This window comes from Pleurodeles waltl, chromosome 2_1 (assembly GCF_031143425.1).
Source record: "Pleurodeles waltl isolate 20211129_DDA chromosome 2_1, aPleWal1.hap1.20221129, whole genome shotgun sequence".
In the NCBI taxonomy this organism is placed as follows: Eukaryota; Metazoa; Chordata; class Amphibia; order Caudata; family Salamandridae; genus Pleurodeles; species Pleurodeles waltl.
Genome location: NC_090438.1, coordinates 221,999,589 through 222,071,677, shown reverse-complemented (window position 1 = coordinate 222,071,677; position 72,089 = coordinate 221,999,589).

Below are 72,089 nucleotides of genomic sequence, written 5' to 3'. Positions count from 1 at the left end.
AGGAGCCACAAATTTCCTTCCACCCAGCGTTTCCCCAAGTCTCCTGATAAAAATGATACCTCACTTGTGTGGGTAGGCCTAGCGCCCGCAACAGGAAATGCCCCAAAGCGCAACGTGGACTCGTCCAATTTTTTGAAAGAAAACAGAGGTGTTTTTTGCAAAGTGCCTACCTGTAGATTTTGGCCTCTAGCTCAGCCGGCACCTAGGGAAACCTACCAAACCTGTGCATTTTCGAAAACTAGAGACCTAGGGGAATCAAAGATGGGGTGACTTTTGGGGCTCTGACCAGGTTCTGTTACCCAGAATCCTTTGCAAACCTCAAAATTTGGCTAAAAAAATACATGTTCCTCACATTTCTGTGGCAGAAAGTTCTGGAATCTGAGAGGAACCACAAATTTCCTTCCACCCAGCGTTCCCCCAAGTCTCCCGATAAAAATGATACCTCACTTGTGTGGGTAGGCCTAGCGCCCGCGACAAGAAATGCTCCAAAGCGCAACATGGACACATCCAATTTTTTTAAAGAAAACAGAGGTGTTTTTTGCAAAGTGCCTATCTGTAGATTTAGGCCTCTAGCTCAGCCGGCACCTAGGGAAACCTACCAAACCTGTGCATTTTTTAAAACTAGAGACCTAGGGGAATCCAAGATGGGGTGACTTGTGGGGCTCTGACCAGGTTCTGTTACTCAGAATCCTTTGCAAACCTCAAAATGTGGCTAAAAAAACACATGTTCCTCACATTTCTGTGGCAGAAAGTTCTGGAATCTGAGAGGAGCCACAAATTTCCTTCCACCCAGCGTTCCCCCAAGTCTCCTGATAAAAATGATACCTCACTTGTGTGGGTAGGCCTAGCGCCCGCGACAGGAAATGCCCCAAAGCGCAACGTGGACTCGTCCAATTTTTTTTAAAGAAAACAGAGGTGTTTTTTGCAAAGTGCCTACCTGTAGATTTTGGCCTCTAGCTCAGCCGGCACCTAGGGAAACCTACCAAACCTGTGCATTTTCGAAAACTAGAGACCTAGGGGAATCCAAGATGGGGTGACTTGTGGGGCTCTGACCAGGTTCTGTTACCCAGAATCCTTTGCAAACCTCAAAATTTGGCTAAAAAAACACATGTTCCTCACATTTCTGTGGCAGAAAGTTCTGGAATCTGAGAGGAGCCACAAATTTCCTTCCACCCAGCGTTCCCCCAAGTCTTCCGATAAAAATGATACCTCACTTGTGTGGGTAGGCCTAGCGCCAGCGACAGGAAATGCTCCAAAACGCAACGTGGACACATCCAATTTTTTTAAAGAAAACAGAAGTGTTTTTTGCAAAGTGCCTACCTGTAGATTTTGGCCTCTAGCTCAGCCGGCACCTAGGGAAACCTACCAAACCTGTGCATTTCTGAAAACTAGAGACCTTGGGGAATATAAGATGGGGTGACTTGTGGGGCTCTGACAAGGTTCTGTTACCCAGAATCCTTTACAAACCTCAAAATTTGGCTAAAAAAACACATGTTCCTCACATTTCTGTGGCAGAAAGTTCTGGAATCTGAGAGGAGCCACAAATTTCCTTCCACCCAACGTGCCCCCAAGTCTACCGATAAAAATGATACCTCACTTGAGTGGGTAGACCTAGCGCCCGCGACAGGATATGCCCCAAAGTGCAACGTGGACACATCCAATTTTTGAAAGAAAACAGAGGTGTTTTTTGCAAAGTGCCTACCTGTAGATTTTGGCCTCTAGCTCAGCCGGCACGTAGGGAAACCTACCAAACCTGTGCATTTTTTAAAACTAGAGACCTAGGGGAATCCAAGATGGGGTGACTTGTGGGGCTCTGACCAGGTTCTGTTACTCAGAATCCTTTGCAAACCTCAAAATGTGGCAAAAAAAACACATGTTCCTCACATTTCTGTGGCAGAAAGTTCTGGTATCTGAGAGGAGCCACAAATGTCCTTCCACCCAGCGTTCCACCAAGTCTCCTGATAAAAATGATACCTCACTTGTGTATGTAGGCCTAGCGCCCGTGACAGGAAATGCCCCAAAGCGCAACGTGGACTCGTCCAATTTTTTGAAAGAAAACAGAGGTGTTTTTTGCAAAGTGCCTACCTGTAGATTTTGGCCTCTAGCTCAGCCGGCACCTAGGGAAACCTACCAAACCTGTGCATTTTCGAAAACTAGAGACCGAGGGGAATCCAAGATGGGGTGACTTGTGGGGCTCTGACCAGGTTCTGTTACCCAGAATCCTTTGCAAACCTCAAAATTTGGCTAAAAAAACACATGTTCCTCACATTTCTGTGGCAGAAAGTTCTGGAATCTGAGAGGAGCCACAAATTACCTTCCACCCAGCGTTCCCCCAAGTCTCCCGATAAAAATGATACCTCACTTGTGTGGGTAGGCCTAGCGCCCGCAACAGGATATGCCCCAAAGTGCAACGTGGACACATCCACTTTTTGAAAGAAAACAGAGGTGTTTTTTGCAAAGTGCCTACCTGTAGATTTTGGCCTCTGGCTCAGCTGGCACCTAGGGAAACCTACCAAACCTGTGCATTTCTGAAAACTAGAGACCTAGGGGAATCCAAGATGGGGTGACTTGTGGGGCTCTGACCAGGTTCTGTTACCCAGAATCCTTTACAAACCTCAAAATTTGGCTAAAAAAACACATGTTCCTCACATTTCTGTGGCAGAAAGTTCTGGAATCTGAGAGGAGCCACAAATTTCCTTCCACCCAGCGTTCCCCCAAGTCTCCTGATAAAAATGATACCTCACTTGTGTGGGTAGGCCTAGCGCCCGCGACAGGAAACGCCCCAAAGCGCAACGTGGACACATCCAAATTTTTGAAAGAAAACAGAGGTGTTTTTTGCAAAGTGCCTACCTGTAGATTTTGGCCTCTAGCTCAGCCGGCACCTAGGGAAACCTACCAAACCTGTGCATTTTCGAAAACTAGAGACCGAGGGGAATCCAAGATGGGGTGACTTGTGGGGCTCTGACCAGGTTCTGTTACCCAGAATCCTTTGCAAACCTCAAAATTTGGCTAAAAAAACACATGTTCCTCACATTTCTGTGGCAGAAAGTTCTGGAATCTGAGAGGAGCCACAAATTACCTTCCACCCAGCGTTCCCCCAAGTCTCCCGATAAAAATGATACCTCACTTGTGTGGGTAGGCCTAGCGCCCGCGACAGGATATGCCCCAAAGTGCAACGTGGACACATCCACTTTTTGAAAGAAAACAGAGGTGTTTTTTGCAAAGTGCCTACCTGTAGATTTTGGCCTCTGGCTCAGCTGGCACCTAGGGAAACCTACCAAACCTGTGCATTTCTGAAAACTAGAGACCTAGGGGAATCCAAGATGGGGTGACTTGTGGGGCTCTGACCAGGTTCTGTTACCCAGAATCCTTTACAAACCTCAAAATTTGGCTAAAAAAACACATGTTCCTCACATTTCTGTGGCAGAAAGTTCTGGAATCTGAGAGGAGCCACAAATTTCCTTCCACCCAACGTTCCCCCAAGTCTCCCGATAAAAATGATACCTCACTTGTGTGGGTAGGCCTTGCGCCCGCGACAGGAAATGCCCCAAAGCGCAACGTGGACTCGTCCAATTTTTTTAAAGAAAACAGAGGTGTTTTTTGCAAAGTGCCTACCTGTAGATTTTGGCCTCTAGCTCAGCCGGCACCTAGGGAAACCTACCAAACCTGTGCATTTTCGAAAACTAGAGACCTAGGGGAATCCAAGATGGGGTGACTTGTGGGGCTCTGACCAGGTTCTGTTACCCAGAATCCTTTGCAAACCTCAAAATTTGGCTAAAAAAACACATGTTCCTCACATTTCTGTGGCAGAAAGTTCTGGAATCTGAGAGGAGCCACAAATTTCCTTCCACCCAGCGTTCCCCCAAGTCTCCCGATAAAAATGATACCTCACTTGTGTGGGTAGGCCTAGCGCCCGCGACAGGAAATGCTCCAAAGCGCAACGTGGACACATCCAATTTTTTGAAAGAAAACAGAGGTGTTTTTTGCAAAGTGCCTACCTGTAGATTTTGGCCTCTAGCTCAGCCGGCACCTAGGGAAACCTACCAAACCTGTGCATTTCTGAAAACTAGAGACCATGGGGAATATAAGATGGGGTGACTTGTGGGGCTCTGACAAGGTTCTGTTACCCAGAATCCTTTACAAACCTCAAAATTTGGCTAAAAAAACACATGTTCCTCACATTTCTGTGGCAGAAAGTTCTGGAATCTGAGAGGAGCCACAAATTTCCTTCCACCCAACGTGCCCCCAAGTCTACCGATAAAAATGATACCTCACTTGTGTGGGTAGACCTAGCGCCCGCGACAGGATATGCCCCAAAGTGCAACGTGGACACATCCAATTTTTGAAAGAAAACAGAGGTGTTTTTTGCAAAGTGCCTACCTGCAGATTTTGGCCTCTAGCTCAGCCGGCACGTAGGGAAACCTACCAAACCTGTGCATTTTTTAAAACTAGAGACCTAGGGGAATCCAAGATGGGGTGACTTGTGGGGCTCTGACCAGGTTCTGTTACTCAGAATCCTTTGCAAACCTCAAAATGTGGCAAAAAAAACACATGTTCCTCACATTTCTGTGGCAGAAAGTTCTGGTATCTGAGAGGAGCCACAAATGTCCTTCCACCCAGCGTTCCCCCAAGTCTCCTGATAAAAATGATACCTCACTTGTGTATGTAGGCCTAGCGCCCGTGACAGGAAATGCCCCAAAGCGCAACGTGGACTCGTCCAATTTTTTGAAAGAAAACAGAGGTGTTTTTTGCAAAGTGTCTACCTGTAGATTTTGGCCTCTAGCTCAGCCGGCACCTAGGGAAACCTACCAAACCTGTGCATTTTCGAAAACTAGAGACCTAGGGGAATCCAAGATGGGGTGACTTGTGGGGCTCTGACCAGGTTCTGTTACCCAGAATCCTTTGCAAACCTCAAAATTTGGCTAAAAAAACACATGTTCCTCACATTTCTGTGGCAGAAAGTTCTGGAATCTGAGAGGAGCCACAAATTACCTTCCACCCAGCGTTCCCCCATTCTCCCGATAAAAATGATACCTCACTTGTGTGGGTAGGCCTAGCGCCCGCGACAGGATATGCCCCAAAGTGCAACGTGGACACATCCACTATTTGAAAGAAAACAGAGGTGTTTTTTGCAAAGTGCCTACCTGTAGATTATGGCCTCTGGCTCAGCTGGCACCTAGGGAAACCTACCAAACCTGTGCATTTCTGAAAACTAGAGACCTAGGGGAATCCAAGATGGGGTGACTTGTGGGGCTCTGACCAGGTTCTGTTACCCAGAATCCTTTACAAACCTCAAAATTTGGCTAAAAAACACATGTTCCTCACATTTCTGTGGCAGAAAGTTCTGGAATCTGAGAGGAGCCACAAATTTCCTTCCACCCAACGTTCCCCCAAGTCTCCCGATAAAAATGATACCTCACTTGTGTGGGTAGGCCTAGCGCCCGCGACAGGAAATGCCCCAAAGCGCAACGTGGACTCGTCCAATTTTTTTAAAGAAAGCAGAGGTGTTTTTTGCAAAGTGCCTACCTGTAGATTTTGGCCTCTAGCTCAGCCGGCACCTAGGGAAACCTACCAAACCTGTGCATTTTTTAAAACTAGAGACCTAGGGGAATCCAAGATGGGGTGACTTGTGGGGCTCTGACCAGGTTCTGTTACTCAGAATCCTTTGCAAACCTCAAAATGTGGCTAAAAAAACACATGTTCCTCACATTTCTGTGGCAGAAAGTTCTGGAATCTGAGAGGAGCCACAAATTTCCTTCCACCCAACGTTCCCCCAAGTCTCCCGATAAAAATGATACCTCACTTGTGTGGGTAGGCCTAGCGCCCGCGACAGGAAATGCCCCAAAGCGCAACGTGGACTCGTCCAATTTTTTTAAAGAAAGCAGAGGTGTTTTTTGCAAAGTGCCTACCTGTAGATTTTGGCCTCTAGCTCAGCCGGCACCTAGGGAAACCTACCAAACCTGTGCATTTTTTAAAACTAGAGACCTAGGGGAATCCAAGATGGGGTGACTTGTGGGGCTCTGACCAGGTTCTGTTACTCAGAATCCTTTGCAAATCTCAAAATGTGGCTAAAAAACACATGTTCCTCACATTTCTGTGGCAGAAAGTTCTGGAATCTGAGAAGAGCCACAAATTTCCTTCCACCCAGCGTTCCCCCAAGTCTCCTGATAAAAATGATACCTCACTTGTGTGGGTAGGCCTAGCGCCCGCGACAGGAAATGCCCCAAAGCGCAACGTGGACTCGTCCAATTTTTTGAAAGAAAACAGAGGTGTTTTTTTGCAAAGTGCCTACCTGTAGATTTTGGCCTCTAGCTCAGCCGGCACCTAGGGAAACCTACCAAACCTGTGCATTTTCGAAAACTAGAGACCTAGGGGAATCCAAGATGGGGTGACTTTTGGGGCTCTGACCAGGTTCTGTTACCCAGAATCCTTTGCAAACCTCAAAATTTGGCTAAAAAAATACATGTTCCTCACATTTCTGTGGCAGAAAGTTCTGGAATCTGAGAGGAACCACAAATTTCCTTCCACCCAGCGTTCCCCCAAGTCTCCCGATAAAAATGATACCTCACTTGTGTGGGTAGGCCTAGCGTCCGCGACAAGAAATGCTCCAAAGCGCAACATGGACACATCTAATTTTTTTAAAGAAAACAGAGGTGTTTTTTGCAAAGTGCCTACCTGTAGATTTAGGCCTCTAGCTCAGCCGGCACCTAGGGAAACCTACCAAACCTGTGCATTTTTTAAAACTAGAGACCTAGGGGAATCCAAGATGGGGTGACTTGTGGGGCTCTGACCAGGTTCTGTTACTCAGAATCCTTTGCAAACCTCAAAATGTGGCTAAAAAAACACATGTTCCTCACATTTCTGTGGCAGAAAGTTCTGGAATCTGAGAGGAGCCACAAATTTCCTTCCACCCAGCGTTCCCCCAAGTCTCCTGATAAAAATGATACCTCACTTGTGTGGGTAGGCCTAGCGCCCGCGACAGGAAATGCCCCAAAGCGCAACGTGGACTCGTCCAATTTTTTTAAAGAAAACAGAGGTGTTTTTTGCAAAGTGCCTACCTGTAGATTTTGGCCTCTAGCTCAGCCGGCACGTAGGGAAACCTACCAAACCTGTGCATTTTCGAAAACTAGAGACCTAGGGGAATCCAAGATGGGGTGACTTGTGGGGCTCTGACCAGGTTCTGTTACCCAGAATCCTTTGCAAACCTCAAAATTTGGCTAAAAAAACACATGTTCCTCACATTTCTGTGGCAGAAAGTTCTGGAATCTGAGAGGAGCCACAAATTTCCTTCCACCCAGCGTTCCCCCAAGTCTCCCGATAAAAATGATACCTCACTTGTGTGGGTAGGCCTAGCGCCCGCGACAAGAAATGCTCCAAAACGCAACGTGGACACATCCAATTTTTTGAAAGAAAACAGAGGTGTTTTTTTGCAAAGTGCCTACCTGTAGATTTTGGCCTCTAGCTCAGCCGGCACCTAGGGAAACCTACCAAACCTGTGCATTTCTGAAAACTAGAGACCTAGGGGAATATAAGATGGGGTGACTTGTGGGGCTCTGACAAGGTTCTGTTACCCAGAATCCTTTACAAACCTCAAAATTTGGCTAAAACAACACATGTTCCTCACATTTCTGTGGCAGAAAGTTCTGGAATCTGAGAGGAGCCACAAATTTCCTTCCACCCAACGTGCCCCCAAGTCTACCGATAAAAATGATACCTCACTTGTGTGGGTAGACCTAGCGCCCGGGACAGGATATGCCCCAAAGTGCAACGTGGACACATCCAATTTTTGAAAGAAAACAGAGGTGTTTTTTGCAAAGTGCCTACCTGTAGATTTTGGCCTCTAGCTCAGCCGGCACGTAGGGAAACCTACCAAACCTGTGCATTTTTTAAAACTAGAGACCTAGGGGAATCCAAGATGGGGTGACTTGTGGGGCTCTGACCAGGTTCTGTTACTCAGAATCCTTTGCAAACCTCAAAATGTGGCAAAAAAAACACATGTTCCTCACATTTCTGTGGCAGAAAGTTCTGGTATCTGAGAGGAGCCACAAATGTCCTTCCACCCAGCGTTCCCCCAAGTCTCCTGATAAAAATGATACCTCACTTGTGTATGTAGGCCTAGCGCCCGTGACAGGAAATGCCCCAAAGCGCAACGTGGACTCGTCCAATTTTTTGAAAGAAAACAGAGGTGTTTTTTGCAAAGTGCCTACCTGTAGATTTTGGCCTCTAGCTCAGCCGGCACCTAGGGAAACCTACCAAACCTGTGCATTTTCGAAAACTAGAGACCTAGGGGAATCCAAGATGGGGTGACTTTTGGGGCTCTGACCAGGTTCTGTTACCCAGAATCCTTTGCAAACCTCAAAATTTGGCTAAAAAAATACATGTTCCTCACATTTCTGTGGCAGAAAGTTCTGGAATCTGAGAGGAACCACAAATTTCCTTCCACCCAGCGTTCCCCCAAGTCTCCCGATAAAAATGATACCTCACTTGTGTGGGTAGGCCTAGCGCCCGCGACAAGAAATGCTCCAAAGCGCAACATGGACACATCCAATTTTTTGAAAGAAAACAGAGGTGTTTTTTGCAAAGTGCCTACCTGTAGATTTAGGCCTCTAGCTCAGCCGGCACCTAGGGAAACCTACCAAACCTGTGCATTTTTTAAAACTAGAGACCTAGGGGAATCCAAGATGGGGTGACTTGTTGGGCTCTGACCAGGTTCTGTTACTCAGAATCCTTTGCAAACCTCCAAATTTGGCTAAAAAAACACATGTTCCTCACATTTCTGTGGCAGAAAGTTCTGGAATCTGAGAGGAGCCACAAATTTCCTTCCACCCAGCGTTCCCCCAAGTCTCCCGATAAAAATGATACCTCACTTGTGTGGGTAGGCCTAGCGCCCGCGACAGGAAATGCTCCAAAACGCAACGTGGACACATCCAATTTTTTGAAACAAAACAGAGGTGTTTTTTGCAAAGTGCCTACCTGTAGATTTTGGCCTCTAGCTCAGCCGGCACCTAGGGAAACCTACCAAACCTGTGCATTTCTGAAAACTAGAGACCTAGGGGAATATAAGATGGGGTGACTTGTGGGGCTCTGACAAGGTTCTGTTACCCAGAATCCTTTACAAACCTCAAAATTTGGCTAAAAAAACACATGTTCCTCACATTTCTGTGGCAGAAAGTTCTGGAATCTGAGAGGAGCCACAAATTTCCTTCCACCCAACGTGCCCCCAAGTCTACCGATAAAAATGATACCTCACTTGTGTGGGTAGACCTAGCGCCCGCGACAGGATATGCCCCAAAGTGCAACGTGGACACATCCAATTTTTGAAAGAAAACAGAGGTGTTTTTTGCAAAGTGCCTACCTGTAGATTTTGGCCTCTAGCTCAGCCGGCACGTAGGGAAATCTACCAAACCTGTGCATTTTTTAAAACTAGAGACCTAGGGGAATCCAAGATGGGGTGACTTGTGGGGCTCTGACCAGGTTCTGTTACTCAGAATCCTTTGCAAACCTCAAAATGTGGCAAAAAAAACACATGTTCCTCACATTTCTGTGGCAGAAAGTTCTGGTATCTGAGAGGAGCCACAAATGTCCTTCCACCCAGCGTTCCCCCAAGTCTCCTGATAAAAATGGTACCTCACTTGTGTATGTAGGCCTAGCGCCCGTGACAGGAAATGCCCCAAAGCGCAACGTGGACTCGTCCAATTTTTTGAAAGAAAACAGAGGTGTTTTTTGCAAAGTGCCTACCTGTAGATTTTGGCCTCTAGCTCAGCCGGCACCTAGGGAAACCTACCAAACCTGTGCATTTTCGAAAACTAGAGACCTAGGGGAATCCAAGATGGGGTGACTTGTGGGGCTCTGACCAGGTTCTGTTACCCAGAATCCTTTGCAAACCTCAAAATTTGGCTAAAAAAACACATGTTCCTCACATTTCTGTGGCAGAAAGTTCTGGAATCTGAGAGGAGCCACAAATTACCTTCCACCCAGCGTTCCCCCATTCTCCCGATAAAAATGATACCTCACTTGTGTGGGTAGGCCTAGCGCCCGCGACAGGATATGCCCCAAAGTGCAACGTGGACACATCCACTTTTTGAAAGAAAACAGAGGTGTTTTTTCTAAAGTGCCTACCTGTAGATTATGGCCTCTGGCTCAGCTGGCACCTAGGGAAACCTACCAAACCTGTGCATTTCTGAAAACTAGAGACCTAGGGGAATCCAAGATGGGGTGACTTGTGGGGCTCTGACCAGGTTCTGTTACCCAGAATCCTTTACAAACCTCAAAATTAGGCTAAAAAACACATGTTCCTCACATTTCTGTGGCAGAAAGTTCTGGAATCTGAGAGGAGCCACAAATTTCCTTCCACCCAACGTTCCCCCAAGTCTCCCGATAAAAATGATACCTCACTTGTGTGGGTAGGCCTAGCGCCCGCGACAGGAAATGCCCCAAAGCGCAACGTGGACTCGTCCAATTTTTTTAAAGAAAGCAGAGGTGTTTTTTGCAAAGTGCCTACCTGTAGATTTTGGCCTCTAGCTCAGCCGGCACCTAGGGAAACCTACCAAACCTGTGCATTTTTTAAAACTAGAGACCTAGGGGAATCCAAGATGGGGTGACTTGTGGGGCTCTGACCAGGTTCTGTTACTCAGAATCCTTTGCAAACCTCAAAATGTGGCTAAAAAAACACATGTTCCTCACATTTCTGTGGCAGAAAGTTCTGGAATCTGAGAGGCGCCACAAATGTCCTTCCACCCAACGTTCCCCCAAGTCTTCTGATAAAAATGCTACCTCACTTTTGTGGGTAGGCCTAGCGCCCACGACAGGATATGCCCCAAAGTGCAACGTGGACACATCCAATTTTTGAAAGAAAACAAAGGTGTTTTTTGCAAAGTGCCTACCTGTAGATTTTGGCCTTTAGCTCAGCAGGCACCTAGGGAAACCTACCAAACCAGTGCATTTTTTAAAACTAGATACCTAGGGGAATCCAAGATGGGGTGACTTGTGGGGCTCTGACCAGGTTCTGTTACTCAGAATCCTTTGCAAATCTCAAAATGTGGCTAAAAAAACACATGTTCCTCACATTTCTGTGGCAGAAAGTTCTGGAATCTGAGAGGAGCCACAAATTTCCTTCCACCCAGCGTTCCCCCAAGTCTCCTGATAAAAATGATACCTCACTTGTGTGGGTAGGCCTAGCGCCCGCGACAGGAAATGCCCCAAAGCGCAACGTGGACTCGTCCAATTTTTTGAAAGAAAACAGAGGTGTTTTTTGCAAAGTGCCTACCTGTAGATTTTGGCCTCTAGCTCAGCCGGCACCTAGGGAAACCTACCAAACCTGTGCATTTTCGAAAACTAGAGACCTAGGGGAATCCAAGATGGGGTGACTTTTGGGGCTCTGACCAGGTTCTGTTACCCAGAATCCTTTGCAAACCTCAAAATTTGGCTAAAAAAATACATGTTCCTCACATTTCTGTGGCAGAAAGTTCTGGAATCTGAGAGGAACCACAAATTTCCTTCCACCCAGCGTTCCCCCAAGTCTCCCGATAAAAATGATACCTCACTTGTGTGGGTAGGCCTAGCGTCCGCGACAAGAAATGCTCCAAAGCGCAACATGGACACATCCAATTTTTTTAAAGAAAACAGAGGTGTTTTTTGCAAAGTGCCTACCTGTAGATTTAGGCCTCTAGCTCAGCCGGCACCCAGGGAAACCTACCAAACCTGTGCATTTTTTAAAACTAGAGACCTAGGGGAATCCAAGATGGGGTGACTTGTGGGGCTCTGACCAGGTTCTGTTACTCAGAATCCTTTGCAAACCTCAAAATGTGGCTAAAAAAACACATGTTCCTCACATTTCTGTGGCAGAAAGTTCTGGAATCTGAGAGGAGCCACAAATTTCCTTCCACCCAGCGTTCCCCCAAGTCTCCTGATAAAAATGATACCTCACTTGTGTGGGTAGGCCTAGCGCCCGCGACAGGAAATGCCCCAAAGCGCAACGTGGACTCGTCCAATTTTTTTAAAGAAAACAGAGGTGTTTTTTGCAAAGTGCCTACCTGTAGATTTTGGCCTCTAGCTCAGCCGGCACCTAGGGAAACCTACCAAACCTGTGCATTTTCGAAAACTAGAGACCTAGGGGAATCCAAGATGGGGTGACTTGTGGGGCTCTGACCAGGTTCTGTTACCCAGAATCCTTTGCAAACCTCAAAATTTGGCTAAAAAAACACGTGTTCCTCACATTTCTGTGGCAGAAAGTTCTGGAATCTGAGAGGAGCCACAAATTTCCTTCCACCCAGCGTTCCCCCAAGTCTCCCGATAAAAATGATACCTCACTTGTGTGGGTAGGCCTAGCGCCCGCGACAGGAAATGCTCCAAAACGCAACGTGGACACATCCAATTTTTTGAAAGAAAACAGAGGTGTTTTTTGCAAAGTGCCTACCTGTAGATTTTGGCCTCTAGCTCAGCCGGCACCTAGGGAAACCTACCAAACCTGTGCATTTCTGAAAACTAGAGACCTAGGGGAATATAAGATGGGGTGACTTGTGGGGCTCTGACAAGGTTCTGTTACCCAGAATCCTTTACAAACCTCAAAATTTGGCTAAAAAAACACATGTTCCTCACATTTCTGTGGCAGAAAGTTCTGGAATCTGAGAGGAGCCACAAATTTCCTTCCACCCAACGTGCCCCCAAGTCTACCGATAAAAATGATACCTCACTTGTGTGGGTAGACCTAGCGCCCGGGACAGGATATGCCCCAAAGTGCAACGTAGACACATCCAATTTTTGAAAGAAAACAGAGGTGTTTTTTGCAAAGTGCCTACCTGTAGATTTTGGCCTCTAGCTCAGCCGGCACGTAGGGAAACCTACCAAACCTGTGCATTTTTTAAAACTAGAGACCTAGGGGAATCCAAGATGGGGTGACTTGTGGGGCTCTGACCAGGTTCTGTTACTCAGAATCCTTTGCAAACCTCAAAATGTGGCAAAAAAAACACATGTTCCTCACATTTCTGTGGCAGAAAGTTCTGGTATCTGAGAGGAGCCACAAATGTCCTTCCACCCAGCGTTCCCCCAAGTCTCCTGATAAAAATGATACCTCACTTGTGTATGTAGGCCTAGCGCCCGTGACAGGAAATGCCCCAAAGCGCAACGTGGACTCGTCCAATTTTTTGAAAGAAAACAGAGGTGTTTTTTGCAAAGTGCCTACCTGTAGATTTTGGCCTCTAGCTCAGCCGGCACGTAGGGAAACCTACCAAACCTGTGCATTTTCGAAAACTAGAGACCTAGGGGAATCCAAGATGGGGTGACTTTTGGGGCTCTGACCAGGTTCTGTTACCCAGAATCCTTTGCAAACCTCAAAATTTGGCTAAAAAAATACATGTTCCTCACATTTCTGTGGCAGAAAGTTCTGGAATCTGAGAGGAACCACAAATTTCCTTCCACCCAGCGTTCCCCCAAGTCTCCCGATAAAAATGATACCTCACTTGTGTGGGTAGGCCTAGCGACCGCGACAAGAAATGCTCCAAAGCGCAACATGGACACATCCAATTTTTTGAAAGAAAACAGAGGTGTTTTTTGCAAAGTGCCTACCTGTAGATTTAGGCCTCTAGCTCAGCCGGCACCTAGGGAAACCTACCAAACCTGTGCATTTTTTAAAACTAGAGACCTAGGGGAATCCAAGATGGGGTGACTTGTTGGGCTTTGACCAGGTTCTGTTACTCAGAATCCTTTGCAAACCTCAAAATGTGGCTAAAAAAACACATGTTCCTCACATTTCTGTGGCAGAAAGTTCTGGAATCTGAGAGGAGCCACAAATTTCCTTCCACCCAGCGTTCCCCCAAGTCTCCTGATAAAAATGATACCTCACTTGTGTGGGTAGGCCTAGCGCCCGCGACAGGAAATGCCCCAAAGCGCAACGTGGACTCGTCCAATTTTTTTAAAGAAAACAGAGGTGTTTTTTGCAAAGTGCCTACCTGTAGATTTTGGCCTCTAGCTCAGCCGGCACCTAGGGAAACCTACCAAACCTGTGCATTTTCGAAAACTAGAGACCTAGGGGAATCCAAGATGGGGTGACTTGTGGGGCTCTGACCAGGTTCTGTTACCCAGAATCCTTTGCAAACCTCAAAATTTGGCTAAAAAAACACGTGTTCCTCACATTTCTGTGGCAGAAAGTTCTGGAATCTGAGAGGAGCCACAAATTTCCTTCCACCCAGCGTTCCCCCAAGTCTCCCGATAAAAATGATACCTCACTTGTGTGGGTAGGCCTAGCGCCCGCGACAGGAAATGCTCCAAAACGCAACGTGGACACATCCAATTTTTTGAAAGAAAACAGAGGTGTTTTTTGCAAAGTGCCTACCTGTAGATTTTGGCCTCTAGCTCAGCCGGCACCTAGGGAAACCTACCAAACCTGTGCATTTCTGAAAACTAGAGACCTAGGGGAATATAAGATGGGGTGACTTGTGGGGCTCTGACAAGGTTCTGTTACCCAGAATCCTTTACAAACCTCAAAATTTGGCTAAAAAAACACATGTTCCTCACATTTCTGTGGCAGAAAGTTCTGGAATCTGAGAGGAGCCACAAATTTCCTTCCACCCAACGTGCCCCCAAGTCTACCGATAAAAATGATACCTCACTTGTGTGGGTAGACCTAGCGCCCGGGACAGGATATGCCCCAAAGTGCAACGTAGACACATCCAATTTTTGAAAGAAAACAGAGGTGTTTTTTGCAAAGTGCCTACCTGTAGATTTTGGCCTCTAGCTCAGCCGGCACGTAGGGAAACCTACCAAACCTGTGCATTTTTTAAAACTAGAGACCTAGGGGAATCCAAGATGGGGTGACTTGTGGGGCTCTGACCAGGTTCTGTTACTCAGAATCCTTTGCAAACCTCAAAATGTGGCAAAAAAAACACATGTTCCTCACATTTCTGTGGCAGAAAGTTCTGGTATCTGAGAGGAGCCACAAATGTCCTTCCACCCAGCGTTCCCCCAAGTCTCCTGATAAAAATGATACCTCACTTGTGTATGTAGGCCTAGCGCCCGTGACAGGAAATGCCCCAAAGCGCAACGTGGACTCGTCCAATTTTTTGAAAGAAAACAGAGGTGTTTTTTGCAAAGTGCCTACCTGTAGATTTTGGCCTCTAGCTCAGCCGGCACGTAGGGAAACCTACCAAACCTGTGCATTTTCGAAAACTAGAGACCTAGGGGAATCCAAGATGGGGTGACTTTTGGGGCTCTGACCAGGTTCTGTTACCCAGAATCCTTTGCAAACCTCAAAATTTGGCTAAAAAAATACATGTTCCTCACATTTCTGTGGCAGAAAGTTCTGGAATCTGAGAGGAACCACAAATTTCCTTCCACCCAGCGTTCCCCCAAGTCTCCCGATAAAAATGATACCTCACTTGTGTGGGTAGGCCTAGCGACCGCGACAAGAAATGCTCCAAAGCGCAACATGGACACATCCAATTTTTTGAAAGAAAACAGAGGTGTTTTTTGCAAAGTGCCTACCTGTAGATTTAGGCCTCTAGCTCAGCCGGCACCTAGGGAAACCTACCAAACCTGTGCATTTTTTAAAACTAGAGACCTAGGGGAATCCAAGATGGGGTGACTTGTTGGGCTTTGACCAGGTTCTGTTACTCAGAATCCTTTGCAAACCTCAAAATGTGGCTAAAAAAACACATGTTCCTCAAATTTCTGTGGCAGAAAGTTCTGGAATCTAAGAGGAGCCACAAATTTCCTTCCACCCAGCGTTCCCCCAAGTCTCCTGATAAAAATGATACCTCACTTGTGTGGGTAGGCCTAGCGCCCGCGACAGGAAATGCCCCAAAGCGCAATGTGGACTCGTCCAATTTTTTTAAAGAAAACAGAGGTGTTTTTTGCAAAGTGCCTACCTGTAGATTTTGGCCTCTAGCTCAGCCGGCACCTAGGGAAACCTACCAAACCTGTGCATTTTCGAAAACTAGAGACCTAGGGGAATCCAAGATGGGGTGACTTGTGGGGCTCTGACCAGGTTCTGTTACCCAGAATCCTTTGCAAACCTCAAAATTTGGCTAAAAAAACACATGTTCCTCACATTTCTGTGGCAGAAAGTTCTGGAATCTGAGAGGAGCCACAAATTTCCTTCCACCCAGCGTTCCCCCAAGTCTCCCGATAAAAATGATACCTCACTTGTGTGGGTAGGCCTAGCGCCCGCGACAGGAAATGCTCCAAAACGCAACGTGGACACATCCAATTTTTTGAAAGAAAACAGAGGTGTTTTTTGCAAAGTGCCTACCTGTAGATTTTGGCCTCTAGCTCAGCCGGCACCTAGGGAAACCTACCAAACCTGTGCATTTCTGAAAACTAGAGACCTAGGGGAATATAAGATGGGGTGACTTGTGGGGCTCTGACAAGGTTCTGTTACCCAGAATCCTTTACAAACCTCAAAATTTGGCTAAAAAAACACATGTTCCTCACATTTCTGTGGCAGAAAGTTCTGGAATCTGAGAGGAGCCACAAATTTCCTTCCACCCAACGTGCCCCCAAGTCTACCGATAAAAATGATACCTCACTTGTGTGGGTAGACCTAGCGCCCGCGACAGGATATGCCCCAAAGTGCAACGTGGACACATCCAATTTTTGAAAGAAAACAGAGGTGTTTTTTGCAAAGTGCCTACCTGTAGATTTTGGCCTCTAGCTCAGCCGGCACGTAGGGAAACCTACCAAACCTGTGCATTTTTTAAAACTAGAGACCTAGGGGAATCCAAGATGGGGTGACTTGTGGGGCTCTGACCAGGTTCTGTTACTCAGAATCCTTTGCAAACCTCAAAATGTGGCAAAAAAAACACATGTTCCTCACATTTCTGTGGCAGAAAGTTCTGGTATCTGAGAGGAGCCACAAATGTCCTTCCACCCAGCGTTCCCCCAAGTCTCCTGATAAAAATGATACCTCACTTGTGTATGTAGGCCTAGCGCCCGTGACAGGAAATGCCCCAAAGCGCAACGTGGACTCGTCCAATTTTTTGAAAGAAAACAGAGGTGTTTTTTGCAAAGTGCCTACCTGTAGATTTTGGCCTCTAGCTCAGCCGGCACCTAGGGAAACCTACCAAACCTGTGCATTTTCGAAAACTAGAGACCTAGGGGAATCCAAAATGGGGTGACTTGTGGGGCTCTGACCAGGTTCTGTTACCCAGAATCCTTTGCAAACCTCAAAATTTGGCTAAAAAAACACATGTTCCTCACATTTCTGTGGCAGAAAGTTCTGGAATCTGAGAGGAGCCACAAATTACCTTCCACCCAGCGTTCCCCCAAGTCTCCCGATAAAAATGATACCTCACTTGTGTGGGTAGGCCTAGCGCCCGCGACAGGATATGCCCCAAAGTGCAACGTGGACACATCCACATTTTGAAAGAAAACAGAGGTGTTTTTTGCAAAGTGCCTACCTGTAGATTATGGCCTCTGGCTCAGCTGGCACCTAGGGAAACCTACCAAACCTGTGCATTTCTGAAAACTAGAGACCTAGGGGAATCCAAGATGGGGTGACTTGTGGGGCTCTGACCAGGTTCTGTTACCCAGAATCCTTTACAAACCTCAAAATTTGGCTAAAAAAACACATGTTCCTCACATTTCTGTGGCAGAAAGTTCTGGAATCTGAGAGGAGCCACAAATTTCCTTCCACCCAACGTTCCCCCAAGTCTCCCGATAAAAATGATACCTCACTTGTGTGGGTAGGCCTAGCGCCCGCGACAGGAAATGCCCCAAAGCGCAACGTGGACTCGTCCAATTTTTTTAAAGAAAACAGAGGTGTTTTTTGCAAAGTGCCTAACTGTAGATTTTGGCCTCTAGCTCAGCCGGCACCTAGGGAAACCTACCAAACCTGTGCATTTTCGAAAACTAGAGACCTAGGGGAATCCAAGATGGGGTGACTTGTGGGGCTCTGACCAGGTTCTGTTACCCAGAATCCTTTGCAAACCTCAAAATTTGGCTAAAAAAACACATGTTCCTCACATTTCTGTGGCAGAAAGTTCTGGAATCTGAGAGGAGCCACAAATTTCCTTCCACCCAGCGTTCCCCCAAGTCTCCCGATAAAAATGATACCTCACTTGTGTGGGTAGGCCTAGCGCCCGCGACAGGAAATGCTCCAAAGCGCAACGTGGACACATCCAATTTTTTGAAAGAAAACAGAGGTGTTTTTTGCAAAGTGCCTACCTGTAGATTTTGGCCTCTAGCTCAGCCGGCACCTAGGGAAACCTACCAAACCTGTGCATTTCTGAAAACTAGAGACCTAGGGGAATATAAGATGGGGTGACTTGTGGGGCTCTGACCAGGTTCTGTTACCCAGAATCCTTTACAAACCTCAAAATTTGGTTAAAAAAACACATGTTCCTCACATTTCTGTGGCAGAAAGTTCTGGAATCTGAGAGGAGCCATAAATTTCCTTCCACCCAGCGTTCCCCCAAGTCTCCCGATAAAAATGATACCCCACTTGTGTGGGTAGGCCTAACGCCCGCGACAGGAAATGCCCCAAAGCGCAACGTGGACACATCCAATTTTTTGAAAGAAAACAGAGGTGTTTTTTGCAAAGTGCCTATCTGTAGATTTTGGCCTCTAGCTCAGCCGGCACGTAGGGAAACCTACCAAACCTGTGCATTTTTTAAAACTAGAGACCTAGGGGAATCCAAGATGGGGTGACTTGTGGGGCTCTGACCAGGTTCTGTTACTCAGAATAATTTGCAAACCTCAAAATGTGGCTAAAAAAACACATGTTCCTCACATTTCTGTGGCAGAAAGTTCTGGAATCTGAGAGGAGCCACAAATGTCCTTTCACCCAGCGTTCCCCCAAGTCTCCTGATAAAAATGATACCTCACTTGTGTATGTAGGCCTAGCGCCCGCGACAGGAAATGCCCCAAAGCGCAACGTGGACTCGTCCAATTTTTTGAAAGAAAACAGAGGTGTTTTTTGCAAAGTGCCTACCTGTAGATTTTGGCCTCTAGCTCAGCCGGCACCTAGGGAAACCTACCAAACCTGTGCATTTCTGAAAACTAGAGACCTAGGGGAATCCAAGATGGGGTGACTTGTGGGGCTCTGACCAGGTTCTGTTACCCAGAATCCTTTGCAAACCTCAAAATTTGGCTAAAAAAACACATGTTCCTCACATTTCTGTGGCAGAAAGTTCTGGAATCTGAGAGGAGCCACAAATTTCCTTCCACCCAGCGTTCCCCCAAGTCTCCCGATAAAAATGATACCTCACTTGTGTGGGTAGGCCTAGCGCCCGTGACAGGATATGCCCCAAAGTGCAACGTGGACACATCTACTTTTTGAAAGAAAAAAGAGGTGTTTTTTGCAAAGTGCCTACCTGTAGATTTTGGCCTCTGGCTCAGCTGGCACCTAGGGAAACCTACCAAACCTGTGCATTTCTGAAAACTAGAGACCTAGGGGAATCCAAGATGGGGTGACTTGTGGGGCTCTGACCAGGTTCTGTTACCCAGAATCCTTTACAAACCTCAAAATTTGGCTAAAAAAACACATGTTCCTCACATTTCTGTGGCAGAAAGTTCTGGAATCTGAGAGGAGCCATAAATTTCCTTCCACCCAGCGTTCCCCCAAGTCTCCCGATAAAAATGATAACCCACTTGTGTGGGTAGGCCTAACGCCCGCGACAGGAAATGCCCCAAAGCGCAACGTGGACACATCCAATTTTTTTAAAGAAAACAGAGGTGTTTTTTGCAAAGTGCCTATCTGTAGATTTTGGCCTCTAGCTCAGCCGGCACCAAGGGCACCTACCAAACCTGTGCATTTTCGAAAACTAGAGGCCTAGGGGAATCCAAGATGGGGTGACTTGTGGGGCTCTTACCAGGTTCTGTTACCCAGAATCCTTTGCAAACCTCAAAATTTGGCTAAAAAAACACATGTTCCTCACATTTCTGTGGCAGAAAGTTCTGGAATCTGAGAGGAGCCACAAATTTCCTTCCACCCAACGTTCCCCCAAGTCTCCCGATAAAAATGATACCTCACTTGTGTGGGTAGGCCTAGCGCCCGCGACAGGAAATGCCCCAAAGCGCAACGTGGACTCGTCCAATTTTTTTAAAGAAAACAGAGGTGTTTTTTGCAAAGTGCCTACCTGTAGATTTTGGCCTCTAGCTCAGCCGGCACCTAGGGAAACCTACCAAACCTGTGCATTTTCGAAAACTAGAGACCTAGGGGAATCCAAGATGGGGTGACTTGTGGGGCTCTGACCAGGTTCTGTTACCCAGAATCCTTTGCAAACCTCAAAATTTGGCTAAAAAAACACATGCTCCTCACATTTCTGTGGCAGAAAGTTCTGGAATCTGAGAGGAGCCACAAATTTCCTTCCACCCAACGTGCCCCCAAGTCTCCCGATAAAAATGATACCTCACTTGTGTGGGTAGGCCTAGCGCCCGCGACAGGATATGCCCCAAAGTGCAACGTGGACACATCCAATTTTTGAAAGAAAACAGAGGTGTTTTTTGCAAACTGCCTACCTGTAGATTTTGGCCTCTAGCTCAGCCGGCACGTAGGGAAACCTTCCAAACCTGTGCATTTTTTAAAACTAGAGACCTAGGGGAATCCAAGATGGGGTGACTTGTGGGGCTCTGACCAGGTTCTGTTACTCAGAATCCTTTGCAAACCTCAAAATGTGGCTAAAAAAACACATGTTCCTCATATTTCTGTGGCAGAAAGTTCTGGAATCTGAGAGGAGCCACAAATGTCCTTCCACCCAGCGTTCCCCCAAGTCTCCTGATTAAAATGATACCTCACTTGTGTATGTAGGCCTAACGCCCGCGACAGGAAATGCCCCAAAGCGCAACGTGGACTCGTCCAATTTTTTGAAAGAAAACAGAGGTGTTTTTTGCAAAGTGCCTACCTATAGATTTTGGCCTCTAGCTCAGCCGGCACCTAGGGAAACCTACCAAACCTGTGCATTTTCGAAAACTAGAGACCTAGGGAAATCCAAGATGGGGTGACTTGTGGGGCTCTGACCAGGTTCTGTTACCCAAAATCCTTTGCAAACCTCAAAATTTGGCTAAAAAAACACATGTTCCTCACATTTCTGTGGCAGAAAGTTCTGGAATCTGAGAGGAGCCACAAATTTCCTTCCACCCAGCGTTCCCCCAAGTCTCCCGATAAAAATGATACCTCACTTGTGTGGGTAGGCCTAGCGCCCGCGACAGGATATGCCCCAAAGTGCAACGTGGACACATCTACTTTTTGAAAGAAAACAGAGGTGTTTTTTGCAAAGTGCCTACCTGTAGATTTTGGCCTCTGGCTCAGCTGGCACCTAGGGAAACCTACCAAACCTGTGCATTTCTGAAAACTAGAGACCTAGGGGAATCCAAGATGGGGTGACTTGTGGGGCTCTGACCAGGTTCTGTTACCCAGAATCCTTTACAAACCTCAAAATTTGGCTAAAAAAACACATGTTCCTCACATTTCTGTGGCAGAAAGTTCTGGAATCTGAGAGGAGCCACAAATTTCCTTCCACCCAACGTTCCCCCAAGTCTCCTGATAAAAATGATACCTCACTTGTGTGGGTAGCCCTAGCGCCCGCTACAGGATATGCCCCAAAGTGCAACGTGGACACATCCAATTTTTGAAAGAAAACAGAGGTGTTTTTTGCAAAGTGCCTACCTGTAGATTTTGGCCTCTAGCTCAGCCGGCACCTAGGGAAACCTACCAAACCTGTGCATTTTTTAAAACTAGAGACCTAGGGGAATCCAAGATGGGGTGACTTGTGGGGCTCTGACCAGGTTCTGTTACTCAGAATCCTTTACAAACCTCAAAATGTGGCTAAAAAAACACATGTTCCTCACATTTCTGTGGCAGAAAGTTCTGGAATCTGAGAGGAGCCACAAATTTCCTTCCACCCAGCGTTCCCCCAAGTCTCCCTATAAAAATGATACCTCACTTGTGTGGGTAGGCCTAGCGCCCGCGACAGGAAATGCTCCAAAGCGCAACGTGGACACATCCAATTTTTTGAAAGAAAACAGAGGTGTTTTTTGCAAAGTGCCTACCTGTAGATTTTGGCCTCTAGCTCAGCCGGCACCTAGGGCACCTACCAAACCTGTGCATTTTCGAAAACTAGAGGCCTAGGGGAATCCAAGATGGGGTGACTTGTGGGGCTCTGACCAGGTTCTGTTACCCAGAATCCTTTGAAAACCTCAAAATGTGGCTAAAAAAACACATGTTCCTCACATTTCTGTGGCAGAAAGTTCTGGAATCTGAGAGGAGCCACAAATTTCCTTCCACCCAGCGTTCCCCCAAGTCTCCCTATAAAAATGATACCTCACTTGTGTGGGTAGGCCTAGCGCCCGCGACAGGAAATGTTCCAAAGCGCAACGTGGACACATCCAATTTTTTGAAAGAAAACAGAGCTGTTTTTTGCAAAGTGCCTACCTGTAGATTTTGGCCTCTAGCTCAGCCGGCACCTAGGGAAACCTACCAAACCTGTGCATTTCTGAAAACTAGAGACTTAGGGGAATCCAAGATGGGGTGACTTGTGGGGCTCTGACCAGGTTCTGTTACCCAGAATCCTTTGCAAACCTCACAATTTGTCTAAAAAAACACATGTTCCTCACATTTCTGTGGCAAAAAGTTCTGGAATCTGAGAGGAGCCACAAATTTCCTTCCACCCAGCGTTCCCCCAAGTCTCCCGATAAAAATGATACCTCACTTGTGTGGGTAGGCCTAGCGCCCGCGACAGGAAATGCCCCAAAGCCCAACGTGGACACATCCAATTTTTTGAAAGAAAACAGAGGTGTTTTTTGCAAAGTGCCTACCTGTAGATTTTGGCCTCTAGCTCAGCCGGCACCTAGGGAAACCTACCAAACCTGTGCATTTCTGAAAACTAGAGACCTAGGGGAATCCAAGATGGGGTGACTTGTGGGGCTCTGACCAGGTTCTGTTACCCAGAATCCTTTGCAAACCTCAAAATTTGGCTAAAAAAACACATGTTCCTCACATTTCTGTGGCAGAAAGTTCTGGAATCTGAGAGGAGCCACAAATTTCCTTCCACCCAGCGTTCCCCCAAGTCTCCCTATAAAAATGATACCTCACTTGTGTGGGTAGGCCTAGCGCCCGCGACAGGAAATGCTCCAAAGCGCAACGTGGACACATCCAATTTTTTGAAAGAAAACAGAGGTGTTTTTTGCAAAGTGCCTACCTGTAGATTTTGGCCTCTAGCTCAGCCGGCACCTAGGGCACCTACCAAACCTGTGCATTTTCGAAAACTAGAGGCCTAGGGGAATCCAAGATGGGGTGACTTGTGGGGCTCTGACCAGGTTCTGTTACACAGAATCCTTTGAAAACCTCAAAATTTGGCTAAAAAAACACATGTTCCTCACATTTCTGTGGCAGAAAGTTCTGGAATCTGAGAGGAGCCACAAATTTCCTTCCACCCAGCGTTCCCCCAAGTCTCCCTATAAAAATGATACCTCACTTGTGTGGGTAGGCCTAGCGCCCGCGACAGGAAATGTTCCAAAGCGCAACGTGGACACATCCAATTTTTTGAAAGAAAACAGAGCTGTTTTTTGCAAAGTGCCTACCTGTAGATTTTGGCCTCTAGCTCAGCCGGCACCTAGGGAAACCTACCAAACCTGTGCATTTCTGAAAACTAGAGACTTAGGGGAATCCAAGATGGGGTGACTTGTGGGGCTCTGACCAGGTTCTGTTACCCAGAATCCTTTGCAAACCTCACAATTTGTCTAAAAAAACACATGTTCCTCACATTTCTGTGGCAAAAAGTTCTGGAATCTGAGAGGAGCCACAAATTTCCTTCCACCCAGCGTTCCCCCAAGTCTCCCGATAAAAATGATACCTCACTTGTGTGGGTAGGCCTAGCGCCCGCGACAGGAAATGCCCCAAAGCGCAACGTGGACACATCCAATTTTTTGAAAGAAAACAGAGGTGTTTTTTGCAAAGTGCCTACCTGTAGATTTTGGCCTCTAGCTCAGCCGGCACCTAGGGAAACCTACCAAACCTGTGCATTTCTGAAAACTAGAGACCTAGGGGAATCCAAGATGGGGTGACTTGTGGGGCTCTGACCAGGTTCTGTTACCCAGAATCCTTTGAAAACCTCAAAATTTGGCTAAAAAAACACATGTTCCTCACATTTCTGTGGCAGAAAGTTCTGGAATCTGAGAGGAGCCACAAATTTCCTTCCACCCAGCGTTCCCCCAAGTCTCCCTATAAAAATGATACCTCACTTGTGTGGGTAGGCCTAGCGCCCGCGACAGGAAATGTTCCAAAGCGCAACGTGGACACATCCAATTTTTTGAAAGAAAACAGAGCTGTTTTTTGCAAAGTGCCTACCTGTAGATTTTGGCCTCTAGCTCAGCCGGCACCTAGGGAAACCTACCAAACCTGTGCATTTCTGAAAACTAGAGACTTAGGGGAATCCAAGATGGGGTGACTTGTGGGGCTCTGACCAGGTTCTGTTACCCAGAATCCTTTGCAAACCTCACAATTTGTCTAAAAAAACACATGTTCCTCACATTTCTGTGGCAAAAAGTTCTGGAATCTGAGAGGAGCCACAAATTTCCTTCCACCCAGCGTTCCCCCAAGTCTCCCGATAAAAATGATACCTCACTTGTGTGGGTAGGCCTAGCGCCCGCGACAGGAAATGCCCCAAAGCGCAACGTGGACACATCCAATTTTTTGAAAGAAAACAGAGGTGTTTTTTGCAAAGTGCCTACCTGTAGATTTTGGCCTCTAGCTCAGCCGGCACCTAGGGAAACCTACCAAACCTGTGCATTTCTGAAAACTAGAGACCTAGGGGAATCCAAGATGGGGTGACTTGTGGGGCTCTGACCAGGTTCTGTTACCCAGAATCCTTTGCAAACCTCAAAATTTGGCTAAAAAAACACATGTTCCTCACATTTCTGTGGCAGAAAGTTCTGGAATCTGAGAGGAGCCACAAATTTCCTTCCACCCAGCGTTCCCCCAAGTCTCCCTATAAAAATGATACCTCACTTGTGTGGGTAGGCCTAGCGCCCGCGACAGGAAATGCTCCAAAGCGCAACGTGGACACATCCAATTTTTTGAAAGAAAACAGAGGTGTTTTTTGCAAAGTGCCTACCTGTAGATTTTGGCCTCTAGCTCAGCCGGCACCTAGGGCACCTACCAAACCTGTGCATTTTCGAAAACTAGAGGCCTAGGGGAATCCAAGATGGGGTGACTTGTGGGGCTCTGACCAGGTTCTGTTACCCAGAATCCTTTGAAAACCTCAAAATTTGGCTAAAAAAACACATGTTCCTCACATTTCTGTGGCAGAAAGTTCTGGAATCTGAGAGGAGCCACAAATTTCCTTCCACCCAGCGTTCCCCCAAGTCTCCCTATAAAAATGATACCTCACTTGTGTGGGTAGGCCTAGCGCCCGCGACAGGAAATGTTCCAAAGCGCAACGTGGACACATCCAATTTTTTGAAAGAAAACAGAGCTGTTTTTTGCAAAGTGCCTACCTGTAGATTTTGGCCTCTAGCTCAGCCGGCACCTAGGGAAACCTACCAAACCTGTGCATTTCTGAAAACTAGAGACTTAGGGGAATCCAAGATGGGGTGACTTGTGGGGCTCTGACCAGGTTCTGTTACCCAGAATCCTTTGCAAACCTCACAATTTGTCTAAAAAAACACATGTTCCTCACATTTCTGTGGCAAAAAGTTATGGAATCTGAGAGGAGCCACAAATTTCCTTCCACCCAGCGTTCCCCCAAGTCTCCCGATAAAAATGATACCTCACTTGTGTGGGTAGGCCTAGCGCCCGCGACAGGAAATGCCCCAAAGCGCAACGTGGACACATCCAATTTTTTGAAAGAAAACAGAGGTGTTTTTTGCAAAGTGCCTACCTGTAGATTTTGGCCTCTAGCTCAGCCGGCACCTAGGGAAACCTACCAAACCTGTGCATTTCTGAAAACTAGAGACCTAGGGGAATCCAAGATGGGGTGACTTGTGGGGCTCTGACCAGGTTCTGTTACCCAGAATCCTTTGCAAACCTCAAAATTTGGCTAAAAAAACACATGTTCCTCACATTTCTGTGGCAGAAAGTTCTGGAATCTGAGAGGAGCCACAAATTTCCTTCCACCCAGCGTTCCCCCAAGTTTTCCGATAAAAATGATACCTCACTTGTGTGGGTAGGCCTAGCGCCCGCGACAGGAAATGCTCCAAAGCGCAACGTGGACACATCCAATTTTTTGAAAGAAAACAGAGGTGTTTTTTGCAAAGTGCCTACCTGTAGATTTTGGCCTCTAGCTCAGCCGGCACCTAGGGCACCTACCAAACCTGTGCATTTTCGAAAACTAGAGGCCTAGGGGAATCCAAGATGGGGTGACTTGTGGGGCTCTGACCAGGTTCTGTTACCCAGAATACTTTGAAAACCTCAAAATTTGGCTAAAAAAAACACATGTTCCTCACATTTCTGTGGCAGAAAGTTCTGGAATCTGAGAGGAGCCACAAATTTCCTTCCACCCAGCGTTCCCCCAAGTCTCCCTATAAAAATGATACCTCACTTGTGTGGGTAGGCCTAGCGCCCGCGACAGGATATGCCCCAAAGTGCAACGTGGACACATCCAATTTTTGAAAGAAAACAGAGGTGTTTTTTGCAAAGTGCCTACCTGTAGATTTTGGCCTCTAGCTCAGCCGGCACGTAGGGAAACCTTCCAAACCTGTGCATTTTTTAAAACTAGAGACCAAGGGGAATCCAAGATGGGGTGACTTGTGGGGCTCTGACCAGGTTCTGTTACTCAGAATCCTTTGCAAACCTCAAAATGTGGCTAAAAAAACACATGTTCCTCATATTTCTGTGGCAGAAAGTTCTGGAATCTGAGAGGAGCCACAAATGTCCTTCCACCCAGCGTTCCCCCAAGTCTCCCGATAAAAATGATACCTCACTTGTGTGGGTAGGCCTAGCGCCCGCGACAGGAAATGCCCAAAGCGCAACGTGGACACATCCAATTTTTTGAAAGAAAACAGAGGTGTTTTTTGCAAAGTGCCTACCTGTAGATTTTGGCCTCTAGCTCAGCCGGCACCTAGGGAAACCTACCAAACCTGTGCATTTCTGAAAACTAGAGACCTAGGGGAATCCAAGATGGGGTGACTTGTGGGGCTCTGACCAGGTTCTGTTACCCAGAATCCTTTGCAAACCTCAAAATTTGGCTAAACAAACACATGTTCCTCACATTTCTGTGGCAGAAAGTTCTGGAATCTGAGAGGAGCCACAAATTTCCTTCCACCCAGCGTTCCCCCAAGTCTCCCGATAAAAATGATACCTCACTTGTGTGGGTAGGCCTAGCGCCCGCGACAGGAAATGCTCCAAAGCGCAACGTGGACACATCCAATTTTTTGAAAGAAAACAGAGGTGTTTTTTGCAAAGTGCCTACCTGTAGATTTTGGCCTCTAGCTCAGCCGGCACCTAGGGCACCTACCAAACCTGTGCATTTTCGAAAACTAGAGGCCTAGGGGAATCCAAGATGGGGTGACTTGTGGGGCTCTGACCAGGTTCTGTTACCCAGAATCCTTTGAAAACCTCAAAATTTGGCTAAAAAAACACATGTTCCTCACATTTCTGTGGCAGAAAGTTCTGGAATCTGAGAGGAGCCACAAATTTCCTTCCACCCAGCGTTCCCCCAAGTCTCCCTATAAAAATGATACCTCACTTGTGTGGGTAGGCCTAGCGCCCGCGACAGGAAATGTTCCAAAGCACAACGTGGACACATCCAATTTTTTGAAAGAAAACAGAGCTGTTTATTGCAAAGTGCCTACCTGTAGATTTTGGCCTCTAGCTCAGCCGGCACCTAGGGAAACCTACCAAACCTGTGCATTTCTGAAAACTAGAGACTTAGGGGAATCCAAGATGGGGTGACTTGTGGGGCTCTGACCAGGTTCTGTTACCCAGAATCCTTTGCAAACCTCACAATTTGTCTAAAAAAACACATGTTCCTCACATTTCTGTGGCAAAAAGTTCTGGAATCTGAGAGGAGCCACAAATTTCCTTCCACCCAGCGTTCCCCCAAGTCTCCCGATAAAAATGATACCTCACTTGTGTGGGTAGGCCTAGCGCCCGCGACAGGAAATGCCCCAAAGCGCAACGTGGACACATCCAATTTTTTGAAAGAAAACAGAGGTGTTTTTTGCAAAGTGCCTACCTGTAGATTTTGGCCTCTAGCTCAGCCGGCACCTAGGGAAACCTACCAAACCTGTGCATTTCTGAAAACTAGAGACCTAGGGGAATCCAAGATGGGGTGACTTGTGGGGCTCTGACCAGGTTCTGTTACCCAGAATCCTTTGCAAACCTCAAAATTTGGCTAAAAAAACACATGTTCCTCAAATTTCTGTGGCAGAAAGTTCTGGAATCTGAGAGGAGCCACAAATTTCCTTCCACCCAGCGTTCCCCCAAGTCTCCCGATAAAAATGATACCTCACTTGTGTGGGTAGGCCTAGCGCCCGCGACAGGAAATGCTCCAAAGCGCAACGTGGACACATCCAATTTTTTGAAAGAAAACAGAGGTGTTTTTTGCAAAGTGCCTACCTGTAGATTGTGGCCTCTAGCTCAGCCGGCACCTAGGGAAACCTACCAAACCTGTGCATTTCTGAAAACTAGAGACCTAGGGGAATATAAGATGGGGTGACTTGTGGGGCTCTGACCAGGTTCTGTTACCCAGAATCCTTTACAAACCTCAAAATTTGGTTAAAAAAACACATGCTCCTCAAATTTCTGTGGCAGAAAGTTCTGGAATCTGAGAGGAGCCACAAATTTCCTTCCACCCAACGTGCCCCCAAGTCTCCCGATAAAAATGATACCTCACTTGTGTGGGTAGGCCTAGCGCCCGCGACAGGATATGCCCCAAAGTGCAACGTGGACACATCCAATTTTTGAAAGAAAACAGAGGTGTTTTTTGCAAAGTGCCTACCTGTAGATTTTGGCCTCTAGCTCAGCCGGCACGTAGGGAAACCTTCCAAACCTGTGCATTTTTTAAAACTAGAGACCTAGGGGAATCCAAGATGGGGTGACTTGTGGTGCTCTGACCAGGTTCTGTTACTCAGAATCCTTTGCAAACCTCAAAATGTGGCTAAAAAAACACATGTTCCTCATATTTCTGTGGCAGAAAGTTCTGGAATCTGAGAGGAGCCACAAATGTCCTTCCACCCAGCGTTCCCCCAAGTCTCCTGATAAAAATGATACCTCACTTGTGTATGTAGGCCTAACGCCCGCGACAGGAAATGCCCCAAAGCGCAACGTGGACTCGTCCAATTTTTTGAAAGAAAACAGAGGTGTTTTTTGCAAAGTGCCTACCTATAGATTTTGGCCTCTAGCTCAGCCGGCACCTAGGGAAACCTACCAAACCTGTGCATTTTCGAAAACTAGAGACCTAGGGGAATCCAAGATGGGGTGACTTGTGGGGCTCTGACCAGGTTCTGTTACCCAGAATCCTTTGCAAACCTCAAAATTTGGCTAAAAAAACACATGTTCCTCACATTTCTGTGGCAGAAAGTTCTGAAATCTGAGAGGAGCCACAAATTTCCTTCCACCCAGCGTTCCCCCAAGTCTCCCGATAAAAATGATACCTCACTTGTGTGGGTAGGCCTAGCGCCCGCGACAGGATATGCCCCAAAGTGCAACGTGGACACATCTACTTTTTGAAAGAAAACAGAGGTGTTTTTTGCAAAGTGCCTACCTGTAGATTTTGGCCTCTGGCTCAGCTGGCACCTAGGGAAACCTACCAAACCTGTGCATTTCTGAAAACTAGAGACCTAGGGGAATCCAAGATGGGGTGACTTGTGGGGCTCTGACCAGGTTCTGTTACCCAGAATCCTTTACAAACCTCAAAATTTGGCTAAAAAAACACATGTTCCTCACATTTCTGTGGCAGAAAGTTCTGGAATCTGAGAGGAGCCACAAATTTCCTTCCACCCAACGTTCCCCCAAGTCTCCCGATAAAAATGATACCTCACTTGTGTGGGTAGCCCTAGCGCCCGCGACAGGATATGCCCCAAAGTGCAACGTGGACACATCCAATTTTTGAAAGAAAACAGAGGTGTTTTTTGCAAAGTGCCTACCTGTAGATTTTGGCCTCTAGCTCAGCCGGCACCTAGGGAAACCTACCAAACCTGTGCATTTTTTAAAACTAGAGACCTAGGGGAATCCAAGATGGGGTGACTTGTGGGGCTCTGACCAGGTTCTGTTACTCAGAATCATTTACAAACCTCAAAATGTGGCTAAAAAAACACATGTTCCTCACATTTCTGTGGCAGAAAGTTCTGGAATCTGAGAGGAGCCACAAATTTCCTTCCACCCAGCGTTCCCCCAAGTCTCCCGATAAAAATGATACCTCACTTGTGTGGGTAGGCCTAGCGCCCGCGACAGGAAATGCTCCAAAGCGCAACGTGGACACATCCAATTTTTTGAAAGAAAACAGAGGTGTTTTTTGCAAAGTGCCTACCTGTTGATTTTGGCCTCTAGCTCAGCCGGCACCTAGGGCACCTACCAAACCTGTGCATTTTCGAAAACTAGAGGCCTAGGGGAATCCAAGATGGGGTGACTTGTGGGGCTCTGACCAGGTTCTGTTACCCAGAATCCTTTGCAAACCTCAAAATTTGGCTAAAAAAACACATGTTCCTCACATTTCTGTGGCAGAAAGTTCTGGAATCTGAGAGGAGCCACAAATTTCCTTCCACCCAGCGTTCCCCCAAGTCTCCCTATAAAAATGATACCTCACTTGTGTGGGTAGGCCTAGCGCCCGCGACAGGAAATGTTCCAAAGCGCAACGTGGACACATCCAATTTTTTGAAAGAAAACAGAGCTGTTTTTTGCAAAGTGCCTACCTGTAGATTTTGGCCTCTAGCTCAGCCGGCACCTAGGGAAACCTACCAAACCTGTGCATTTCTGAAAACTAGAGACCTAGGGGAATCCAAGATGGGGTGACTTGTGGGGCTCTGACCAGGTTCTGTTACCCAGAATCCTTTGAAAACCTCAAAATTTGGCTAAAAAAACACATGTTCCTCACATTTCTGTGGCAGAAAGTTCTGGAATCTGAGAGGAGCCACAAATTTCCTTCCACCCAGCGTTCCCCCAAGTCTCCCTATAAAAATGATACCTCACTTGTGTGGGTAGGCCTAGCGCCCGCGACAGGAAATGTTCCAAAGCGCAACGTGGACACATCCAATTTTTTGAAAGAAAACAGAGCTGTTTTTTGCAAAGTGCCTACCTGTAGATTTTGGCCTCTAGCTCAGCCGGCACCTAGGGAAACCTACCAAACCTGTGCATTTCTGAAAACTAGAGACTTAGGGGAATCCAAGATGGGGTGACTTGTGGGGCTCTGACCAGGTTCTGTTACCCAGAATCCTTTGCAAACCTCACAATTTGTCTAAAAAAACACATGTTCCTCACATTTCTGTGGCAAAAAGTTCTGGAATCTGAGAGGAGCCACAAATTTCCTTCCACCCAGCGTTCCCCCAAGTCTCCCGATAAAAATGATACCTCACTTGTGTGGGTAGGCCTAGCGCCCGCGACAGGATATGCCCCAAAGCGCAACGTGGACACATCCAATTTTTTGAAAGAAAACAGAGGTGTTTTTTGCAAAGTGCCTACCTGTAGATTTTGGCCTCTAGCTCAGCCGGCACCTAGGGAAACCTACCAAACCTGTGCATTTCTGAAAACTAGAGACCTAGGGGAATCCAAGATGGGGTGACTTGTGGGGCTCTGACCAGGTTCTGTTACCCAGAATCCTTTGCAAACCTCAAAATTTGGCTAAAAAAACACATGTTCCTCACATTTCTGTGGCAGAAAGTTCTGGAATCTGAGAGGAGCCACAAATTTCCTTCCACCCAGCGTTCCCCCAAGTTTTCCGATAAAAATGATACCTCACTTGTGTGGGTAGGCCTAGCGCCCGCGACAGGAAATGCTCCAAAGCGCAACGTGGACACATCCAATTTTTTGAAAGAAAACAGAGGTGTTTTTTGCAAAGTGCCTACCTGTAGATTTTGGCCTCTAGCTCAGCCGGCACCTAGGGCACCTACCAAACCTGTGCATTTTCGAAAACTAGAGGCCTAGGGGAATCCAAGATGGGGTGACTTGTGGGGCTCTGACCAGGTTCTGTTACCCAGAATACTTTGAAAACCTCAAAATTTGGCTAAAAAAAACACATGTTCCTCACATTTCTGTGGCAGAAAGTTCTGGAATCTGAGAGGAGCCACAAATTTCCTTCCACCCAGCGTTCCCCCAAGTCTCCCTATAAAAATGATACCTCACTTGTGTGGGTAGGCCTAGCGCCCGCGACAGGATATGCCCCAAAGTGCAACGTGGACACATCCAATTTTTGAAAGAAAACAGAGGTGTTTTTTGCAAAGTGCCTACCTGTAGATTTTGGCCTCTAGCTCAGCCGGCACGTAGGGAAACCTTCCAAACCTGTGCATTTTTTAAAACTAGAGACCAAGGGGAATCCAAGATGGGGTGACTTGTGGGGCTCTGACCAGGTTCTGTTACTCAGAATCCTTTGCAAACCTCAAAATGTGGCTAAAAAAACACATGTTCCTCATATTTCTGTGGCAGAAAGTTCTGGAATCTGAGAGGAGCCACAAATGTCCTTCCACCCAGCGTTCCCCCAAGTCTCCCGATAAAAATGATACCTCACTTGTGTGGGTAGGCCTAGCGCCCGCGACAGGAAATGCCCCAAAGCGCAACGTGGACACATCCAATTTTTTGAAAGAAAACAGAGGTGTTTTTTGCAAAGTGCCTACCTGTAGATTTTGGCCTCTAGCTCAGCCGGCACCTAGGGAAACCTACCAAACCTGTGCATTTCTGAAAACTAGAGACCTAGGGGAATCCAAGATGGGGTGACTTGTGGGGCTCTGACCAGGTTCTGTTACCCAGAATCCTTTGCAAACCTCAAAATTTGGCTAAACAAACACATGTTCCTCACATTTCTGTGGCAGAAAGTTCTGGAATCTGAGAGGAGCCACAAATTTCCTTCCACCCAGCGTTCCCCCAAGTCTCCCGATAAAAATGATACCTCACTTGTGTGGGTAGGCCTAGCGCCCGCGACAGGAAATGCTCCAAAGCGCAACGTGGACACATCCAATTTTTTGAAAGAAAACAGAGGTGTTTTTTGCAAAGTGCCTACCTGTAGATTTTGGCCTCTAGCTCAGCCGGCACCTAGGGCACCTACCAAACCTGTGCATTTTCGAAAACTAGAGGCCTAGGGGAATCCAAGATGGGGTGACTTGTGGGGCTCTGACCAGGTTCTGTTACCCAGAATCCTTTGAAAACCTCAAAATTTGGCTAAAAAAACACATGTTCCTCACATTTCTGTGGCAGAAAGTTCTGGAATCTGAGAGGAGCCACAAATTTCCTTCCACCCAGCGTTCCCCCAAGTCTCCCTATAAAAATGATACCTCACTTGTGTGGGTAGGCCTAGCGCCCGCGACAGGAAATGTTCCAAAGCACAACGTGGACACATCCAATTTTTTGAAAGAAAACAGAGCTGTTTTTTGCAAAGTGCCTACCTGTAGATTTTGGCCTCTAGCTCAGCCGGCACCTAGGGAAACCTACCAAACCTGTGCATTTCTGAAAACTAGAGACTTAGGGGAATCCAAGATGGGGTGACTTGTGGGGCTCTGACCAGGTTCTGTTACCCAGAATCCTTTGCAAACCTCACAATTTGTCTAAAAAAACACATGTTCCTCACATTTCTGTGGCAAAAAGTTCTGGAATCTGAGAGGAGCCACAAATTTCCTTCCACCCAGCGTTCCCCCAAGTCTCCCGATAAAAATGATACCTCACTTGTGTGGGTAGGCCTAGCGCCCGCGACAGGAAATGCCCCAAAGCGCAACGTGGACACATCCAATTTTTTGAAAGAAAACAGAGGTGTTTTTTGCAAAGTGCCTACCTGTAGATTTTGGCCTCTAGCTCAGCCGGCACCTAGGGAAACCTACCAAACCTGTGCATTTCTGAAAACTAGAGACCTAGGGGAATCCAAGATGGGGTGACTTGTGGGGCTCTGACCAGGTTCTGTTACCCAGAATCCTTTGCAAACCTCAAAATTTGGCTAAAAAAACACATGTTCCTCAAATTTCTGTGGCAGAAAGTTCTGGAATCTGAGAGGAGCCACAAATTTCCTTCCACCCAGCGTTCCCCCAAGTCTCCCGATAAAAATGATACCTCACTTGTGTGGGTAGGCCTAGCGCCCGCGACAGGAAATGCTCCAAAGCGCAACGTGGACACATCCAATTTTTTGAAAGAAAACAGAGGTGTTTTTTGCAAAGTGCCTACCTGTAGATTGTGGCCTCTAGCTCAGCCGGCACCTAGGGAAACCTACCAAACCTGTGCATTTCTGAAAACTAGAGACCTAGGGGAATATAAGATGTGGTGACTTGTGGGGCTCTGACCAGGTTCTGTTACCCAGAATCCTTTACAAACCTCAAAATTTGGTTAAAAAAACACATGCTCCTCAAATTTCTGTGGCAGAAAGTTCTGGAATCTGAGAGGAGCCACAAATTTCCTTCCACCCAACGTGCCCCCAAGTCTCCCGATAAAAATGATACCTCACTTGTGTGGGTAGGCCTAGCGCCCGCGACAGGATATGCCCCAAAGTGCAACGTGGACACATCCAATTTTTGAAAGAAAACAGAGGTGTTTTTTGCAAAGTGCCTACCTGTAGATTTTGGCCTCTAGCTCAGCCGGCACGTAGGGAAACCTTCCAAACCTGTGCATTTTTTAAAACTAGAGACCTAGGGGAATCCAAGATGGGGTGACTTGTGGTGCTCTGACCAGGTTCTGTTACTCAGAATCCTTTGCAAACCTCAAAATGTGGCTAAAAAAACACATGTTCCTCATATTTCTGTGGCAGAAAGTTCTGGAATCTGAGAGGAGCCACAAATGTCCTTCCACCCAGCGTTCCCCCAAGTCTCCTGATAAAAATGATACCTCACTTGTGTATGTAGGCCTAACGCCCGCGACAGGAAATGCCCCAAAGCGCAACGTGGACTCGTCCAATTTTTTGAAAGAAAACAGAGGTGTTTTTTGCAAAGTGCCTACCTATAGATTTTGGCCTCTAGCTCAGCCGGCACCTAGGGAAACCTACCAAACCTGTGCATTTTCGAAAACTAGAGACCTAGGGGAATCCAAGATGGGGTGACTTGTGGGGCTCTGACCAGGTTCTGTTACCCAGAATCCTTTGCAAACCTCAAAATTTGGCTAAAAAAACACATGTTCCTCACATTTCTGTGGCAGAAAGTTCTGAAATCTGAGAGGAGCCACAAATTTCCTTCCACCCAGCGTTCCCCCAAGTCTCCCGATAAAAATGATACCTCACTTGTGTGGGTAGGCCTAGCGCCCGCGACAGGATATGCCCCAAAGTGCAACGTGGACACATCTACTTTTTGAAAGAAAACAGAGGTGTTTTTTGCAAAGTGCCTACCTGTAGATTTTGGCCTCTGGCTCAGCTGGCACCTAGGGAAACCTACCAAACCTGTGCATTTCTGAAAACTAGAGACCTAGGGGAATCCAAGATGGGGTGACTTGTGGGGCTCTGACCAGGTTCTGTTACCCAGAATCCTTTACAAACCTCAAAATTTGGCTAAAAAAACACATGTTCCTCACATTTCTGTGGCAGAAAGTTCTGGAATCTGAGAGGAGCCACAAATTTCCTTCCACCCAACGTTCCCCCAAGTCTCCCGATAAAAATGATACCTCACTTGTGTGGGTAGCCCGCGACAGGATATGCCCCAAAGTGCAACGTGGACACATCCAATTTTTGAAAGAAAACAGAGGTGTTTTTTGCAAAGTGCCTACCTGTAGATTTTGGCCTCTAGCTCAGCCGGCACCTAGGGAAACCTACCAAACCTGTGCATTTTTTAAAACTAGAGACCTAGGGGAATCCAAGATGGGGTGACTTGTGGGGCTCTGACCAGGTTCTGTTACTCAGAATCATTTACAAACCTCAAAATTTGGCTAAAAAAACACATGTTCCTCACATTTCTGTGGCAGAAAGTTCTGGAATCTGAGAGGAGCCACAAATTTCCTTCCACCCAGCGTTCCCCCAAGTCTCCCTATAAAAATGATACCTCACTTGTGTGGGTAGGCCTAGCGCCCGCGACAGGAAATGTTCCAAAGCGCAACGTGGACACATCCAATTTTTTGAAAGAAAACAGAGCTGTTTTTTGCAAAGTGCCTACCTGTAGATTTTGGCCTCTAGCTCAGCCGGCACCTAGGGAAACCTACCAAACCTGTGCATTTCTGAAAACTAGAGACCTAGGGGAATCCAAGATGGGGTGACTTGTGGGGCTCTGACCAGGTTCTGTTACCCAGAATCCTTTGAAAACCTCAAAATTTGGCTAAAAAAACACATGTTCCTCACATTTCTGTGGCAGAAAGTTCTGGAATCTGAGAGGAGCCACAAATTTCCTTCCACCCAGCGTTCCCCCAAGTCTCCCTATAAAAATGATACCTCACTTGTGTGGGTAGGCCTAGCGCCCGCGACAGGAAATGTTCCAAAGCGCAACGTGGACACATCCAATTTTTTGAAAGAAAACAGAGCTGTTTTTTGCAAAGTGCCTACCTGTAGATTTTGGCCTCTAGCTCAGCCGGCACCTAGGGAAACCTACCAAACCTGTGCATTTCTGAAAACTAGAGACTTAGGGGAATCCAAGATGGGGTGACTTGTGGGGCTCTGACCAGGTTCTGTTACCCAGAATCCTTTGCAAACCTCACAATTTGTCTAAAAAAACACATGTTCCTCACATTTCTGTGGCAAAAAGTTCTGGAATCTGAGAGGAGCCACAAATTTCCTTCCACCCAGCGTTCCCCCAAGTCTCCCGATAAAAATGATACCTCACTTGTGTGGGTAGGCCTAGCGCCCGCGACAGGAAATGCCCCAAAGCGCAACGTGGACACATCCAATTTTTTGAAAGAAAACAGAGGTGTTTTTTGCAAAGTGCCTACCTGTAGATTTTGGCCTCTAGCTCAGCCGGCACCTAGGGAAACCTACCAAACCTGTGCATTTCTGAAAACTAGAGACCTAGGGGAATCCAAGATGGGGTGACTTGTGGGGCTCTGACCAGGTTCTGTTACCCAGAATCCTTTGCAAACCTCAAAATTTGGCTAAAAAAACACATGTTCCTCACATTTCTGTGGCAGAAAGTTCTGGAATCTGAGAGGAGCCACAAATTTCCTTCCACCCAGCGTTCCCCCAAGTTTTCCGATAAAAATGATACCTCACTTGTGTGGGTAGGCCTAGCGCCCGCGACAGGAAATGCTCCAAAGCGCAACGTGGACACATCCAATTTTTTGAAAGAAAACAGAGGTGTTTTTTGCAAAGTGCCTACCTGTAGATTTTGGCCTCTAGCTCAGCCGGCACCTAGGGCACCTACCAAACCTGTGCATTTTCGAAAACTAGAGGCCTAGGGGAATCCAAGATGGGGTGACTTGTGGTGCTCTGACCAGGTTCTGTTACCCAGAATACTTTGAAAACCTCAAAATTTGGCTAAAAAAAACACATGTTCCTCACATTTCTGTGGCAGAAAGTTCTGGAATCTGAGAGGAGCCACAAATTTCCTTCCACCCAGCGTTCCCCCAAGTCTCCCTATAAAAATGATACCTCACTTGTGTGGGTAGGCCTAGCGCCCGCGACAGGATATGCCCCAAAGTGCAACGTGGACACATCCAATTTTTGAAAGAAAACAGAGGTGTTTTTTGCAAAGTGCCTACCTGTAGATTTTGGCCTCTAGCTCAGCCGGCACGTAGGGAAACCTTCCAAACCTGTGCATTTTTTAAAACTAGAGACCAAGGGGAATCCAAGATGGGGTGACTTGTGGGGCTCTGACCAGGTTCTGTTACTCAGAATCCTTTGCAAACCTCAAAATGTGGCTAAAAAAACACATGTTCCTCATATTTCTGTGGCAGAAAGTTCTGGAATCTGAGAGGAGCCACAAATTTCCTTCCACCCAGCGTTCCCCCAAGTCTCCCGATAAAAATGATACCTCACTTGTGTGGGTAGGCCTAGCGCCCGCGACAGGAAATGCTCCAAAGCGCAACGTGGACACATCCAATTTTTTGAAAGAAAACAGAGGTGTTTTTTGCAAAGTGCCTACCTGTAGATTTTGGCCTCTAGCTCAGCCGGCACCTAGGGCACCTACCAAACCTGTGCATTTTCGAAAACTAGAGGCCTAGGGGAATCCAAGATGGGGTGACTTGTGGGGCTCTGACCAGGTTCTGTTACCCAGAATCCTTTGAAAACCTCAAAATTTGGCTAAAAAAACACATGTTCCTCACATTTCTGTGGCAGAAAGTTCTGGAATCTGAGAGGAGCCACAAATTTCCTTCCACCCAGCGTTCCCCCAAGTCTCCCTATAAAAATGATACCTCACTTGTGTGGGTAGGCCTAGCGCCCGCGACAGGAAATGTTCCAAAGCACAACGTGGACACATCCAATTTTTTGAAAGAAAACAGAGCTGTTTTTTGCAAAGTGCCTACCTGTAGATTTTGGCCTCTAGCTCAGCCGGCACCTAGGGAAACCTACCAAACCTGTGCATTTCTGAAAACTAGAGACTTAGGGGAATCCAAGATGGGGTGACTTGTGGGGCTCTGACCAGGTTCTGTTACCCAGAATCCTTTGCAAACCTCACAATTTGTCTAAAAAAACACATGTTCCTCACATTTCTGTGGCAAAAAGTTCTGGAATCTGAGAGGAGCCACAAATTTCCTTCCACCCAGCGTTCCCCCAAGTCTCCCGATAAAAATGATACCTCACTTGTGTGGGTAGGCCTAGCGCCCGCGACAGGAAATGCCCCAAAGCGCAACGTGGACACATCCAATTTTTTGAAAGAAAACAGAGGTGTTTTTTGCAAAGTGCCTACCTGTAGATTTTGGCCTCTAGCTCAGCCGGCACCTAGGGAAACCTACCAAACCTGTGCATTTCTGAAAACTAGAGACCTAGGGGAATCCAAGATGGGGTGACTTGTGGGGCTCTGACCAGGTTCTGTTACCCAGAATCCTTTGCAAACCTCAAAATTTGGCTAAAAAAACACATGTTCCTCAAATTTCTGTGGCAGAAAGTTCTGGAATCTGAGAGGAGCCACAAATTTCCTTCCACCCAGCGTTCCCCCAAGTCTCCCGATAAAAATGATACCTCACTTGTGTGGGTAGGCCTAGCGCCCGCGACAGGAAATGCTCCAAAGCGCAACGTGGACACATCCAATTTTTTGAAAGAAAACAGAGGTGTTTTTTGCAAAGTGCCTACCTGTAGATTGTGGCCTCTAGCTCAGCCGGCACCTAGGGAAACCTACCAAACCTGTGCATTTCTGAAAACTAGAGACCTAGGGGAATATAAGATGGGGTGACTTGTGGGGCTCTGACCAGGTTCTGTTACCCAGAATCCTTTACAAACCTCAAAATTTGGTTAAAAAAACACATGCTCCTCAAATTTCTGTGGCAGAAAGTTCTGGAATCTGAGAGGAGCCACAAATTTCCTTCCACCCAACGTGCCCCCAAGTCTCCCGATAAAAATGATACCTCACTTGTGTGGGTAGGCCTAGCGCCCGCGACAGGATATGCCCCAAAGTGCAACGTGGACACATCCAATTTTTGAAAGAAAACAGAGGTGTTTTTTGCAAAGTGCCTACCTGTAGATTTTGGCCTCTAGCTCAGCCGGCACGTAGGGAAACCTTCCAAACCTGTGCATTTTTTAAAACTAGAGACCTAGGGGAATCCAAGATGGGGTGACTTGTGGTGCTCTGACCAGGTTCTGTTACTCAGAATCCTTTGCAAACCTCAAAATGTGGCTAAAAAAACACATGTTCCTCATATTTCTGTGGCAGAAAGTTCTGGAATCTGAGAGGAGCCACAAATGTCCTTCCACCCAGCGTTCCCCCAAGTCTCCTGATAAAAATGATACCTCACTTGTGTATGTAGGCCTAACGCCCGCGACAGGAAATGCCCCAAAGCGCAACGTGGACTCGTCCAATTTTTTGAAAGAAAACAGAGGTGTTTTTTGCAAAGTGCCTACCTATAGATTTTGGCCTCTAGCTCAGCCGGCACCTAGGGAAACCTACCAAACCTGTGCATTTTCGAAAACTAGAGACCTAGGGGAATCCAAGATGGGGTGACTTGTGGGGCTCTGACCAGGTTCTGTTACCCAGAATCCTTTGCAAACCTCAAAATTTGGCTAAAAAAACACATGTTCCTCACATTTCTGTGGCAGAAAGTTCTGAAATCTGAGAGGAGCCACAAATTTCCTTCCACCCAGCGTTCCCCCAAGTCTCCCGATAAAAATGATACCTCACTTGTGTGGGTAGGCCTAGCGCCCGCGACAGGATATGCCCCAAAGTGCAACGTGGACACATCTACTTTTTGAAAGAAAACAGAGGTGTTTTTTGCAAAGTGCCTACCTGTAGATTTTGGCCCCTGGCTCAGCTGGCACCTAGGGAAACCTACCAAACCTGTGCATTTCTGAAAACTAGAGACCTAGGGGAATCCAAGATGGGGTGACTTGTGGGGCTCTGACCAGGTTCTGTTACCCAGAATCCTTTACAAACCTCAAAATTTGGCTAAAAAAACACATGTTCCTCACATTTCTGTGGCAGAAAGTTCTGGAATCTGAGAGGAGCCACAAATTTCCTTCCACCCAACGTTCCCCCAAGTCTCTCGATAAAAATGATACCTCACTTGTGTGGGTAGCCCTAGCGCCCGCGACAGGATATGCCCCAAAGTGCAACGTGGACACATCCAATTTTTGAAAGAAAACAGAGGTGTTTTTTGCAAAGTGCCTACCTGTAGATTTTGGCCTCTAGCTCAGCCGGCACCTAGGGAAACCTACCAAACCTGTGCATTTTTTAAAACTAGAGACCTAGGGGAATCCAAGATGGGGTGACTTGTGGGGCTCTGACCAGGTTCTGTTACTCAGAATCATTTACAAACCTCAAAATGTGGCTAAAAAAACACATGTTCCTCACATTTCTGTGGCAGAAAGTTCTGGAATCTGAGAGGAGCCACAAATTTCCTTCCACCCAGCGTTCCCCCAAGTCTCCCGATAAAAATGATACCTCACTTGTGTGGGTAGGCCTAGCGCCCGCGACAGGAAATGCTCCAAAGCGCAACGTGGACACATCCAATTTTTTGAAAGAAAACAGAGGTGTTTTTTGCAAAGTGCCTACCTGTAGATTTTGGCCTCTAGCTCAGCCGGCACCTAGGGCACCTACCAAACCTGTGCATTTTCGAAAACTAGAGGCCTAGGGGAATCCAAGATGGGGTGACTTGTGGGGCTCTGACCAGGTTCTGTTACCCAGAATCCTTTGCAAACCTCAAAATTTGGCTAAAAAAACACATGTTCCTCACATTTCTGTGGCAGAAAGTTCTGGAATCTGAGAGGAGCCACAAATTTACTTCCACCCAACGTTCCCCCAAGTCTCCCGATAAAAATGATACCTCACTTGTGTGGGTAGGCCTAGCGCCCGCGACAGGAAATGCCCCAAAGCGCAACGTGGACTCGTCCAATTTTTTTAAAGAAAACAGAGGTGTTTTTTGCAAAGTGCCTACCTGTAGATTTTGGCCTCTAGCTCAGCCGGCACCTAGGGAAACCTACCAAACCTGTGCATTTCTGAAAACTAGAGACTTAGGGGAATCCAAGATGGGGTGACTTGTGGGTCTCTGACCAGGTTCTGTTACCCAGAATCCTTTGCAAACCTCACAATTTGTCTAAAAAAAAACATGTTCCTCACATTTCTGTGGCAAACCGTTCTGGAATCTGAGAGGAGCCACAAATTTCCTTCCACCCAGCGTTCCCCCAAGTCTCCCGATAAAAATGATACCTCACTTGTGTGGGTAGGCCTAGCGCCCGCGACAGGAAATGCCCCAAAGCGCAACGTGGACACATCCAATTTTTTGAAAGAAAACAGAGGTGTTTTTTGCAAAGTGCCTACCTGTAGATTTTGGCCTCTAGCTCAGCCGGCACCTAGGGAAACCTACCAAACCTGTGCATTTCTGAAAACTAGAGACCTAGGGGAATATAAGATGGGGTGACTTGTGGGGCTCTGACCAGGTTCTGTTACCCAGAATCCTTTACAAACCTCAAAATTTGGTTAAAAAAACACATGTTCCTCACATTTCTGTGGCAGAAAGTTCTGGAATCTGAGAGGAGCCACAAATTTCCTTCCACCCAACGTGCCCCCAAGTCTCCCGATAAAAATGATACCTCACTTGTGTGGGTAGGCCTAGCGCCCGCGACAGGATATGCCCCAAAGTGCAACGTGGACACATCCAATTTTTTTAAGAAAACAGAGGTGTTTTTTGCAAAGTGCCTACCTGTAGATTTTGGCCTCTAGCTCAGCCGGCACGTAGGGAAACCTACCAAACCTGTGTATTTTTTAAAACTAGAGACCTAGGGGAATCCAAGATGGGGTGACTTGTGGGGCTCTGACCAGGTTCTGTTACTCAGAATCCTTTGCAAACCTCAAAATGTGGCTAAAAAAACACATGTTCCTCACATTTCTGTGGCAGAAAGTTCTGGAATCTGAGAGGAGCCACAAATGTCCTTCCACCCAGCGTTCCCCCAAGTCTCCTGATAAAAATGATACCTCACTTGTGTATGTAGGCCTAGCGTCCGCGACAGGAAATGCCCCAAAGCGCAACGTGGACTCGTCCAATTTTTTGAAAGAAAACAGAGGTGTTTTTTGCAAAGTGCCTACCTGTAGATTTTGGCCTCTAGCTCAGCCGGCACCTAGGGAAACCTACCAAACCTGTGCATTTTCGAAAACTAGAGACCTAGGGGAATCCAAGATGGGGTGACTTGTGGGGCTCTGACCAGGTTCTGTTACCCAGAATCCTTTGCAAACCTCAAAATTAGGCTAAAAAAACACATGTTCCTCACATTTCTGTGGCAGAAAGTTCTGGAATCTGAGAGGAGCCACAAATTTCCTTCCACCCAGCGTTCCCCCAAGTCTCCCGATAAAAATGATACCTCACTTGTGTGGGTAGGCCTAGCGCCCGCGACAGGATATGCCCCAAAGTGCAACGTGGACACATCTATTTTTGAAAGAAAACAGAGGTGTTTTTTGCAAAGTGCCTACCTGTAGATTTTGGCCTCTGGCTCAGCTGGCACCTAGGGAAACCTACCAAACCTGTGCATTTCTGAAAACTAGAGACCTAGGGGAATCCAAGATGGGGTGACTTGTGGGGCTCTGACCAGGTTCTGTTACCCAGAATCCTTTACAAACCTCAAAATTTGGCTAAAAAAACACATGTTCCTCACATTTCTGTGGCAGAAAGTTCTGGAATCTGAGAGGAGCCACAAATTTCCTTCCACCCAACGTTCCCCCAAGTCTCCCGATAAAAATGATACCTCACTTGTGTGGGTAGGCCTAGTGCCCGCGACAGGATATGCCCCAAAGTGCAACGTGGACACATCTACTTTTTGAAAGAAAACAGAGGTGTTTTTTGCAAAGTGCCTACCTGTAGATTTTGGCCTCTGGCTCAGCTGGCACCTAGGGAAACCTACCAAACCTGTGCATTTCTGAAAACTAGAGACCTAGGGGAATCCAAGATGGGGTGACTTGTGGGGCTCTGACCAGGTTCTGTTACCCAGAATCCTTTACAAACCTCAAAATTTGGCTAAAAAAACACATGTTCCTCACATTTCTGTGGCAGAAAGTTCTGGAATCTGAGAGGAGCCACAAATTTCCTTCCACCCAGCGTTCCCCCAAGTCTCCCGATAAAAATGATACCTCACTTGTGTGGGTAGGCCTAGCGCCCGCGACAGGATATGCCCCAAAGTGCAACGTGGACACATCTACTTTTTGAAAGAAAACAGAGGTGTTTTTTGCAAAGTGCCTACCTGTAGATTTTGACCTCTGGCTCAGCTGGCACCTAGGGAAACCTACCAAACCTGTGCATTTCTGAAAACTAGAGACCTAGGGGAATCCAAGATGGGGTGACTTGTGGGGCTCTGACCAGGTTCTGTTACCCAGAATCCTTTACAAACCTAAAAATTTGGCTAAAAAAACACATGTTCCTCATATTTCTGTGGCAGAAAGTTCTGGAATCTGAGAGGAGCCACAAATTTCCTTCCACCCAACGTTCCCCCAAGTCTCCCGATAAAAATGATACCTCACTTGTGTGGGTAGCCCTAGCGCCCGCGACAGGATATGCCCCAAAGTGCAACGTGGACACATCCAATTTTTGAAAGAAAACAGAGGTGTTTTTTGAAAGTGCCTACCTGTAGATTTTGGCCTCTAGCTCAGCCGGCACCTAGGGAAACCTACCAAACCTGTGCATTTCTGAAAACTAGAGACTTAGGGGAATCCAAGATGGGGTGACTTGTGGGGCTCTGACCAGGTTCTGTTACCCAGAATCCTTTGCAAACCTCAAAATTTGGCTAAAAAAACACATGTTCCTCACATTTCTGTGGCAGAAAGTTCTGGAATCTGAGAGGAGCCACAAATTTCCTTCCACCCAGCGTTCCCCCAAGTCTCCCGATAAAAATGATACCTCACTTGTGTGGGTAGGCCTAGCGCCCGCGACAGGATATGCCCCAAAGTGCAACGTGGACACATCTACTTTTTGAAAGAAAACAGAGGTGTTTTTTGCAAAGTGCCTACCTGTAGATTTTGGCCTCTGGCTCAGCTGGCACCTAGGGAAACCTACCAAACCTGTGCATTTCTGAAAACTAGAGACCTAGGGGAATCCAAGATGGGGTGACTTGTGGGGCTCTGACCAGGTTCTGTTACCCAGAATCCTTTACAAACCTCAAAATTTGGCTAAAAAAACACATGTTCCTCATATTTCTGTGGCAGAAAGTTCTGGAATCTGAGAGGAGCCACAAATTTCCTTCCACCCAACGTTCCCCCAAGTCTCCCGATAATAATGATACCTCACTTGTGTGGGTAGCCCTAGCGCCCGCGACAGGATATGCCCCAAAGTGCAACGTGGACACATCCAATTTTTGAAAGAAAACAGAGGTGTTTTTTGCAAAGTGCCTACCTGTAGATTTTGGCCTCTAGCTCAGCCGGCACCTAGGGAAACCTACCAAACCTGTGCATTTTTTAAAACTAGAGACCTAGGGGAATCCAAGATGGGGTGACTTGTGGGGCTCTGACCAGGTTCTGTTACTCAGAATCCTTTACAAACCTCAAAATGTGGCTAAAAAAACACATGTTCCTCACATTTCTGTGGCAGAAAGTTCTGGAATCTGAGAGGAGCCACAAATTTCCTCCCACCCAGCGTTCCCCCAAGTCTCCTGATAAAAATTATACCTCACTTGTGTATGTAGGCCTAGCGCCCGCGACAGGAAATGCCCCAAAGCGCAACGTGGACTCGTCCAATTTTTTGAAAGAAAACAGAGGTGTTTTTTTGCAAAGTGCCTACCTGTAGATTTTGGCCTCTAGCTCAGCCGGCACCTAGGGAAACCTACCAAACCTGTGCATTTCTGAAAACTAGAGACTTAGGGGAATCCAAGATGGGGTGACTTGTGGGGCTCTGACCAGGTTCTGTTACCCAGAATCCTTTGCAAACCTCAAAATTTGGCTAAAAAAACACATGTTCCTCACATTTCTGTGGCAGAAAGTTCTGGAATCTGAGAGGAGCCACAAATTTCCTTCCACCCAGCGTTCCCCCAAGTCTCCCGATAAAAATGATACCTCACTTGTGTGGGTAGGCCTAGCGCCCGCGACAGGATATGCCCCAAAGTGCAACGTGGACACATCCAATTTTTGAAAGAAAACAGAGGTGTTTTTTGCAAAGTGCCTACCTGTAGATTTTGGCCTCTAGCTCAGCCGGCACGTAGGGAAACCTACCAAACCTGTGCATTTTTTAAAACTAGAGACCTAGGGGAATCCAAGATGGGGTGACTTGTGGGGCTCTGACCAGGTTCTGTTACTCAGAATCCTTTGCAAACCTCAAAATGTGGCTAAAAAAACACATGTTCCTCACATTGCTGTGGCAGAAAGTTCTGGAATCTGAGAGGAGCCACAAATTTCCTTCCACCCAGCGTTCCCCCAAGTCTCCCGATAAAAATGATACCTCACTTGTGTGGGTAGGCCTAGCGCCCGCGACAGGAAATGCCCCAAAGCGCAACGTGGACACATCCAATTTTTTTAAAGAAAACAGAGGTGTTTTTTGCAAAGTGCCTACCTGTAGATTTTGGCCTCTAGCTCAGCTGGCACCTAGGGAAACCTACCAAACCTGTGCATTTCTGAAAACTAGAGACCTAGGAGAATCCAAGATGGGGTGACTTGTGGGGCTCTGACCAGGTTCTGTTACCCAGAATCCTTTGCAAACCTCAACATTTGGCTAAAAAAACACATGTTCCTCACATTTCTGTGGCAGAAAGTTCTGGAATCTGAGAGGAGCCACAAATTTCCTTCCACCCAGCGTTCCCCCAAGTCTCCCGATAAAAATGATACCTCACTTGTGTGGGTAGGCCTAGCACCCGCGACAGGATATGCCCCAAAGTGCAACGTGGACACATCCAATTTTTGAAAGAAAACAGAGGTGTTTTTTGCAAAGTGCCTACCTGTAGATTTTGGCCTCTAGCTCAGCCGGCACGTAGGGAAACCTACCAAACCTGTGCATTTTTTAAAACTAGAGACCAAGGGGAATCCAAGATGGGGTGACTTGTGGGGCTCTGACCAGGTTCTGTTACTCAGAATCCTTTGCAAACCTCAAAATGTGGCTAAAAAAACACATGTTCCTCACATTTCTGTGGCAGAAAGTTCTGGAATCTGAGAGGAGCCACAAATGTCTTTCCACCCAGCGTTCCCCCAAGTCTCCTGATAAAAATGATACCTTACTTGTGTATGTAGGCCTAACGCCCGCGACAGGAAATGCCCCAAAGCGCAACGTGGACTCGTCCAATTTTTTGAAAGAAAACAGAGGTGTTTTGTGCAAAGTGCCTACCTGTAGATTTTGGCCTCTAGCTCAGCCGGCACCTAGGGAAACCTACCAAACCTGTGCATTTTCGAAAACTAGAGACCTAGGGGAATCCAAGATGGGGTGACTTGTGGGGCTCTGACCAGGTTCTGTTACTCAGAATCCTTTGCAAACCTCAAAATGTGGCTAAAAAAACACATGTTCCTCACATTTCTGTGGCAGAAAGTTCTGAAATCTGAGAGGAGCCACAAATTTCCTTCCACCCAGCGTTCCCCCAAGTCTCCCGATAAAAATGATACCTCACTTGTGTGGGTAGGCCTAGCGCCCGCGACAGGATATGCCCCAAAGTGCAACGTGGACACATCTACTTTTTGAAAGAAAACAGAGGTGTTTTTTGCAAAGTGCCTACCTGTAGATTTTGGCCTCTGGCTCAGCTGGCACCTAGGGAAACCTACCAAACCTGTGCATTTCTGAAAACTAGAGACCTAGGGGAATCCAAGATGGGGTGACTTGTGGGGCTCTGACCAGGTTCTGTTACCCAGAATCCTTTACAAACCTCAAAATTTGGCTAAAAAAACACATGTTCCTCACATTTCTGTGGCAGAAAGTTCTGGAATCTGAGAGGAGCCACAAATTTCCTTCCACCCAACGTTCCCCCAAGTCTCCCGATAAAAATGATACCTCACTTGTGTGGGTAGCCCTAGCGCCCGCGACAGGATATGCCCCAAAGTGCAACGTGGACACATCCAATTTTTGAAAGAAAACAGAGGTGTTTTTTGCAAAGTGCCTACCTGTAGATTTTGGCCTCTAGCTCAGCCGGCACCTAGGGAAACCTACCAAACCTGTGCATTTTTTAAAACTAGAGACCTAGGGGAATCCAAGATGGGGTGACTTGTGGGGCTCTGACCAGGTTCTGTTACTCAGAATCATTTACAAACCTCAAAATTTGGCTAAAAAAACACATGTTCCTCACATTTCTGTGGCAGAAAGTTCTGGAATCTGAGAGGAGCCACAAATTTCCTTCCACCCAGCGTTCCCCCAAGTCTCCCTATAAAAATGATACCTCACTTGTGTGGGTAGGCCTAGCGCCCGCGACAGGAAATGTTCCAAAGCGCAACGTGGACACATCCAATTTTTTGAAAGAAAACAGAGCTGTTTTTTGCAAAGTGCCTACCTGTAGATTTTGGCCTCTAGCTCAGCCGGCACCTAGGGAAACCTACCAAACCTGTGCATTTCTGAAAACTAGAGACCTAGGGGAATCCAAGATGGGGTGACTTGTGGGGCTCTGACCAGGTTCTGTTACCCAGAATCCTTTGAAAACCTCAAAATTTGGCTAAAAAAACACATGTTCCTCACATTTCTGTGGCAGAAAGTTCTGGAATCTGAGAGGAGCCACAAATTTCCTTCCACCCAGCGTTCCCCCAAGTCTCCCTATAAAAATGATACCTCACTTGTGTGGGTAGGCCTAGCGCCCGCGACAGGAAATGTTCCAAAGCGCAACGTGGACACATCCAATTTTTTGAAAGAAAACAGAGCTGTTTTTTGCAAAGTGCCTACCTGTAGATTTTGGCCTCTAGCTCAGCCGGCACCTAGGGAAACCTACCAAACCTGTGCATTTCTGAAAACTAGAGACTTAGGGGAATCCAAGATGGGGTGACTTGTGGGGCTCTGACCAGGTTCTGTTACCCAGAATCCTTTGCAAACCTCACAATTTGTCTAAAAAAACACATGTTCCTCACATTTCTGTGGCAAAAAGTTCTGGAATCTGAGAGGAGCCACAAATTTCCTTCCACCCAGCGTTCCTCCAAGTCTCCCGATAAAAATGATACCTTACTTGTGTGGGTAGGCCTAGCGCCCGCGACAGGAAATGCCCCAAAGCGCAACGTGGACACATCCAATTTTTTGAAAGAAAACAGAGGTGTTTTTTGCAAAGTGCCTACCTGTAGATTTTGGCCTCTAGCTCAGCCGGCACCTAGGGAAACCTACCAAACCTGTGCATTTCTGAAAACTAGAGACCTAGGGGAATCCAAGATGGGGTGACTTGTGGGGCTCTGACCAGGTTCTGTTACCCAGAATCCTTTGCAAACCTCAAAATTTGGCTAAAAAAACACATGTTCCTCACATTTCTGTGGCAGAAAGTTCTGGAATCTGAGAGGAGCCACAAATTTCCTTCCACCCAGCGTTCCCCCAAGTTTTCCGATAAAAATGATACCTCACTTGTGTGGGTAGGCCTAGCGCCCGCGACAGGAAATGCTCCAAAGCGCAACGTGGACACATCCAATTTTTTGAAAGAAAACAGAGGTGTTTTTTGCAAAGTGCCTACCTGTAGATTTTGGCCTCTAGCTCAGCCGGCACCTAGGGCACCTACCAAACCTGTGCATTTTCGAAAACTAGAGGCCTAGGGGAATCCAAGATGGGGTGACTTGTGGTGCTCTGACCAGGTTCTGTTACCCAGAATACTTTGAAAACCTCAAAATTTGGCTAAAAAAAACACATGTTCCTCACATTTCTGTGGCAGAAAGTTCTGGAATCTGAGAGGAGCCACAAATTTCCTTCCACCCAGCGTTCCCCCAAGTCTCCCTATAAAAATGATACCTCACTTGTGTGGGTAGGCCTAGCGCCCGCGACAGGATATGCCCCAAAGTGCAACGTGGACACATCCAATTTTTGAAAGAAAACAGAGGTGTTTTTTGCAAAGTGCCTACCTGTAGATTTTGGCCTCTAGCTCAGCCGGCACGTAGGGAAACCTTCCAAACCTGTGCATTTTTTAAAACTAGAGACCAAGGGGAATCCAAGATGGGGTGACTTGTGGGGCTCTGACCAGGTTCTGTTACTCAGAATCCTTTGCAAACCTCAAAATGTGGCTAAAAAAACACATGTTCCTCATATTTCTGTGGCAGAAAGTTCTGGAATCTGAGAGGAGCCACAAATTTCCTTCCACCCAGCGTTCCCCCAAGTCTCCCGATAAAAATGATACCTCACTTGTGTGGGTAGGCCTAGCGCCCGCGACAGGAAATGCTCCAAAGCGCAACGTGGACACATCCAATTTTTTGAAAGAAAACAGAGGTGTTTTTTGCAAAGTGCCTACCTGTAGATTTTGGCCTCTAGCTCAGCCGGCACCTAGGGCACCTACCAAACCTGTGCATTTTCGAAAACTAGAGGCCTAGGGGAATCCAAGATGGGGTGACTTGTGGGGCTCTGACCAGGTTCTGTTACCCAGAATCCTTTGAAAACCTCAAAATTTGGCTAAAAAAACACATGTTCCTCACATTTCTGTGGCAGAAAGTTCTGGAATCTGAGAGGAGCCACAAATTTCCTTCCACCCAGCGTTCCCCCAAGTCTCCCTATAAAAATGATACCTCACTTGTGTGGGTAGGCCTAGCGCCCGCGACAGGAAATGTTCCAAAGCACAACGTGGACACATCCAATTTTTTGAAAGAAAACAGAGCTGTTTTTTGCAAAGTGCCTACCTGTAGATTTTGGCCTCTAGCTCAGCCGGCACCTAGGGAAACCTACCAAACCTGTGCATTTCTGAAAACTAGAGACTTAGGGGAATCCAAGATGGGGTGACTTGTGGGGCTCTGACCAGGTTCTGTTACCCAGAATCCTTTGCAAACCTCACAATTTGTCTAAAAAAACACATGTTCCTCACATTTCTGTGGCAAAAAGTTCTGGAATCTGAGAGGAGCCACAAATTTCCTTCCACCCAGCGTTCCCCCAAGTCTCCCGATAAAAATGATACCTCACTTGTGTGGGTAGGCCTAGCGCCCGCGACAGGAAATGCCCCAAAGCGCAACGTGGACACATCCAATTTTTTGAAAGAAAACAGAGGTGTTTTTTGCAAAGTGCCTACCTGTAGATTTTGGCCTCTAGCTCAGCCGGCACCTAGGGAAACCTACCAAACCTGTGCATTTCTGAAAACTAGAGACCTAGGGGAATCCAAGATGGGGTGACTTGTGGGGCTCTGACCAGGTTCTGTTACCCAGAATCCTTTGCAAACCTCAAAATTTGGCTAAAAAAACACATGTTCCTCAAATTTCTGTGGCAGAAAGTTCTGGAATCTGAGAGGAGCCACAAATTTCCTTCCACCCAGCGTTCCCCCAAGTCTCCCGATAAAAATGATACCTCACTTGTGTGGGTAGGCCTAGCGCCCGCGACAGGAAATGCTCCAAAGCGCAACGTGGACACATCCAATTTTTTGAAAGAAAACAGAGGTGTTTTTTGCAAAGTGCCTACCTGTAGATTGTGGCCTCTAGCTCAGCCGGCACCTAGGGAAACCTACCAAACCTGTGCATTTCTGAAAACTAGAGACCTAGGGGAATATAAGATGGGGTGACTTGTGGGGCTCTGACCAGGTTCTGTTACCCAGAATCCTTTACAAACCTCAAAATTTGGTTAAAAAAACACATGCTCCTCAAATTTCTGTGGCAGAAAGTTCTGGAATCTGAGAGGAGCCACAAATTTCCTTCCACCCAACGTGCCCCCAAGTCTCCCGATAAAAATGATACCTCACTTGTGTGGGTAGGCCTAGCGCCCGCGACAGGATATGCCCCAAAGTGCAACGTGGACACATCCAATTTTTGAAAGAAAACAGAGGTGTTTTTTGCAAAGTGCCTACCTGTAGATTTTGGCCTCTAGCTCAGCCGGCACGTAGGGAAACCTTCCAAACCTGTGCATTTTTTAAAACTAGAGACCTAGGGGAATCCAAGATGGGGTGACTTGTGGTGCTCTGACCAGGTTCTGTTACTCAGAATCCTTTGCAAACCTCAAAATGTGGCTAAAAAAACACATGTTCCTCATATTTCTGTGGCAGAAAGTTCTGGAATCTGAGAGGAGCCACAAATGTCCTTCCACCCAGCGTTCCCCCAAGTCTCCTGATAAAAATGATACCTCACTTGTGTATGTAGGCCTAACGCCCGCGACAGGAAATGCCCCAAAGCGCAACGTGGACTCGTCCAATTTTTTGAAAGAAAACAGAGGTGTTTTTTGCAAAGTGCCTACCTATAGATTTTGGCCTCTAGCTCAGCCGGCACCTAGGGAAACCTACCAAACCTGTGCATTTTCGAAAACTAGAGACCTAGGGGAATCCAAGATGGGGTGACTTGTGGGGCTCTGACCAGGTTCTGTTACCCAGAATCCTTTGCAAACCTCAAAATTTGGCTAAAAAAACACATGTTCCTCACATTTCTGTGGCAGAAAGTTCTGAAATCTGAGAGGAGCCACAAATTTCCTTCCACCCAGCGTTCCCCCAAGTCTCCCGATAAAAATGATACCTCACTTGTGTGGGTAGGCCTAGCGCCCGCGACAGGATATGCCCCAAAGTGCAACGTGGACACATCTACTTTTTGAAAGAAAACAGAGGTGTTTTTTGCAAAGTGCCTACCTGTAGATTTTGGCCCCTGGCTCAGCTGGCACCTAGGGAAACCTACCAAACCTGTGCATTTCTGAAAACTAGAGACCTAGGGGAATCCAAGATGGGGTGACTTGTGGGGCTCTGACCAGGTTCTGTTACCCAGAATCCTTTACAAACCTCAAAATTTGGCTAAAAAAACACATGTTCCTCACATTTCTGTGGCAGAAAGTTCTGGAATCTGAGAGGAGCCACAAATTTCCTTCCACCCAACGTTCCCCCAAGTCTCTCGATAAAAATGATACCTCACTTGTGTGGGTAGCCCTAGCGCCCGCGACAGGATATGCCCCAAAGTGCAACGTGGACACATCCAATTTTTGAAAGAAAACAGAGGTGTTTTTTGCAAAGTGCCTACCTGTAGATTTTGGCCTCTAGCTCAGCCGGCACCTAGGGAAACCTACCAAACCTGTGCATTTTTTAAAACTAGAGACCTAGGGGAATCCAAGATGGGGTGACTTGTGGGGCTCTGACCAGGTTCTGTTACTCAGAATCATTTACAAACCTCAAAATGTGGCTAAAAAAACACATGTTCCTCACATTTCTGTGGCAGAAAGTTCTGGAATCTGAGAGGAGCCACAAATTTCCTTCCACCCAGCGTTCCCCCAAGTCTCCCGATAAAAATGATACCTCACTTGTGTGGGTAGGCCTAGCGCCCGCGACAGGAAATGCTCCAAAGCGCAACGTGGACACATCCAATTTTTTGAAAGAAAACAGAGGTGTTTTTTGCAAAGTGCCTACCTGTAGATTTTGGCCTCTAGCTCAGCCGGCACCTAGGGCACCTACCAAACCTGTGCATTTTCGAAAACTAGAGGCCTAGGGGAATCCAAGATGGGGTGACTTGTGGGGCTCTGACCAGGTTCTGTTACCCAGAATCCTTTGCAAACCTCAAAATTTGGCTAAAAAAACACATGTTCCTCACATTTCTGTGGCAGAAAGTTCTGGAATCTGAGAGGAGCCACAAATTTACTTCCACCCAACGTTCCCCCAAGTCTCCCGATAAAAATGATACCTCACTTGTGTGGGTAGGCCTAGCGCCCGCGACAGGAAATGCCCCAAAGCGCAACGTGGACTCGTCCAATTTTTTTAAAGAAAACAGAGGTGTTTTTTGCAAAGTGCCTACCTGTAGATTTTGGCCTCTAGCTCAGCCGGCACCTAGGGAAACCTACCAAACCTGTGCATTTCTGAAAACTAGAGACTTAGGGGAATCCAAGATGGGGTGACTTGTGGGTCTCTGACCAGGTTCTGTTACCCAGAATCCTTTGCAAACCTCACAATTTGTCTAAAAAAAAACATGTTCCTCACATTTCTGTGGCAAACCGTTCTGGAATCTGAGAGGAGCCACAAATTTCCTTCCACCCAGCGTTCCCCCAAGTCTCCCGATAAAAATGATACCTCACTTGTGTGGGTAGGCCTAGCGCCCGCGACAGGAAATGCCCCAAAGCGCAACGTGGACACATCCAATTTTTTGAAAGAAAACAGAGGTGTTTTTTGCAAAGTGCCTACCTGTAGATTTTGGCCTCTAGCTCAGCCGGCACCTAGGGAAACCTACCAAACCTGTGCATTTCTGAAAACTAGAGACCTAGGGGAATATAAGATGGGGTGACTTGTGGGGCTCTGACCAGGTTCTGTTACCCAGAATCCTTTACAAACCTCAAAATTTGGTTAAAAAAACACATGTTCCTCACATTTCTGTGGCAGAAAGTTCTGGAATCTGAGAGGAGCCACAAATTTCCTTCCACCCAACGTGCCCCCAAGTCTCCCGATAAAAATGATACCTCACTTGTGTGGGTAGGCCTAGCGCCCGCGACAGGATATGCCCCAAAGTGCAACGTGGACACATCCAATTTTTTAAAGAAAACAGAGGTGTTTTTTGCAAAGTGCCTACCTGTAGATTTTGGCCTCTAGCTCAGCCGGCACGTAGGGAAACCTACCAAACCTGTGCATTTTTTAAAACTAGAGACCTAGGGGAATCCAAGATGGGGTGACTTGTGGGGCTCTGACCAGGTTCTGTTACTCAGAATCCTTTGCAAACCTCAAAATGTGGCTAAAAAAACACATGTTCCTCACATTTCTGTGGCAGAAAGTTCTGGAATCTGAGAGGAGCCACAAATGTCCTTCCACCCAGCGTTCCCCCAAGTCTCCTGATAAAAATGATACCTCACTTGTGTATGTAGGCCTAGCGTCCGCGACAGGAAATGCCCCAAAGCGCAACGTGGACTCGTCCAATTTTTTGAAAGAAAACAGAGGTGTTTTTTGCAAAGTGCCTACCTGTAGATTTTGGCCTCTAGCTCAGCCGGCACCTAGGGAAACCTACCAAACCTGTGCATTTTCGAAAACTAGAGACCTAGGGGAATCCAAGATGGGGTGACTTGTGGGGCTCTGACCAGGTTCTGTTACCCAGAATCCTTTGCAAACCTCAAAATTAGGCTAAAAAAACACATGTTCCTCACATTTCTGTGGCAGAAAGTTCTGGAATCTGAGAGGAGCCACAAATTTCCTTCCACCCAGCGTTCCCCCAAGTCTCCCGATAAAAATGATACCTCACTTGTGTGGGTAGGCCTAGCGCCCGCGACAGGATATGCCCCAAAGTGCAACGTGGACACATCTATTTTTGAAAGAAAACAGAGGTGTTTTTTGCAAAGTGCCTACCTGTAGATTTTGGCCTCTGGCTCAGCTGGCACCTAGGGAAACCTACCAAACCTGTGCATTTCTGAAAACTAGAGACCTAGGGGAATCCAAGATGGGGTGACTTGTGGGGCTCTGACCAGGTTCTGTTACCCAGAATCCTTTACAAACCTCAAAATTTGGCTAAAAAAACACATGTTCCTCACATTTCTGTGGCAGAAAGTTCTGGAATCTGAGAGGAGCCACAAATTTCCTTCCACCCAACGTTCCCCCAAGTCTCCCGATAAAAATGATACCTCACTTGTGTGGGTAGGCCTAGTGCCCGCGACAGGATATGCCCCAAAGTGCAACGTGGACACATCTACTTTTTGAAAGAAAACAGAGGTGTTTTTTGCAAAGTGCCTACCTGTAGATTTTGGCCTCTGGCTCAGCTGGCACCTAGGGAAACCTACCAAACCTGTGCATTTCTGAAAACTAGAGACCTAGGGGAATCCAAGATGGGGTGACTTGTGGGGCTCTGACCAGGTTCTGTTACCCAGAATCCTTTACAAACCTCAAAATTTGGCTAAAAAAACACATGTTCCTCACATTTCTGTGGCAGAAAGTTCTGGAATCTGAGAGGAGCCACAAATTTCCTTCCACCCAGCGTTCCCCCAAGTCTCCCGATAAAAATGATACCTCACTTGTGTGGGTAGGCCTAGCGCCCGCGACAGGATATGCCCCAAAGTGCAACGTGGACACATCTACTTTTTGAAAGAAAACAGAGGTGTTTTTTGCAAAGTGCCTACCTGTAGATTTTGACCTCTGGCTCAGCTGGCACCTAGGGAAACCTACCAAACCTGTGCATTTCTGAAAACTAGAGACCTAGGGGAATCCAAGATGGGGTGACTTGTGGGGCTCTGACCAGGTTCTGTTACCCAGAATCCTTTACAAACCTCAAAATTTGGCTAAAAAAACACATGTTCCTCATATTTCTGTGGCAGAAAGTTCTGGAATCTGAGAGGAGCCACAAATTTCCTTCCACCCAACGTTCCCCCAAGTCTCCCGATAAAAATGATACCTCACTTGTGTGGGTAGCCCTAGCGCCCGCGACAGGATATGCCCCAAAGTGCAACGTGGACACATCCAATTTTTGAAAGAAAACAGAGGTGTTTTTTGAAAGTGCCTACCTGTAGATTTTGGCCTCTAGCTCAGCCGGCACCTAGGGAAACCTACCAAACCTGTGCATTTCTGAAAACTAGAGACTTAGGGGAATCCAAGATGGGGTGACTTGTGGGGCTCTGACCAGGTTCTGTTACCCAGAATCCTTTGCAAACCTCAAAATTTGGCTAAAAAAACACATGTTCCTCACATTTCTGTGGCAGAAAGTTCTGGAATCTGAGAGGAGCCACAAATTTCCTTCCACCCAGCGTTCCCCTAAGTCTCCCGATAGAAATGATACCTCACTTGTGTGGGTAGGCCTAGCGCCCGCGACAGGATATGCCCCAAAGTGCAACGTGGACACATCTACTTTTTGAAAGAAAACAGAGGTGTTTTTTGCAAAGTGCCTACCTGTAGATTTTGGCCTCTGGCTCAGCTGGCACCTAGGGAAACCTACCAAACCTGTGCATTTCTGAAAACTAGAGACCTAGGGGAATCCAAGATGGGGTGACTTGTGGGGCTCTGACCAGGTTCTGTTACCCAGAATCCTTTACAAACCTCAAAATTTGGCTAAAAAAACACATGTTCCTCATATTTCTGTGGCAGAAAGTTCTGGAATCTGAGAGGAGCCACAAATTTCCTTCCACCCAACGTTCCCCCAAGTCTCCCGATAATAATGATACCTCACTTGTGTGGGTAGCCCTAGCGCCCGCGACAGGATATGCCCCAAAGTGCAACGTGGACACATCCAATTTTTGAAAGAAAACAGAGGTGTTTTTTGCAAAGTGCCTACCTGTAGATTTTGGCCTCTAGCTCAGCCGGCACCTAGGGAAACCTACCAAACCTGTGCATTTTTTAAAACTAGAGACCTAGGGGAATCCAAGATGGGGTGACTTGTGGGGCTCTGACCAGGTTCTGTTACTCAGAATCCTTTACAAACCTCAAAATGTGGCTAAAAAAACACATGTTCCTCACATTTCTGTGGCAGAAAGTTCTGGAATCTGAGAGGAGCCACAAATTTCCTCCCACCCAGCGTTCCCCCAAGTCTCCTGATAAAAATTATACCTCACTTGTGTATGTAGGCCTAGCGCCCGCGACAGGAAATGCCCCAAAGCGCAACGTGGACTCGTCCAATTTTTTGAAAGAAAACAGAGGTGTTTTTTTGCAAAGTGCCTACCTGTAGATTTTGGCCTCTAGCTCAGCCGGCACCTAGGGAAACCTACCAAACCTGTGCATTTCTGAAAACTAGAGACTTAGGGGAATCCAAGATGGGGTGACTTGTGGGGCTCTGACCAGGTTCTGTTACCCAGAATCCTTTGCAAACCTCAAAATTTGGCTAAAAAAACACATGTTCCTCACATTTCTGTGGCAGAAAGTTCTGGAATCTGAGAGGAGCCACAAATTTCCTTCCACCCAGCGTTCCCCCAAGTCTCCCGATAAAAATGATACCTCACTTGTGTGGGTAGGCCTAGCGCCCGCGACAGGATATGCCCCAAAGTGCAACGTGGACACATCCAATTTTTGAAAGAAAACAGAGGTGTTTTTTGCAAAGTGCCTACCTGTAGATTTTGGCCTCTAGCTCAGCCGGCACGTAGGGAAACCTACCAAACCTGTGCATTTTTTAAAACTAGAGACCTAGGGGAATCCAAGATGGGGTGACTTGTGGGGCTCTGACCAGGTTCTGTTACTCAGAATCCTTTGCAAACCTCAAAATGTGGCTAAAAAAACACATGTTCCTCACATTGCTGTGGCAGAAAGTTCTGGAATCTGAGAGGAGCCACAAATTTCCTTCCACCCAGCGTTCCCCCAAGTCTCCCGATAAAAATGATACCTCACTTGTGTGGGTAGGCCTAGCGCCCGCGACAGGAAATGCCCCAAAGCGCAACGTGGACACATCCAATTTTTTTAAAGAAAACAGAGGTGTTTTTTGCAAAGTGCCTACCTGTAGATTTTGGCCTCTAGCTCAGCTGGCACCTAGGGAAACCTACCAAACCTGTGCATTTCTGAAAACTAGAGACCTAGGAGAATCCAAGATGGGGTGACTTGTGGGGCTCTGACCAGGTTCTGTTACCCAGAATCCTTTGCAAACCTCAACATTTGGCTAAAAAAACACATGTTCCTCACATTTCTGTGGCAGAAAGTTCTGGAATCTGAGAGGAGCCACAAATTTCCTTCCACCCAGCGTTCCCCCAAGTCTCCCGATAAAAATGATACCTCACTTGTGTGGGTAGGCCTAGCACCCGCGACAGGATATGCCCCAAAGTGCAACGTGGACACATCCAATTTTTGAAAGAAAACAGAGGTGTTTTTTGCAAAGTGCCTACCTGTAGATTTTGGCCTCTAGCTCAGCCGGCACGTAGGGAAACCTACCAAACCTGTGCATTTTTTAAAACTAGAGACCAAGGGGAATCCAAGATGGGGTGACTTGTGGGGCTCTGACCAGGTTCTGTTACTCAGAATCCTTTGCAAACCTCAAAATGTGGCTAAAAAAACACATGTTCCTCACATTTCTGTGGCAGAAAGTTCTGGAATCTGAGAGGAGCCACAAATGTCTTTCCACCCAGCGTTCCCCCAAGTCTCCTGATAAAAATGATACCTTACTTGTGTATGTAGGCCTAACGCCCGCGACAGGAAATGCCCCAAAGCGCAACGTGGACTCGTCCAATTTTTTGAAAGAAAACAGAGGTGTTTTGTGCAAAGTGCCTACCTGTAGATTTTGGCCTCTAGCTCAGCCGGCACCTAGGGAAACCTACCAAACCTGTGCATTTTCGAAAACTAGAGACCTAGGGGAATCCAAGATGGGGTGACTTGTGGGGCTCTGACCAGGTTCTGTTACTCAGAATCCTTTGCAAACCTCAAAATGTGGCTAAAAAAACACATGTTCCTCACATTTCTGTGGCAGAAAGTTCTGGAATCTGAGAGGAGCCACAAATGTCCTTCCACCCAGCGTTCCCCCAAGTCTCCTGATAAAAATGATACCTCACTTGTGTATGTAGGCCTAGCGCCCGTGACAGGAAATGCCCCAAAGCGCAACGTGGACTCGTCCAATTTTTTGAAAGAAAACAGAGGTGTTTTTTGCAAAGTGCCTACCTGTAGATTTTGGCCTCTAGCTCAGCCGGCACCTAGGGAAACCTACCAAACCTGTGCATTTTCGAAAACTAGAGACCTAGGGGAATCCAAGATGGGGTGGCTTGTGGGGCTCTGACCAGGTTCTGTTACCCAGAATCCTTTGCAAACCTCAAAATTAGGCTAAAAAAACACATGTTCCTCACATTTCTGTGGCAGAAAGTTCTGGAATCTGAGAGGAGCCACAAATTTCCTTCCACCCAGCGTTCCCCCAAGTCTCCCGATAAAAATGATACCTCACTTGTGTGGGTAGGCCTAGCGCCCGCGAAAGGATATGCCCCAAAGTGCAACGTGGACACATCTACTTTTTGAAAGAAAACAGAGGTGTTTTTTGCAAAGTGCCTACCTGTAGATTTTGGCCTCTGGCTCAGCTGGCACCTAGGGAAACCTACCAAACCTGTGCATTTCTGAAAACTAGAGACCTAGGGGAATCCAAGATGGGGTGACTTGTGGGGCTCTGACCAGGTTCTGTTACCCAGAATCCTTTACAAACCTCAAAATTTGGCTAAAAAAACACATGTTCCTCACATTTCTGTGGCAGAAAGTTCTGGAATCTGAGAGGAGCCACAAATTTCCTTCCACCCAACGTTCCCCCAAGTCTACCGATAAAAATGATACCTCACTTGTGTGGGTAGGCCTAGCGCCCGCGACAGGATATGCCCCAAAGCGCAACGTGGACTCGTCCAATTTTTTGAAAGAAAACAGAGGTGTTTTTTGCAAAGTGCCTACCTGTAGATTTTGGTCTCTAGCTCAGCCGGCACCTAGGGAAACCTACCAAACCTGTGCATTTTCGAAAACTAGAGACCTAGGGGAATCCAAGATGGGGTGACTTGTGGGGCTCTGACCAGGTTCTGTTACCCAGAATCCTTTGCAAACCTCAAAATTTGGCTAAAAAAACACATGTTCCTCACATTTCTGTGGCAGAAAGTTCTGGAATCTGAGAGGAGCCACAAATTTCCTTCCACCCAGCGTTCCCCCAAGTCTCCCGATAAAAATGATACCTCACTTGTGTGGGTGGCCTAGCGCCCGCGACAGGATATGCCCCAAAGTGCAACGTGGACACATCTACTTTTTGAAAGAAAACAGAGGTGTTTTTTGCAAAGTGCCTACCTGTAGATTTTGGCCTCTGGCTCAGCTGGCACCTAGGGAAACCTACCAAACCTGTGCATTTCTGAAAACTAGAGACCTAGGGGAATCCAAAATGGGGTGACTTGTGGGGCTCTGACCAGGTTCTGTTACCCAGAATCCTTTACAAACCTCAAAATTTGGCTAAAAAAACACATGTTCCTCACATTTCTGTGGCAGAAAGTTCTGGAATCTGAGAGGAGCCACAAATTTCCTTCCACCCAACGTTCCCCCAAGTGTCCCGATAAAAATGATACCTCACTTGTGTGGGTAGCCCTAGCGCCCGCGACAGGATATGCCCCAAAGTGCAACGTGGACACATCCAATTTTTGAAAGAAAACAGAGGTGTTTTTTGCAAAGTGCCTACCTGTAGATTTTGGCCTCTAGCTCAGCCGGCACCTAGGGAAACCTACCAAACCTGTGCATTTTTTAAAACTAGAGACCTAGGGGAATCCAAGATGGGGTGACTTGTGGGGCTCTGACCAGGTTCTGTTACTCAGAATCCTTTACAAACCTCAAAATGTGGCTAAAAAAACACATGTTCCTCACATTTCTGTGGCAGAAAGTTCTGGAATCTGAGAGGAGCCACAAATTTCCTTCCACCCAGCGTTCCCCCAAGTCTCCTGATAAAAATTATACCTCACTTGTGTATGTAGGCCTAGCGCCCGCGACAGGAAATGCCCCAAAGTGCAACGTGGACTCGTCCAATTTTTTTAAAGAAAACAGAGGTGTTTTTTGCAAAGTGCCTACCTGTAGATTTTGGCCTCTAGCTCAGCCGGCACCTAGGGCACCTACCAAACCTGTGCATTTTCGAAAACTAGAGGCCTAGGGGAATCCAAGATGGGGTGACTTGTGGGGCTCTGACCAGGTTCTGTTACCCAGAATCCTTTGCAAACCTCAAAATTTGGCTAAAAAAACACATGTTCCTCACATTTCTGTGGCAGAAAGTTCTGGAATCTGAGAGGAGTCACGAATTTCCTTCCACCCAGCGTTCCCCCAAGTCTCCCTATAAAAATGATACCTCACTTGTGTGGGTAGGCCTAGCGCCCGCGACAGGAAATGCTCCAAAGCGCAACGTGGACACATCCAATTTTTTGAAAGAAAACAGAGGTGTTTTTTGCAAAGTGCCTACCTGTAGATTTTGGCCTCTAGCTCAGCCGGCACCTAGGGAAACCTACCAAACCTGTGCATTTCTGAAAACTAGAGACTTAGGGGAATCCAAGATGGGGTGACTTGTGGGGCTCTGACCAGGTTCTGTTACCCAGAATCCTTTGCAAACCTCACAATTTGTCTAAAAAAACACATGTTCCTCACATTTCTGTGGCAAAAAGTTCTGGAATCTGAGAGGAGCCACAAATTTCCTTCCACCCAGCGTTCCCCCAAGTCTCCCGATAAAAATGATACCTCACTTGTGTGGGTAGGCCTAGCGCCCGCGACAGGAAATGCCCCAAAGCGCAACGTGGACACATCCAATTTTTTTAAAGAAAACAGAGGTGTTTTTTGCAAAGTGCCTACCTGTAGATTTTGGCCTCTAGCTCAGCTGGCACCTAGGGAAACCTACCAAACCTGTGCATTTCTGAAAACTAGAGACCTAGGGGAATCCAAGATGGGGTGACTTGTGGGGCTCTGACTAGGTTCTGTTACCCAGAATTCTTTGCAAACCTCAAAATTTGGCTAAAAAAACACATGTTCCTCACATTTCTGTGGCAGAAAGTTCTGGAATCTGAGAGGGGCCACAAATTTCCTTCCACCCAGCGTTCCCCGAAGTCTCCCGATAAAAATGATACCTCACTTGTGTGGGTAGGCCTAGCGCCCGCAACAGGAAATGCTCCAAAGCGCAACGTGGACACATCCAATTTTTTGAAAGAAAACAGAGGTGTTTTTTGCAAAGTGCCTACCTGTAGATTTTGGCCTCTAGCTCAGCCGGCACCTAGGGAAACCTACCAAACCTGTGCATTTCTGAAAACTAGAGACCTAGGGGAATCCAAGATGGGGTGACTTGGGGGGCTCTGACCAGGTTCTGTTACCCAGAATCCTTTGCAAACCTCACAATTTGTCTAAAAAAACACATGTTCCTCACATTTCTGTGGCAAAAAGTTCTGGAATCTGAGAGGAGCCACAAATTTCCTTCCACCCAGCGTTCCCCCAAGTCTCCCGATAAAAATGATACCTCACTTGTGTGGGTAGGCCTAGCGCCCGCAACAGGAAATGCCCCAAAGCGCAACGTGGACACATCCAATTTTTTGAAAGAAAACAGAGGTGTTTTTTGCAAAGTGCCTACCTGTAGATTTTGGCCTCTAGCTCAGCTGGCACCTAGGGAAACCTACCAAACCTGTGCATTTCTGAAAACTAGAGACCTAGGGGAATCCAAGATGGGGTGACTTGTGGGGCTCTGACCAGGTTCTGTTACCCAGAATCCTTTGCAAACCTCAAAATTTGGCTAAAAAAACACATGTTCCTCACATTTCTGTGGCAGAAAGTTCTGGAATCTAAGAGGGGCCACAAATTTCCTTCCACCCAGCGTTCCCCCAAGCCTCCCGATAAAAATGATACCTCACTTGTGTGGGTAGGCCTAGCGCCCGCGACAGGAAATGCTCCAAAGCGCAACGTGGACACAACCAATTTTTTGAAAGAAAACAGAGGTGTTTTTTGCAAAGTGCCTACCTGTAGATTTTGGCCTCTAGCTCAGCCGGCACCTAGGGAAACCTACCAAACCTGTGCATTTCTGAAAACTAGAGACCTAGGGGAATCCAAGATGGGGTGACTTGGGGGGCTCTGACCAGGTTCTGTTACCCAGAATCCTTTGCAAACCTCACAATTTGGCTAAAAAAACACATGTTCCTCACATTTCTGTGGCAAAAAGTTCTGGAATCTGAGAGGAGCCACAAATTTCCTTCCACCCAGCGTTCCCCCAAGTCTCCCGATAAAAATGATACCTCACTTGTGTGGGTAGGCCTAGAGCCCGCGACAGGAAATGCCCCAAAGCGCAACGTGGACACATCCAATTTTTTTAAATAAAACAGAGGTGTTTTTTGCAAAGTGCCTACCTGTAGATTTTGGCCTCTAGCTCAGCTGGCACCTAGGGAAACCTACCAAACCTGTGCATTTCTGAAAGCTAGAGACTTAGGGGAATCCAAGATGGGGTGACTTGTGTGGCTCTGACCAGGTTATGTTACCCAGAATCCTTTGCAAACCTCAAAATTTGGCTAAAAAAACACATGTTCCTCACATTTCTGTGGCAAAAAGTTCTGGAATCTGAGAGGGGCCACAAATTTCCTTCCACCCAGCGTTCCCCCAAGTCTCCCGATAAAAATGATACCTCACTTGTGTGGGTAGGCCTAGCGCCCGCGACAGGAAATGCTCCAAAGCGCAACGTGGACACATCCAATTTTTTGAAAGAAAACAGAGGTGTTTTTTGCAAAGTGCCTACCTGTAGATTTTGGCCTCTAGCTCAGCCGGCACCTAGGGAAACCTACCAAACCTGTGCATTTCTGAAAACTAGAGACCTAGGGGAATCCAAGATGGGGTGACTTGTGGGGCTCTGACCAGGTTCTGTTACCCAGAATCCTTTGCAAACCTCAAAATTTGGCTAAAAAAACACATGTTCTTCACATTTCTGTGGCAGAAAGTTCTGAAATCTGAGAGGAGCCACAAATTTCCTTCCACCCAGTGTTCCCCCAAGTCTCCCGATAAAAATGATACCTCACTTGTGTGGGTAGGCCTAGTGCCCGCGACAGGAAATGCCCCAAAGCGCAACGTGGACACATCCAATTTTTTGAAAGAAAACAGAGGTGTTTTTTACAAAGTGCCTACCTGTAGATTTTGGCCTCTAGCTCAGCTGGCCCCAGGGGGGGGCAGAAATGCCCTAAAATAAATCAGAAATGGTCTAAATACAATTTGCCCCCCAGAGGAGCGACCCGTGCCTGATGGTTCGCTCCCCATCTCTAAAAAAAACATACAAACAAAAAAAAACACACAAAAAACATTTGCCCTGGCGCCTAGAGGTTTCTGCCCCCCCTGGGGGCAGATCGACCTAATAATAGGCCGATCTGCCCCCGGGGTGGAAGAAATGGTCCAAAATAAATTCCCTCCACACCCCCGGGAGCGACCCTTGCCTACGGGGTCGCTCCCCCTGCCTGACACTGGCGCCAAAAAACAAATCCCCGGTGCTTAGTGGTTTCTGCCCCCTTGGGGGCAGATTGACCTAAAATCGACCAATCTGCCCCCAAGGAGGGCAGAAATGGCCTAATTTTAATTTGCCCCCTAGGGGAGAGACCCTTGCCTAAGGGGTCGTTCCCCACCTTAAAAAAACAAACAAACAAAAAAACACAAACCAAAAATTTGCCTTGGCGCCTAGAGGTCTCTGCCCCCGGGGGGGGCAGAAATGGCCTAAAATAAATTTACCCCACCCCCCCAGGAGCGACCCTTGCCTACGGGGTTGCTCCCCCTGCGTGACATTGGCACCAAAAAACAAATCCCCGGTGCCTAGTGGTTTCTGCCCCCTTGGGGGCAGATTGACCTAAAATCGACCAATCTGCTCCCAAGGGGGGCAGAAATGGTCTAAATACAATTTGCCCCCCAGGGGAGCGACCCTTGCCTGATGGGTCGCTCCCCATCTCTAAAAAAACAAACAAAGAAAAAAAAAAAACACAAAAAAAAAATGTGCCCTGGCGCCTAGAGGGGGGGGGCAGAAATGGCCTAAAATAAATTTCCCCTCCCAACCCCCACCCCCCCGGGAGCGACCCTTGCCTATGGGGTCGTTCCCCCTGCGTGACATTGGTGCCAAAAAACAAATCCCCGGAGCATAGTGGTTTCTGCCCCCCAAAAAAAACACACACAAAAAATTGCCCTGCCGCCTAGAGGTTTCTGCCCCCCCTGGGGGCAGATCGGCCTAATAATAGGCCGATCTACCCCCAGGGGGGGCAGAAATGGCCTAAAATAATTTCCCGCCCCAGGGAGCGACCCTTGCCTAAGGGGTCGCTCCCCTTGCGTGAAATTCACGCAAAGAAAAACCTCCCTGGTGTCTAGTGGTTTCTGCCCCCCTTGGGGGCAGATTGGCCTCATCAAAATAGGCCAATCTGCCCCCAAGGGGGGCAGAAATGGCCTAATTTTAATTTGCCCCCTAGGGGAGAGACCCTTGCCTAAGGGGTCGCTCCCCACCTAAAAAAAAGATCCCTGGTGCCTAGAGGTTTCTGCCCCCCCTGGGGGCAGAAAAGGTTTTCCTGAAAAATGCCCCCCCCCTGGGAGCGAGCCTTGCCCAAGGGGTCGCTCCCTTATGTCAATTTCTAAAAGAAAAAAAAAATCCCTGGTGTCTAGTGGGGTTTCAAAAGCCGGATTGCAAGCAATCCGGCTTTTGAAACCCTGGGAGAGACTTCAAAGGGAAGGAAATAAATTTCCTTCCCTTTGAAGCCCCTCCGGGCCTCCCCCAGTGATTGAAAGAGAAATGCTTTGCATTTCTCTTTAAATCGCGCTGGAAGCAGAGCTTCCAGCGCGATGGGGGAGGCCCCTGTGACAAATCAGCGCACGCTCGCGCGCTGACGTCACAGGAGGGGTGGGGGGAGTCGGGGGTGGAAGGGGAAGGTCTTCCCCTTCCATCCCCCCCTTGGGGGGGAGGGGGGTGCACAGGGGGGGCGCTCTAGCGCTCCCCCAAGTTCCCGTGTGCCTTGGACGATGTGACCTTGTCCAAGGCACAGAACAGGTTAAAGGAAAACGAGTTGCAATACAAAATAAAAAATAAAACCATTTGGTTTCGTTTTTTCAGAGTAGGCAGTGGTCCATTGGACCACTGCCTGCTCTGAAAAAACATTTTGTGCGACATTCACAAAGGGGAAGGGGTCCCATAGGGACCCCTTCCCTTTTGCAAATGGGTTAGCACCCACTTCACGTGGGTGCTAACTGCAAACTGCTTTGCGACCTCTTTCGCGGTCACAAAGCAATTCTACATCGCGGTGCGAGTCGCAAATAGGAAGGGAACACCCCTTCATATTTGTGAGTCGCATTCCCATTTTGCGAGTCGGTACCGAATCGCAAAATGGGAATGTGCATCGCGATGCCCGTTTTGCATGGCGCAAACTGTGAAAATTGCAGTTTGCGCCATGCAAAACGGTTTGTACATCTGGCACTAGGTCTCTTCCCAATTGACTTATAGGACTTTAGTCGCAAACAACAAACTGGTGATTTTCTTTTAAATAATCCTATTCTTGCAGAAACCTCCTGTAGGATTGGCTGCAAAGTTTGTCTATTTGAAACACCCACAACTTGAATCTCTTTACCGAGAGAGTTGGCAGTTCTGGGGCGTCTACTGTTCTTACAGTAAAATAGGTAGTTCCTGTGTCAAAAAGGAATGAAACTTGGTGGCCATTAATTTTAACGTCCACAAGTGATGCGCTTTGGTCTACTTCTAGGTCTGCACCAAGCACAGATTCTGCCTTACCTCTCAGGCACTGTCATTGTGACGTACCTGAATCTAAGCCCTCATCATCAATTACACAAAACTGCTGAATCCCCTTTTGGTTTTACATTTACATTGTATTTCAATTTACTTGGGCCAATTGATTTTGATTCAATCTTGTGTTGCACACATTCTGTTGGATTATTGGAGCTTGTGTAACTGGTGTCATTTCGACTTGTTGTGTGGGCACATTTTGAATTTGCACCTGGTTTTCTCCCTGCAATTGATTATTGTTTATTCTATCTAGATTGAGTCTACACTTGTGCTTCCAATGGCCTACCTTGTTACAAACATGATTAGGAGTAATTTTCTTTAGAGTTACCCCATTCACACCTTTTCCTTGGATCTATTGGAGCTCCTTGGCTTCTACTCAGCGAAACAACCATACCTCCTTGTACACCTTGCATTCCTGCAAACATCTGATTCTGAAGCCTGACTCATGGAGCTTTCAATGTTTCATCTCCTGGTCATCACTGCAACAATTTACATATTTCAGGACCTCATCTAAAAACTGTCTGCCAACAAATCACATTCTGCTGTATGTGCTGGCTAATCTCAGGTCTCAAACCAATCACAAACTGTGAAAAAAATAATCCTGTATCTGTGGGTTCAAGGTGCATTTGCTCTGTATGCTGCTGAAACACTTGCAACAACCTCTGATAATATTCATGACTCCTTCACTTCCTGCTGAATTCAATTCAGAATCACATAATCCAAATCCTTCTGAGGAACTCTGCCCTTCAAAAAATAAATAATTTCATCATCGTTAGTCATTACAAGAGGTGAGTGCGCAATTGTATGAGGATCTCTCAGCAGCTCTGCATCTGTTCACTGAACAGCAACCTAATATTTAGCTCATAAATCATTTGGAAGAACGTCAAAGAATGCATTCAAATCAATTCACAACACCTTTGAAATGTTAACAAAACTTTCAACTTGTGTTTACCACTAGATAGGATTTTCCCTTAAAATTTGGAAAATTGTTCATAAATGATGCAAGGTCTCGTCTACTCCAACGCACTTGTACATACCTCCATCTGGAATTTTTCTTAAAGGATAAGCTGCAGATCCCTCATCATCTGGGGGAAGTGGTGTTTTTTTTTTGTTTTATTGCCATTACTTCTTAATATTTCTTTATGACATGTTTTCTTGCCCATTTATTTTCAAATGTATCACATTCACTCCATCTGTGGACAGATTTCACCAATTTAATAATATATAATCGCATTCCTGAAGTTCGCAAGTTTTCAATTGACTCATCATCCATCATCCAGATGTCCCTGAAATTTTTCTGCAATGGGATACTCTTTGAAATATCAACATATTTATTTTACAACTCTGTCCATTTCTCATGCACTGTAGCTGCCCTTCTTGTAATTTATTTACACAAATAAATTAATCTTTTTTTAACTTGCTTTTCTTGTTAATGATTTACATGATCTAGATCCAAGCATCCTGTAATTATTTCTACTAATTCAATTTTTAATCTTAGGACATTTAAATGTAAAGGTCTTTTATTTTCTGGACTCTGGATAATATTTGGACTTGAACTTGTACTAGGTGTTTCTGTATCCTCAACTTTCATAGAAGTTCTGGCAGTGTCTCCAAACCATGGCGGAAAAATAAAATCTTCTACCAGATTAATTTTACCTGCTGCTGTTTGTGTTTTGAAGACCATTCATCCTCCTTCTCCTAATGTTTGAGTAGTTTGTAGAGGTGTCCAAATTATAATCTGAGAACTTTTTGATGTTGGAATGTCTCAGTTCATTGACGTACCTCCAGCAACTCCTTGAGCCACTGTATTTGGAGCACAACAATTTAAGTGAGTACTGTCTGTGCCATATTCATTCTAGTAATTTGTAATGGTGTAATTATTTGAAGATCAGTAACCCCCGTAGGCATCACAGTTTAAGCAGATCTTATTTGAGTTTGTATATTATTGGGAATCAATATAACTGACTGCGCTATTGTCATTTGTTTCAACACTGGTTGTGTAACACCAGGTTTTACTTCTTGAAATTGTCCAGCAATCTGATCTGTGTTATGGTCAACAGGAGCTGTAGCTACTGTTACATTATTATTTACTGTTGTATCAGCACTTGCTGCACATCTCACATAAGGTAGTGGACGCTTAGTTAATAGTTCTTCCAAAATCTCATGCCCCAGATCGGTTCAGACTCTGTTTTTGGTTCGGCCTTCATTTCTGAATCTCCTTTATTCTTTTTCCTTTTAGAATTCTTGCTTTTCTCTGACTGCTCTCTTTTGTAATAGCAGGATACAATCTAGTCTCATCTACTATGTGTTCATCCCTGTTTATGTTCACCCCAAATTTCATCTGCATATTTTGCATAGTTCATTTTCTTTGTCTTTGGTATTTTTCTCTATCCCTTTTCATTGGTATTTCCCCCTAAGCACTTAAGGCTTCCAATTGTTTGGGTCTGGGAGGTGGTTTTATTTCACAAAGAATTTCCCGTTACCTGTGTGGGAGGAGGCTGGCTCTCTACATAGTGTACACAAATATTGTGGAATGTGCAGAAAGTCCAAGAAATCCCACCTTGGTTTACAGAGTTAAAAACTGGACCACCTAATGCTCTACTTTTCATGGTAGCTTGGTTGAGCAGTTAAACCAATCTTGGAGAATTGCTAAGCAATTTTTGTACTTACAGTATCAATAAATGTGAACTAAAACGGTGTGGTGTTCTTTTGTGGTGTTTTCACTTTGTTACTGCGTGTGCTTGCACAAATACTTTACATTGCATCTGAGGTAAGCCTGACTGGTTGTGGCAAGCTACCAAGGGGGGGAGCAGGGATTACTTTAGCTGTGTATCTCCCTTACCCTGACAAGTGAGAGGGTCCCTACTTGTACAGGATGTAAACTGACTGCCAACTAGAAACCCCAACACTGAACAACTTCTTTTGGGAGTTTTAGGTTGAAAGATTTAACTTCCTCCCTATTTGTTGATTTGCTGCCACCAGAAATGGGTGCTAAGACCAACTCTTTTCTTTTTGTTTCAATTTCCAAAAGCTTCATCTCCAGGGCAGTCTTTTGGTCAACCTGGCAAAAGTCAGTTTTTTTTTCTGTGGGTGCATTAGTGCTAGAGGTAGAGGAGCTACCTTCATGCCCATTGTCACAGTATCGTCCTCTCCATCAGAGCCTTCAGCATCTTGGCCCTTTGTGGGGTGGGCTTTTTCATACCGGGCCTACCTTAGCTGGTCTAATTTAGCATGTTTTCCAGTAGGAATTGTGTACAGCTTGTAAACTTTTCTGAACTGGGCATAGTTAAATACCAAATAAGGGGCCAGATTGAGCTCCTGGATTTGATTCTTTGAATCTGACATGTTTATGCTACTAAAGTTAGGACCTTTTAAAAAATTTTGAACCCCTTTTGGATAAGGCCAACTAAAGTAAGGACTTTTAATTCTAACTTTTGTTGTAGAGGTTGCAAGGGATGGGAGACCTTTAGAGCACAGCTGATTCTCTGGTGCAGGGCCCCCGGGAGGCCAGGTGCACAGCAAATATGTGAGACAAGTGATGTGTGCAAAGGTGCCCTTGGAACCAGGAGGCAAGTCACTTTGATGGTGGATTCCAAGTCAGCAGGGCTACTCTAGGAGGTGGTTCTCATGCATCCTGAAGTCCCTCAAATGGAGCTTCCTTCTGGTATTAAGAGAGTCTGGAGTGGACAGTTCTTCTCAGTGTCCAATGTTGGTGGTCCAGTACCACAAGCTACTTCATGGTTCAGCCACTGGAGGTCACAGTGCTACCAAACTTGGCAACCTTGCAGGATTCATCCTCTGAGTCTGCTGGGGAAATTTGGTCTGACTGCTGTGTCTGGTTCCTTGGTCAGTGGCCAGTCAGTGAACTAGACTTGTCTTTTGCTTCTTTGTTGCAGGGTTTGATGCCTTCACTCTGGAGGGAGATCTTTGGCGATTTTTTAGAAGGGTGGAGTTCCTTTGGGGCTTTGTAGAGTCCATCCATTAGGGATGATACAGGTTGGGATGGCCACTCCTCCTGTCCTTTGTGCATTTTCCTGCCATTGCTCCCGTCAAAAGTGGGGGTTTTGCAATGGGGGCAGCTATCTGCTGCTAGCAGCAGGGCTGGGGGTCGAGTTTCAAGGGTGGCAAGACCTTTGAAGCTCACTGGCAGGTCAGTGCACATTCCTGGTGGAGGAGGTGTTTCAGTGCTGCCCAGGAAAGCCTTTGTTTTCTGAACCCAGAATGCATAGGCTCTCACCCAGCATTCAAGAACCTTAACTGGTGGTGGCAGGTTGGCTGTAACCCGCCAGCAACCGTGCCAGTGTTAGTTAGCTTTTACAGGGGTCACCTCGAAAGTGGCACCTAAGTACCCTTTGCAATGAATCCAATACTGGTGCCAGTTTGGATTTATTGTTCTGAGTTGTTTAATACCAAACAACCCAGGGTTCAGAGTGGCCATCATGCAGCTGTGAAACTCATATTGACCAGAGTCCAGCACATGCATTTAAAATGGCTGCCTTGTTCACTTAACATCTCCCAGGTTTGGCAAGGACCCAATAAGGGCATATTGCTCATGCACCTATGCCTGCACATGCACTATTGTGCACCCTGCCTTAGGTCTGGAAGGCCTGCCAGAGGGGTGGTTACCTATATTGCATGCAGTGTGTAGTGGACAGGATACACAGACTATGTGCCATGACAGTTTTGCAAGTTGGATTTGCACCAGGACACTCAGCTTGCAATGGCAGTGCTAAGTGCACTTGGATACATGGTCCATGAGGGTGTTACAGTCTGCGTTGCTGCCCTCAGGGGCCTACCCCTAGTGCCCCATGCCCCGGGTACCAAAGTACCATTTCCTAGGTGACAGCTAAAGGTATTGCCAATTGTGACAATATTTATATCCATTTTAGGGGAAGAACACTGGAAATGGGGACCTAGTCAGCAGGTACCTAGTGCACTCCAGTCCAAGTTGCATTTAGAAACCAAGCAAAAGGTGGGAGAATTGCAACAAGGGACCAGTTTCCTACAACCTGTTTATAATTCTCAAATCAAGTGATCCCCATCTAGGAAAGCTCAATGCACCTTCTTTTTCAACTATCTTGCACGACTGACGAAGCTCTACACATTTATGTGACCATTCCCTAATCATAATATGATATGGAGGCATACCCTCATGAGGTGCCTCTTTACCTTCCCAAACATCATTAGTCACATCACCCCTAATGAGATATCTACTTGCCTTGAAAAATGTAAGGATTTTGAAATGTATTTAATAAATGAAAAAAAAAAAACCAGAATACAAAGTGTCTGTATTTTTATTTTGTTATTTTGTTCCATGCATGTCAAATTCAAAAAAAGCTATTCTTCCAGTCTCAGTGCAGCTCAGTAATCCAATCCATCAATTAATGTGTGACTCTCTACACAACTCA